The sequence below is a fragment of the Giraffa tippelskirchi genome, chromosome 5, assembly GCF_054371585.1.
Source record: "Giraffa tippelskirchi isolate mGirTip1 chromosome 5, T2T-mGirTip1v1.2.pri, whole genome shotgun sequence".
NCBI lineage: Eukaryota > Metazoa > Chordata > Mammalia > Artiodactyla > Giraffidae > Giraffa > Giraffa tippelskirchi.
The window spans coordinates 91986718-92058387 of record NC_137279.1 but is presented as its reverse complement, the minus strand read 5'-3'; the positions used below and the strand labels follow the sequence as shown (position 1 = coordinate 92058387).

The window sequence follows — 71670 nt, the reverse complement described above, 5'->3', positions numbered from 1 at the left end:
GAAGACTTCAGTCTTACAACTGCCAAGAACAGAATTTAGATCATAACAAGAACCAGCATAAAATGGATTCTCCTACTGAGACTCTAGAAAGGATCATAGCTTGTGAATACCTCTATTTAATATCAGTGAGACTCACACCAGATTTCTGATTTTCAGAACTGTGAGATAATAATTTTGTGTCAAGCAACTATATTTGTAGTGATTTCTATGGCAGCAGTAGAAAACCAATATAGATATGTACTATCTCATGACTTTAAATACTTGACTTCCAAAAATTCTGGCCTGGATTTCTCCAATGGAGTCCACATTGTAAATATCCAACTATTTATTTGACATCTCCACTTTGATGTATAATAGATATCTCAAACTTTACATGTCTATGTTTAAGCTTCCTAACCATGTTCTCATACAGTTTTCCAATCCCAGTAAATGCCACCTTCATACTTCCATTTTTTTTTTGTCACATAATTTTGCTGTTATCCTTGACTTTACTCATTTTCTCACAACCCACGTTCTAACAGCAAATACTGTTATCTTTTCTACCTATCAATATTTTAAATCTATCATCTATTTATCTATCATCTATTTGTATAGGTAATATGATTACCTCTTACCACATATCTGATCTAAGATGACCACCAATTTTCACCTGGAGTAGTTTACTAGTCTCACAGTCTCTCTGTTTCTATACCCCTTTAAGTTTATTTTCAAATAGCATTCAGAGTAGTCTTTCTAATAACAAATTACATCATATAAGCAGGATAGGATTAACAGCAGATATTGGGTTATCTTGGTAGTATAAACAGATATTCACATATGTTTATCTGGACCACAAGGGAATATAAAAATTGATGTGAAGGTGTGGATAGTGGTTATCTTCTGGGGTCTGTCTCTTTTCTGTATCATATTTTCCAAAAAAACTTAATAGAAAATATCATCTATTTAAATTTTAGAGCAGGGGATTGACATGACCTAATGAGCTGACTTGACATGACTAAGAGCTGATCTTAGTAAAGCCACATACATACCAAGAGGAAGTTTATCATAACTAGTTGTTATGAGATGAATTATGTCTCCTCAAAATCCAAATGTTGAAGTCCTAAATCTTAATGTGACTGAAATTTGAGATATAGCCTTTATGGAGGTAATTAAGGTTCAATGAAGTCAATAAGGAGGAGACTAATTTGATAGAACTTTATGAGAAGAGAAAGAGTTCTCTCTCTGCCCTGACAGAGAAAAGGCCATATGAGGTCACAATGAGGTGTTGTCTGCAAGCCTATGAGGGAGGCATTACCAGAAACAAACTTTTACTGCACCTTGATCTTGGACTTTGAACCTTCAAAAATATGAGAAAATAAATTTATGGTATGTAAGTCATGCAGTTTGTGATATTCTACTAGAGCAGCCAGAGCACTAATATGTTTTTTATTTTTTTATTTTTATTTTTTTACCTTCTCTAAATTTTCTTTTTCTTTTTTTAAAAATAAATTTATTTATTTTAGTTGGGGGCTAATTACTTTACAATATTGTAGTGGTTTTTGCCATACATTGACATGAATCAGCCATGGGTTTACATGTGTTCCCCATCCCGAACCCCCCTCCCGCCTCCCTCCCCATCCCATCCCTCTGGGTCATCCCATTGACCCAGCCCTGAGCATTTGTCTCATGCATCGAACATGGAATGGTGTTCTGTTTCACATATGATAATATACATGTTTCAATGCTATTCTCCCAGAACGTCCCACCCTCACCTTCTCCCTCAGAGTCCATAAGACTGTTCTATGCATCTGTGTCTCTTATTCTGTCTCGCATATAGGGTTATCGTTACCATCTTTCAAATTCCATATATATGCATTAGTATACTGTATTGGTGTTTTTCTTTCTGGCTTACTTCACTCTGTATAATGGGCTCCAGTTTCATCCATCTCAATAGAACCAATTCAAATGTATTTTTTTAATGGCTGAGTAATATCCCATTCTGTATATGTACCACAGCTTCCTTATCCATTTATGTGCTGATGGACATCTAGGTTGCTTCCATGTCCTGGCTATTGTAAACAGTGCTGCAATGAACATTGGGGTACACGTGTCTCTTTCAATTCTGGTTTCCTCGGTGTGTATGCCCAGCAGTGGGATTGCTGGGTCATATGGCAGTTCTATTCCCAGTTTTTTAAGGAATCTCCACACTGTTCTCCATAGTGGCTGTACTAGTTTGCATTTCCACTGACAGTGTAAGAGGGTTCCCTTTTCTCCACACCCTCTCCAGCATTTATTGCTTGTAGACTTTTGGATAGTAGCCATTCTGACTGGTGTGAAATGGTACATATGTTTTTATTGAAATCACACATAAACATACTTGTATCTGTCCAGACACTAAAGGCAGAAATAGAAAACAAATAGATGATACATTTTATTCTATAGATGAACATTTTGTTTTAATTATTTGTTCTAATTGATGCCAATACAAAATCCTTGTTAACTGCTCACAACTCTGGTTATTCTTCAGATCACCTACAGAGCTTTCAAAAATACAATTGCCTGAAACACTTACCCAAACTACAAATCATTTGTATTTTTAAAAAATCTGAAGACACATGTACCCCAATGTTCATTGCAGCACTGTTTATAATAGCCAGGACATGGAAGCAACCTAGATGCTCATCAGCAGACGAATGGATAAGGAAGCTGTGGTACACATACACAATGGAATATTACTCAGCCATTAAAAAGAATACGTTTGAATCAGTTCTAATGAGGTGGATGAAACTGGAGCCTATTATACAGAGTGAAGTAAGCCAGAAAGAGAAACACCAATACAGTATACTGACACACATATATGGTATTTAGTCAATCGGTAAAGATAACTCTGTATGTGAGACATCAAAAGAGACAGATAAATAGAACAGTATTATGGACTCTATGGGAGAGGGCGAGGGCAGGATGATATAGGAGAATGGCATGGAAGCATGTAAATTATCATATGTGAAACGAATCGCCAGTCCAGGTTCAATGCATGATACAGGGTGCTCGGGGCTGGTGCACCGGGATGACTCGGAGGAATGGGATGGGGAGGGAGGTGGAAGGGGGGTTCTGGAAGGGGAAAACATGTACACCCATGGTGGATTCATGTGAATGTATGGCAAAACAAATAAAAAAATAAAATAAAATAAAAAGGAAAAAAAATCTGAATAGATGATTCTGAAGCATAGTGGATGTTAAGAACTGGAAACCTTTGGTCTAGATAGTGTTTCCAGAAAGTTCAAATGGAAAGACAAAGAGAGGTTGAGAGTTTGCCTTCCAAGATTATGCTTAATGTGTGCTCAGCACAAAGTGCGGTAAATATCGGTTGAGTGGAGGAAGGAGTGAATGAAGAGGCCCTTCAACTTGGCATTATTTGCATGTGTTCATCAAGGCTCAGGCTGAGTCCAGGAACTCCATCTCATCATTTGCCCAGAAAACGGATTAACTTGGAGATGTAAAGTCTTGATAACAAACGTCATCAGACGTTAATACATAAAATCATGTTCCTTATTTACAATGTAAAAATTATACTTGTCAACTGGGTTGGATATTTCTCTTAGGGCATCCTCTTGGCAAAAAAGGCCACATGGGAAACCAGGGTGCCACAGAGCTACCTGGGGAGCCCTGAGTGAGGACAGGTGACAGCTGCTGTTGGCATGGATCCCAATGGTCTTCTTATGTTAGCTCTCCATCTCCGTGGAAGGACTTAACTGCCCAGGACATGAGATTCTCCTGCCAGCCCAACTGTGCACTTCATTTGTCTTTGTCCCTTATCTCTGTTTATGCTACTTTTCTTATTTATCATCTCTTTGATTAATATACTATTTCTTTGATCATGTGCATACGTGAGATTAACTCTTGCTCTGGTCTGAAAGGGAATCTCTATACCTCTCATTTGAGAGAATCTCAAATACTCTCATCCGGGTATTTGGTATTTTACTTAACTTTTAAACAAGAACAACATGAAAAACAAACAAAAAGCCCTAAAAACTCTAACTAGCCCTATTTAGTTATTTCCAAGGTCTTAGTAGAGAGTAACAGAGAAGGCAATGGCACCCCACTCCAGTACTCTTGCCTGGAAAATCCCATGGAGGGAGGAGCCTGGTAGGCTGCAGTCCACAGGGTCGCTAAGAGTCGGACACGACTGAGTGACCTCACTTTCACTTTTCACTTTCGTACACTGGAGAAGGAAATGGCAACCCACTCCAGTAATCTTGCCTGGAGAATCCCAGAGACGGCGGAGCCTGGTGAGCTGCCGTCTATGGGATCGCACAGAGTCGGACACAACTGAAGCGACTTAGCAGCAGTAGACAGTAGGGAAGAAGAGAGACGACACCTTAGTATACCACATAGCACCAGGTGAACACCCAATTTGATTTTATGCAGAGACTTCACAAATATGTGGTGAACTGGTTAATGAACTCTGCAACTCTCAAGTTTGGAATCTTCGCCTATTTTATCCCTTAGCCTTTCAGTAAGTTCTTCTCATATTTAAAACTGCAAAATAGAACACAACAGCAACAAAACCCTAAGAGAATGTAATGAATAATTATCATCTATTAAATGAAAAAGTTTCATGCTGGGCAATTTCTTGAGAAGTATAAATCACTAAAAATTTACTTATGTGTGTACATCAACCTCAGAAAACCAACACAGAAATTATTGTAAAACTTATAAATACATATTTCTCCTTTAAAAGCATAAGGGCCAAATTCTACAAACAGTGAATTTCTTCAAACCTTTAAAGAGGGGTTAGCTTTTATGCCAACAAACAGAACTTAAAACTTGATAGATGATAGAAATCATTCATTTAAGATTCTGAAAACTTGACAAAGCACAAAACAAGGAAGCCCCGACCCATTTCTCAAGATTATTTGGGCACCTCTCACTTTCCTTCTTCTGATGAAAACCTCTTCTTGTGAACTAAACTTTCAGCTTCCCAAGGAGACTGAGGAGCAGAAAGCCTTTCACCTTCTATAGAAATGGGAATAACAATAGAGTTCTGGTCTCTATTGGGTAGAAACAAGAGGAGGGTGAAACAGACTTTTGTATGATGGATACTGGACTGGCTACTCTCCCTTCAGTGGGCTGGGTTAATGCCAGGAACTCTGCTTCACGTGATGGTTATGGGGAAAATGCGTCTTCAGGATCAGAATTATCCTGTTATTTTGGTAAAGAGTTTCTTAGAATCTAAGGATGTCTCATTGGAAGCTGGGCTTCCCCGGTGGCTGAGATGGTAAAGAATCTTCCCACAATGTGGGAGACCTGAGTTCGATCCCTGGTTTGGGAAGATCCCCTGGAGAAGGGAATGGCAACCCACTCCAGTATTCTTGCCTGGAGAGTTCCATGGACAGAAGATCCTGACGGGCTACAATCTGTGGGTTGCAAAGAGTCAGACACAACTGAGCGAGTAACACTTCATTGGAAGTAATCTCACCACGAAGTTCTATCCCATCCTGTGCCTTATAACTACCCATCAACTAACTGAGCCTATGACAGTGTTCTATCAGTGATGGGAGCTCACTGTGTCCCAAAGCATCTATTTGATTTTTGCATGATTCTGACTATAGAACGATTTTCTCTAATATTTAGGGCAAAACTTGCCTCCCTCTATCTTCCTCCTCTGACAATAATTTCGATCTTGAGGTTTCTCATTACAAATACGATTCCTTGTCAACTCAATGGCCCTTCAAATGGGTTTTTGAGCAGAGATAAACATCAGTGCACAGTACAGCTGTTTCTTCTCTTTAAAAATCCCTACTTACCCCTAACTCAATGGTTTTCTGGGGCACACAGCAATCTTTACTGTCTTTGGGATCCCACTTGGTGTTGTGCCACGGCCTGGGAGATTGGATTTCACATTTCCTGGGGATAGTGAGCATCACTCCTCCCATAATCTCCTGGGAAAGGAGTGTGCTCTGAAGTGGGTGACATCACCTGCCTGGACATTTCTTGATCCTAACAGATTTCTAGGATTCAACAGGGCAGTTTTATTGTCCCTTGGGTTCTCACCACACAGGTGGGGCTGGTGTTGGACTGTCCTTAGGCTGGCTAACAGTTAGGACCCAAAAGTTGGGGCTGGTCCCAGGTCCTTCTCTTCTCCAGCTCCTTGTGGTGGCCTTTGCTTTCCCAGGTGAGGTTCAGGTCTGTGGCACCGTTTGTATCAGCTTGTTTTGATGGGCTGTGACCATAGAATCTGTGGAATGGATTTGGGCTCTGTGGTAGCAGGAAGCAAGTGAATATTAGTGGATGAATGGGCAGAGCACATTTTTTTTTTTTTAGGTGTACCTGTGGTGAAAATAAGATATTATGCATTGGAAGGACTGATGCTGAAGCTGAAGCTCCAATATTTTGGCTATCTGATGTAAAGAGCCAACTCACCAGAAAAGACCCTGATGCTGGGAAAGATAGAGAGCAGGAGGAAAAGGGGGTGGCAGGGGATGAGATGTTTAGATAGCATCACCGACTCAGTGGACATGGATTTTCGCAAACTCCAGGAGATAGTGGAGGACAGGGAAGCATGGTGTGCTGCAGTCCACGCAGTTGCAGAGTTGGACATGCCTTAGGGACTGAACAACAGCAACAATAAAAACATGGTGGTAAGCTCACGTAATTTTACATTTGTCTAAACCCATAGAATATATAATACCAAAAATGAAAAGCACTGTCAGCTATGGACTTTCAGTGATAATGAATGTAGGTTTGTCAACTCTAACAAGCATACAACTCAGATTTTGGTACTGGGAGAGGCTATGGATGTGTGGAGGCAAGAGGTATGAGGGAACTCTTCATGCCTTCTGTTGAATTTTTCTGTGACCTTAAAAACCTAAAAGTACTCAAAGACAGAGTTTACAATAAATGTATACAAGGTCTATATAAATAAGAAACTATAAGGAGACATATATATACATAAGAAAATATATGTATATATTTTGAGAAAACTGGGAAAAAGTGACTATAACAACTATTTCACAGGGTGAGTATGAGGATTTAGATAATTTATTTCAACTGTCTCATACAGTATCTAAAACAGAACAGAGTGGGCAATTCAAAAATGTTTTTTTGAATAAATGATGAAAATTATTTGCTATCATTAATAAAAACAGTAGCAATCATAAAACAAATTGAGAACATCAGACAAGGCTTCATTTGTGCTGAGTTTTAAAAAAGTTTAATTTTGTTGCTGTTTTATTCTGAGCCTTTGAGCCTGTTGGTAATAGGGAATAAGTCTACATCTCTTCTTAGTATCTTTTCTCTTTCAAGGAGTAGGAATACATGATGGCTACCACTGCTGTATTCTATATTGTCTTTTTTCCAGAGTTTTCTGGTTCTATTTTCTCAGCAATTCTATAAATGTCTACAGCAACTAAATTTCCTCTTTGGATTAGCAACATCTCAATTATTTTTGCATTGTAGAGCATATTGCTCTTCTATTATCTTATTTAGTTTCAGAAAACCCTGGTAGGAAGACAGGACATTTCACAGATGAAGCAATGGAAGTTTGGAGAGTGAAAACGTTTTACCCAAAGTTATATAATGTGAAAGGCATTCAGAATATCAGTTTTAGAGAAGGGAAGGTGGCTAAAGTCTTTCAGTTTCCCCCATGTATATCCCCTGCCCATACCATGCAAACAGGTGAAATCACCAGTTGACCTCCATACATGTCACCAGATCCTTAACAAGACCCATAGCCTTTGGGAAGTAAAGTAAAATCTCTTGGGAAAATACCTCCACATTCAGAATTTTCAAATGAGTGTATGAAAAGTGGGTTGAGATTCTTAAGCTGTCACATATACTGAAGGCATAAAAAAGTAGAATTGGACACAAGGAAAAAGATAATTTATCTGAAGAATATGAGCTGATGAGACTGAGGTTTATTGAGACTACTCAGAGAGCTTGATGTGTCTCTTGTCCTTTGAGGATGCATTGGACAGGTGACTGACTCACACCTGAGAAAACCAAAGGGAGAGATGCCACTGAGACAGCCCACATTGTCTCCTGGAGTGAGATCTGTGTCCTCTCATCTTTCCTTTTTCATCTCAGGCGTTTTCTGCCACATGTTCCTCCCAGCACTTTCTTCCTCTTGTAAGGATCCGTGAGAACCTCTGAATCTCCCTATCATCGTGTAAAGGTTGATGGGAACTTGAAACACTTTTGAGGTTTTTCTTCTGCCTAGATGCACCATGCTTTGACTCCTATCCATGAAGACTTCCTGGGAGATGGAACTAACATCCCAGATGAATTATGAGAGTCACCAAGGCTCCTTCTGCTGCAGTGTGCATGTGTGCATGCTGAGTTGCTTCAGTCTTGTCTGAATCTTTGCAACCCCATGGACTGTAGGCTTCCAGGCTCCTCTGTTTCTCTAGGCAAGAATACTGGAGTGGGTTGCCACACCCTCCTCCAGGGGATCTTCCTAACCCGGGGATCAAACCCATGTCTCATATGCCTCCTGCATTGGGAGGAAGGTTCTTTACCACTAGCGCCACCTGGGAAGCCTCTGCTGCCTCTGCTGCAGCCTCCTTCTTAACGTGTTTGGAGTTTCTGTCACCTGGCTTGTTCCACATCTCAGCTCTACAGCTCGCCTGGCATCTTTTTAGTTTGTTATCAGTACTTTTTGAAAAATATTTTTGCTCTGAATCTATAATCCTTGGTTTTGGAAAACACGAATCTCTTTTTTAAAATCAATAAAATGTAGTCTTGGCATACTTTGAACTTAAAAAATAAATATAGAGTTGCACTTTCTCAGCTGAGTTTTCTAGCTTCTGCCTTGAGCATGGCTGCTTCAGCTCCGAGTGTTGGAGGCTGTGGAGAGCAAGGATTACAAGAGTAGAAAAATACTTTAGAATTTTCCAGAGAAGAAGACACATGAGCTGACTCAGGAGAACCTCCTCTAACTCTGACCATACAGTAATGCTTGATAGCTATATAATAAAAGTGGTTTAATTAGGTAACTACAGTGCTTTATTAACCTAAATGTTTTAATTGTGTAAGTTAGGTTCAGGATACTCCAGTTATAGAAACAAGAGAGAACTAAGGGTTAAGGGAGTGCATGAGATTTAAACTTCTCATATCCCATGGAGTTGTCAGAAACTTACTTGTCCCTTAGAGGTCAATGTTATATGTGCCTAAGGAGGGATAGAGCCTTACATGTGACTTTGACCTTTAGGGGTATTTCACAATGCCATATAAGGAGCTGGGGTAAATATAGGGTGAGAAAGTACCTGCTTTATAGGAAACTGGCTTGAGGGCTGCCACCTGCACTCTGTGGGAAATTTGTGAGAAACTGACACCCAAGCCTGCACTATATGTAATTGTGAGTGTGATTTCTCACTATGGACTAAAACTCAAAAAATGCCTTAAAATAGAGCCTATAGGACTTTGGTAGGAGCAAACAGTAAACAGACCAGTAAAGAAACTTCCATATCAGATCACGTGTGTGGACTTCTGTAGAGAACAATTGCTACTGTATGTATGATAACAGTAGAAAATTACTAGCTTGTTAGGAAATGCATATCCCTCTGAGACAGAGCCAGCAGAGGCCACCAACAGGAAACCACAGTCTAAAAAGCACAGTTAACTGACAAAGCTGCAAGGGAACTTCAGAGAACTCTGTTTATACTTTTCAAAAGATATAGAAAGAATTAAGCCTATAGTACAAATTGAAAAATGTTTGAAGCAAGAACAGAGGGGAATGGATTAAGGAGAAAATTAGAGCAAAATAACAGGTAAAAGAGATTGGTGAATCTAAGTTTGTATTGATAAGATTGATATCACGTATGCAAAGTCAAATGGTATTATAATAGGATTTCATTTATCTGCAGACTGCTTTCCAGGGAAGTGTCTTTGTGAGTCAATCTAGGTTCATTACTCTTGGAGTCCAAGACAAAACCAATCTAAGTCATAACCTTGGGAGCTTGTGCCTGTTTGGAGTGACATTCTTGACTATTACACTAAGGACCACTGCAGGAGCATGTGGTTTATTGAGGTTTATTGAGACTACTCAGAGAGCTTGATATGTCTCTTGTCCTTTGAGGATGCATTGGACAGGTGACTGACTCACACCTGAGAAAACCAAAGGAGAGATGCCACTGAGACAGCCCACATTGCCTCCTGGAGTGAGATCTGTGTCCTCTCATCTTTCCTTTTTCAACTCAGGCATATTCTGCCACATGATCCTCCCAGCACTTTCTTCCTCCTGTAAGGATCCGTGAGAACCTCTGAATAACCTCTGGGATAAGAGTATGCCTGTCTCCACCAGTGGTCCAGTGGTGCTTTTTGACAAGTGGTGGAAGCAGGATACCAGATATCTTACTCTAGACAAGGTCTGATCCTGTCATTCAAGAAAAGTTAAAATAAAGATATTTCCAGTCAAATTAAAACTGAGAATGTTACTACCAATAGTTAATCACAAAACATAACTTCATTAGAAAACCACCTAGTAGGGAAGTTTGAAAACATAAAGGAATGATGAGTGGAAAAAGTGGGGAGAATGTAAACAGGGAATAGAACTTAGCACTGACTATAAAAATATCAAAAATTTTCAATCTTAAAATATTATTCTTTATTGGAATAAAGTTATTTAAATGTTGTGTTAAGTTCAGTTCCATTGTAAGTTATGTACGACTCTATGTGATGCCATGGACTGTAGCACACCAGGCGTCCCTGTCCATCACCAACTCCCAGAGCTTGCTTAAACTCATGTCCATTGAGTCGGTGATGTCATCCAACCATCGCATCCTCTGTCATCCCCTTCTCCTCCTGCCTTCAATCTTTCCCAGCATCAGGGTCTTTCAAATGAGTCAGTTCTTCGCATCATGTGGCCAAAGCATTGGAGTTTCAGCTTCAACATCAGTCCTTCCAATGAACACCCAGGACTGATCTCCTTTAGGATGGACTGGTTGGATCTCCTTGCAGCCCAAGGGACTCTCAAGAGTCTTCTCCAACACCACAGTTCAAAAGCATCAACTCTTCGGCACTAAGCTTTCTTCACAGTCCAACTCTCACATCCATACATGACTACTGGAAAAACCATAGCTTGACTAGACAGACCTTTGTTGGCAAAGTAATGTCTCTGCTTTTTAATATGCTATATTGCTAAATGTTTTTTTTTTTTCCATTTTATCTTCAAGATTTTGAATCATCTTTACTATCATTACTCTGAATTCCTTTTCAGGTGAGTTGCCTAGTTCCTCTTCATTTATTTGGTCTTGTCAGTTTTTACCTTGTTCCTTCATCTGCAACATAATTCTCTGTCTTCTCATTTTGTCTAACTTATTGTATTTGAGGTCCCCTTTCCACAGTCTACAGGGCAGTAATTCTTTTTGCTTCTGGCATCTCATTCCAGTGTGTGAGATTGGTTCAGTGGCTTGTGTAGGTTCCTGATGGGAAGGACAAGAGCCTGTTTTCTGGTGGTTCAAACAAGATCTTTTCCCTCTCAAGGGCAGGGCAATATCAGAGGGTGTGTTTTGGGGTGTCTGTGGATTTGTAAGCAGCCTGTCTGCTGATTGGTGTGTTTGTGTTCCTATCTTGCTTGTTGATAGCATGGGACATTTAGATCTGTGCCTACAGATAGCTGATTGGATCCAGGTCTTGGAGTTGAGATGGAGACTTCTGGAAGGGCTCTCATAGATTAAAATTCTCCAGCACCACGATTCAAAAGCATCAATTCTTTAGCACTCAGCCTTCTTTGTAGTCCAACTCTCATATCTGTGCATGACTACCGGAAGAACCATAGCTTTGACTATACAGACCTTTTTGGCAAATTGATGTCTCTGCTTTTTAATACACTGTCTATGTTTGCCATAGTTTTTCTTCAAAGGAGACTGTCTTTTAATTTCATGGCTGCAGTCACCATTGCAGTGATTTTGGAGCCCAAAAAAGTAAAATCTGCCATTGTTTCCACTTTTTTCCATCTATTTACCATGAAAAGATGGGATCAGATTCAATAATATTTTTTTTTTGAATGTTGAGTTTTAAGTCAGGTTTTTCACTCTCCTCTTGATAGCTTACAGTGAATGACGTGGGATTCATGATCTCCGAAGTAGAAGATTTATCTTTGGGGCCAGGGACCAGGCTTGATCACTTGAGGACTTTTGTGTAGCAGAATTTTATTAAAGTGAAAGGTTCTGACATAGACATCAGAAGGGCTACGGAGAGTGCCCCTCGCTAGTCCTAGCAAGGGAGCTATATACTTTTTCAATTGGTTATTACAATAAATGAAAAGAGTGTCTCAAGGTTGTAAAGGTCTTACCAGACCCACTCCCACAATATACATTTTAAGACAACAGGATTAGAGCTAACAATAGAAAGATCTCACCAGACCCACTCCCATGCTATACATTTTAAGATGACAGGATTAATCAGAAGGTTCTCAAGAAGGAGAAACATGTCCTCAAGCAGCATACATTGTTGTTATATAATCATTGGTACAAAGTTTAAGGGAAAACATATCCTTGAGCAAGATGAATTGTTTTGTTGTGCAATCATCAGCTCTGGGCTTATAGGAAAAAAAAGTTTGTCCTTTTCTCTTCCTTGAGAACTCCAGACCCCTATCTTCTCCTTGAGAGCCCTGGACTGGTTTCTCCTCCTTGGGGACCCCAGACTTCTTATCAACCGGCCTACGAATTGACTCTTGCACTCTTTCATCTCCATCAAGAGGCTGTTTAGCTCTTCTTCAACTTCTGCCATTAGAGTGGTATCATGTGCGTATCTGAGGTTGTTGATTCTTCTCCTGGCAATCTTGATTCCAGCTTGTGATTCATCCAGCCTGGATTTTACATGATATACTCTGAACAGAAGTTAAAGGAGTAGGGTGACAATATACAGCCTTTTCATACTCCTTTTATAATTTTGAACCATTCAGTTGTTCCATTTCTGGTTCTAACTGTTGCTTCTTGATCCACGTACAGGTTTCTCAGGAGACAAGTAAGGAGGTCTGGTACTCCCATTAATTTAAGAATTTCCCACAGCTTGTTGTGATCCACACAGTCAAAGGATTTAGTGTAGTCAACGAAGCAAAGGTAGATGTTTTTCTGAATTCCTTTGCTTTCTCTACGATCCGATGAATGTTGGCAATTTGATCTCTGGCTCCTTTCAAAACACCCTCACTCCCCAGTTTTCCCTTATAAGACTTTAATTAGTCTGTAGTTTACATTAACTGTTCAATACTTTGGGCAGCTCAAATAAATACCCCTTGTTAGGGCAAATACAGATTTTTTTTGAAGTGGGATCTTCAGGAGTACCAACAGGTATGTCAAATCATGACAGATTTATTGGGAATGAAACTCTGAAATGGCTCTCTCTGGTGGTTGCAAGGTCTCTGGTGTTCACTAAGAATATAGGCTATTTTTTTTCAGGTGAATTATGCTACTTGAGAACGTAGATGAAGTTAAAACACCATAACACTTCCTGTTCTTATTGGGATTCTGTTTTTTTTTCTTGAATAAATGCCCCATCAGATTACTGTGTGTCATAGTTATTTTCCAGAGCTCTGAAAAAGTGATCTACAAGGGAAGCCATTTTTCTCATTTCTTTTATAAAGGAGAGAATTTTCTTATTCTGAGATTTTATACCTTTCATATTTTAACGTGCATGTTGAATTATTCATTGCTTTATATTTATGGCTATAGTTGCTCAGTATTTACCTACTTTTCCCTGAATGACTCATTGAAACCACCCATCGTTCTCTTAATAATTTAAAAATTTTTAGTGCTGTTTATTTTTCATTAATAATATTAAATATAATTTTAAACTGGTAAATTATTAGTTCTATTACAAGGAAGAGAAGAGGAGAGGAGGATTACTGATGGCTAGTCTCTACCTGCTGCTGTCTGCTTCTCCTGCCAGGCCATCTCTAGGGCTTCTCTGCTGTTCTGTGTAAACCATGCATGGCTGGGTTGGTGCCCCTTGTCTTTCACCCAGGAAGGGTGATTGTAGAAAAGACTAATGAGATCTTCTACCCAAAATTTTCCTTTATGTAGGCTGCCTAATCCTTTTCCCAGAGCTGCAGTTTCCTTCCATATAAGGAAACAGCCAACCTCTAACTCCTCAGGCCTTTCACAATCGTGATGCAAGTTCCTCAGAAATTACACTCTCCTGAGCAAGTCTATGGCTGGGCTGATGTTGATCCTTGTGAGCAACTTGTCAGTTACTTAAAACACAAACTTGAACAAGTTATTTAATCTTTTTGTAATTTCAGGATGATCCTTCATTAGATGCATGTAATGCTTAGGTAATATCATGTTCAGTTCAGTTCAGTCACTCAGTCGTGTCTGACTCTCTGCGACCCCATGAATTGCAGCACGCCAGGCCTCTCTGTCCATCACCAACTCCTGGAGTCTATCCAAAACCATGTTCATCGAGTCGGTGATGCCATCCAACCATCTCATCCTCTGTCGTCCCCTTCTCCTCCCGCCCCCAATCCTATCCAGCATTTGCCAATGAGTAAACCCTTTTTTTCCAATGAGTAAACCCTTCGCATGAGGTGGCCAAAGTATTGGAGTTTCAGCTTCAACATCACACCTTCCAATGAACACCCAGGATTGATCTCTTTTAGAATGGACTGATTGGATCTCCTTGCAGTCCAAGGGACTCTCAAGAGTCTTCTCTAACACCACAGTTCAAAAGCATCAATTCTTTGGCGCTCAGCTTTCTTCACCGTCCAACTCTCACATCCATACATGACCATTGGAAAAACCATAGCCTTGACTAGACGGACTTTTGTTGGCAAAGTAATGTCTCTGCTTTTAAATATGCTATCTAGGTTGGCCATAACCTTCCTGCCAAGGAGTAAACGTCTTTTAATTTCATGGCTGCAATCACCATCAGCAGTGATTCTGGAGCCCAAAAAAATAGTCTGACACTGTTTCCACTGTTTCCCCATATATTTCCCATGGAGTGATGGGACCAGATGCCGTGATCTTAGTTTTCTGAACGTTGAGCTTTAAGCCAACTTTTTCACTCTCCTCCTTCACCTTCATCAAGAGGCTCTTTAGTTCTTCTTCACTCTCTGCCATAAGGGTGGTGTCATCTGCATATCTGAGGTTATTGATATTTCTCCCGGCAATCTTGATTGCAGCTTGTGTTTCTTCCAGCCCAGCGTTTCTCATGATGTACTCTGCATATAAGTTAGATAAGCAGGGTGACAATATACAGCCTTGACGTACTCCTTTTCCTATTTGGAACCAGTCTGTTGTTCCATGTCCAGTTCTAACTGTTGCTTCCTGACCTGCATACAGGTTTCTCAAGAGACAGGTCAGATGGTCTGGTATTCCCATCTCTTTCAGAATTTTCCACAGTTTATTGTGATCCACACAGTCAAAGGCTTTGGCATAGTCAAGAAAGCAGAAATAGATGTTTTTCTGGAACTCTCTTGCTTTTTCGATGATCCAGCGGATATTGGCAATTTGATCTCTGGTTCCTCTGCCTTTTCTAAAACAAGATTGAACATCTGGAAGTTCACGGTTCACGTATTGCTGAAGCCTGGCTTCGAGAATTTTGAGCATTACTTTACTAGCATGTGAAATGAGTGCAATTGTGAGGTAGTTTGAGCATTCTTTGGCATTGCCTTTCTTTGGGATTGGAATGAAAACTGACCTTTTCCAGTCCTGTGGCCACTGCTGAGTTTTCCAAATTTGCTGGCATATCGAGTGCAGCACTTTCACAGCATCACCTTTGAGGACTTGAAATAGCTCAACTGGAATTCCATCACCTCCACTAGCTTTGTTCGTAGTGATGCTTTCTAAGGCCCACTTGACTTCACATTCCAGGATGTCTGGCTCTAGGTGAGTGATCACACCATCATGATTATCTGGGTCATGAAGATCTTTTTTGTACAGTTCTTCTGTGTTTTCTTGCCACCTCTTCTTAATATCTTCTGCTTCTGTTAGGTCCATACCATTTCTGTCCTTTATCGAGCCTATCTTTGCATGAAATGTTCCCTTGGTATCTCTAATTTTCTTGAAGAGATCTCTAGTCTTTCCCAATCTGTTGTTTTCCTCTACTTCTTTGCACTGATCGCTGAGGAAGGCTTTCTTATCTCTCCTTGCTATTCTTTGGAACTCTGCATTCAGATGGGAATATCTTTCCTTTTTTCCTTTGCTTTTCGCTTCTCTTCTCTTCCCAGCTATCTGTAAGGCCTCCTCAGACAGCCATTTTGCTTTTTTGCATTTCTTTTCCATGGGGATTTTCTTGATCCCTGTCTCCTGTACAATGTCACGAACCTCTGCCCATAGTTCATCAGGCACTCTGTCTTCTAGAAATAACACCCAAAAAAATGTCCTTTTCATTGTAGGGGACTGGAATGCAAAAGTAGGAAGTCAAGAAACACCTGGCGTAACAGGCAAGTTTGGCCTTGGAGTACAGAATGAAGCAGGGCAAAGGCTAATAGAGTTTTGCCACGAGAACGCACTGGTAATAGCAAACACCCTATTCCAACAACACAAGAGAAGACTCTACACGTGGACATCACCAGATGGTCAACACTGAAATCAGATTGATTATATTCTTTGCAGCCAAAGATGGAGAAGCTCTATACAGTCAGCAAAAACAAGACCAGGAGCAGACTGTGGCTCAGATCATGAACTGCTTATTGCCAAATTCAGACTTAAATTGAAGAAAGTAGGGAAAACCACTAGACCATTCAGGTATGACCTAGATCAAATCCCTTATGAGTATACAGTGGAAGTGACAAATAGATTTAAGGGACTAGTGCGCAGAAGAGAGGCGGCTGTGACAGCTCGGCGCAGAAGCATGGCCAAGAGGAGCTAGGCCAGGCCGGGGGCCGGGAGCAGCGGCCGAGAGGGGCTAGGCCGGGCCGGGGGCTGGGGCCGGTGGTGGCGGCGGTGGCGAGAGGAATTACCCAAGGCCCAAGGTAAGAGAAACCCAAGTAAGACGGTAAGTGTTGCGAGAGGGCATCAGAGGGCAGACACACTAAAACTAAAATTACAGAAAACTAGCTAATCTGATCACATGGACCACAGCCTTGTCTATCTCAATGAAACTAAGCCATGCCATGTGGGGCCACCCAAGACGGATGGGTCATGGTGGAGAGGTCTGACAGAATGTGGTCCACTGGAGAAGGGCATGGCAAACCACTTCAGTATTCTTGCCTTGAGAACCCCATGAACAGTATGAAAAGGCAAAAGGATAGGACACTGAGAGATGAACCCCCCAGGTCAGTAGGTGCCCAATATGCTAATGGAGATCAGTGGAGAAATAACTCCAGAAAGAATGATGGGATGGAGCCAAAGCAAAAACAATACCCAACTGTGGATGTGACTGGTGATAGACGCAAAGTCCGATGCTGTAAAGAGCAATATGGCATAGGAACCTGGAATGTTAGGTCCATGAATCAAGGCAAACTGGAAGTGGTCAAACAGGAGATGGCAAGAGTGAACGTCGACATTCTAGGAATCAGCAAACTAAGATGGACTGGAATGGGTGAATTTAACTCAGATGACCATTATATCTACTACTGTGGGCAAGAATCCCTTAGAAGAAATGGAGTAGCCATCATGGTCAACAAAAGAGTCCAAAATGCAGTACTTGGATGCAATCTCAAAAACGACAGAATGATCTCTGTTCATTTCCAAGGCAAACCATTCAATATCACAGTAATCCAAGTCTATTCCCCGACTAGTAACGCCGAAGAAGCTGAAGTTGAACAGTTCTATGAAGACCTACAAGACCTTCTAGAAATATCATGTTATGGGGATTTAATTAAGCATATATTGCAGGTAAGTTTTTATGTGTAATTTTTTGCTCATAATTATGTATAATAATAATGTGCAACTAATTTTAATGTACAATTAAAAACTCATAGAATAGATATTCAATAAATGTATTCTTCACATAACTCAGCTCTCCACTGGAATAGTTTGCTTTTGGAAATTCAAATAAAAATAGATATGATCTCCCATCAAGTCCCTTGGACATCCAGAGTTCCTGACAATTTCTGTGCATTCTCTGGGGCTTAATTTCTCCTGGTCATCTCTCAGATCTCTGTTTCCTGGACTCTTCATATCACTGGACTCTACACTTACCTCCTATCTGATCTTCCTGGCACACACATTATGTAGATCCAGGACTGTCTTCCTTTAATTCCCCAAAGATTCCTGTCACCAAGTGTTTGTGTTTAGTAAACTCTTTTCAAGGTTTCTGAAGCTGGTATGTGTGCTTGTTTATGTAATATGCCCTAGTACAGGATAGTTAGAATGTTGAATATGAGATAGGCTACCTCAGCTTTTTAAAAGTTCTAGGTGTTTTGCCAGCATATAAATTCTACTGTGTGCTCTCTCCCAGTGTCTGTGGCCTGTATCACATTGCTGCTTCTTTCTATCTAGGCTCCTCCTTCCCAACCCCCTTTAGCAAATGATTTTCAAAACAAAACATTTCTCAAACAAAGATTGCTCACAACATATGTAAGGACATGACAGAGAAGGACATACCAGACTCATTCATATTCACCCTGAGAATGACCAGTGGATGAACTGCCTGGATTTTGACTGCATACAGAAGTTAGTGACTACAGGACTCACGGGCCATCTTTTAAAGTAATTTCCTCAATAGTAGATTGGGTTGGAGGGAATGAGCCTGGTGGATATTCTCTTGTCTGAGATGTTGCAGAGCAGTTTAAGGGAGTAGAAAATGGACTCTTGTGAGTTGTTTGAGGCCACAGAGTGGGATGGGACAGTGGCTGTGATGTGGGGAAATTTTTTTCTAGAGTTTGTTGTTGAGAGTACACACCTTACCCTTGATTCACTGTGTGATTTTTTGCAGGTCATGCACCCACTCTTGATCTCGGTTTTCACACCTAAAAATGGGTTTAATGCACCGTGCCATGAATACCTTGAGTGCATGATTGTGAGGCCAGTCTTGTGGATGCAGCATTGGGGCCTGGGCAGCTGCGGAGAAAGCCTTAGTGGGCAGGAGAAGGAGGCATGGACCAGGAGTTAGGTAGACAGGACTGCTCCTGTGGAGTGTGGGATGAGACAGTTCTCAGGTGTGGGGACTCAGTCTAGAGAGAAGACACCAGAGCCTGAGCCCCAGCAGGTGGCAGTGAGTCTGAAGCAGCTGAGGCTGTGGACAGGAGGAGTGTAGATATCCACTCCTGCCCCTCCGTGATAGCAGGAGCAGGGCTGGCAGAGGATGAAATTGAAGTGGTTGGTGTGATGCAGACAAGAGCCTATCAGAGACCATGGGGTCTGGCTTTGTGGTGTGTGTAGGGAGGATAACTGGTACTAGTGACAACTAAGAAAACCAGAAGAGTGCAAGCAATAGATAAATGCCAATATTTGTACCGGAGATGTGGGAACGCAACACTTTTCACAACGACCTTTAGTTTCTTTTGCTAATGGCTTCTTACTTGGGCAACTGGTAGTTGAAGTTCACAGAAAATCAAAAAGGAAATTTATCTCGTTAAATGGTATAAAGCAGAAGGTATCTTTCCCATCCTGGATGTAATAGTGTAATTTCTGTGCTGGGCCATAGGTTGATACTAGTGACCAGGGATGCCTGGGCTGAGCTGTTAACCAGGGGAAACTAGTAAAGGGATTATATGGGGGTAGGGGTTAGGAGTGTGAGATCACCAAACTAACATGACCATAGGAATGGGGCACTGCCAATACAGCACAGGTATATCATAAAGTGGAGTTGTTTATATATTTATTCTACAATTGTTTATTGAGGTCCTATTGTAGGTTCTGGGGATAATAAGAAACATCTGAATGGCTTATTCTAGCCCTGCGAGTGACATCCAGAACTAACTTGTTAGCTCCACCCTTGGGGTGGGGAGGAGCCCAATAACTCTTCGTAGTGAAGCGTTTCCCGCTCTCTTGCTGCTCCTCCTAAATGTTTCTTCTGCAGTTGCATAGGCTGGCAGGCAGCCTGAGATGGACCCTTTCTCAGAAGACCCCCACCTCTGCTGGGCCACCCGGCTCCTGGGACTCACCAGCCTCCTCCTCAGTGAGTAGCCTGGACTCTTTGTGGCAGAGGGCAAGATACAGAGGCCCCTTCTCTCTCTGATGTCTTAGGTTGTGTTGAGGCTGGGACCCCTGATTGGAGGCAGCCTCGGCTAGAGTAAGGGATCCATTATTAGGGAGGTGAGGTCACTACTGTTTCAATAACAGAGAAGCCAAGAGAGCCTGGAGCTACTAGGGGAGAGGAATAGAGAGAGCTATAGAAGCAGCTTCTGGGGACCAAAGGAGTGCTCCCCAAAGGAACAAGGCCCCCCTGACCTGACAGCGGGGATGTAACAGCCTCTGCCACTGTACCGTGGAGAAGGGGCAGACCTAGAACCCTGGGTCTGAACTGGAGGAAGCAACTGGAGTCTAGTTTTCTTGGGCTGCTGCAGGATGTTGAATACAATAAAATTCTAATTTTGTAAAAGGAGAAGTTGCTTCCAAAATTTAAGGGTGTCTGTATAGCCACATGCTGTAAAAGAATGAAGAAATCATGGAAGGAACAGCTAAGTGTGTTCCAGGAGGGGGTGAACTTGGAGAAGAAAGAAAGGAGGGTGAAGCAGAGAGGACTGGGAATTAAGCAAAAAGGGAACTTAAAGAATGACTGTCATGAGAAAGCTGTATATCTCATTTATTTATTTTTGGCTTTCTATTTTTTTTTTTTTTACATTGAAGGATAATGGCTTTACAGTATTTTGTTGTTTCCTGTCAAATCTCAGAATGAATCAGCTGTAGATATACATATATATCCTTCCTCTTGAAACTGTCTCCCATCTTCCTCCCCATCTCACCCTTCTAGGTTGATACAGAGCCCCTGTTTGAGTTTTCCGAGACATACAGCTAATTCCCATTGTATATCTATATTGCATATGGTAATGCAAGTTTCCGTGTTGCTCTCTCCATACATCTCACCCTCCCCTCCCCTCTTTCCATGTCTGTAAGTCTGTTCTATGTGTCTGTTTCTCCATTGCTGCCCTGCAAATAAATTCTTTGCTACCATCTTTCTAGATTCCGTATATATGCGTTAGGATATGATATTTATCTTTCTCTTTCTGATTTACTTCATTCTGTATAATAGACTCTGTGTTCATCCACCTCATTAGAACTGACTCAAATGCATTCCTTTTTATGGCGAAGTAATATTCTGTTGTGTATATGCACCAAAACTTCTTTATCCATTCATCTGTTGATGGACATCTAGGTTGCTTCCATGTTGTAGCTGTTGTAAATAGTGCCGCAATAAAGAAGGGGATACGTGTGTCTTTTTCAATTTTGGTTTCCTCATGGTTTATGCCTTGGAGTGGGATTGCTGCATCATATAGTGGTTTTATTCCTAGTTTTTTAAAAGAATCTCCATACCGTCTTCCTTAGTGGCTGTATCAATTTACATTCCCACCAACAGTGTGAGTGTTTCCTTTCCTCCACACCCTCTCCAACATTTATTGTTTGTAGACTTTTTGTTGATGGCCATTCTGACCAGTGTGAAGTGATATCTCATTGTAGTTTTGATTTGCATTTCTCTAATAATGAGCGATGTCAAGCATCTTTTCAGGTGTTTGTTGGCCATTTGTATGTCTTCTTTGGAGAAATGTCTATTTAGGTCTTTTCCCCATTTTTTTGATTGGGTTGTTTGTTTTTCTGGTATTGAGTTGTATGAGCTGCTTATACATTTTGGAAATTAATCCTTTGTCAGTTCTCTCATTTGCTATTATTTTCTCCCATTCTGAGTGCTGTCTTTTCACCTTGCTTATAGTTTCCTTTTCTGTGCAAATCTTTTAAGTTTAATCAGGTCTCACTTGTTTACTTTTGTTTTTATTTCCGTTACTCCAGGAGATGTATCATAGAGGATCTTGCTTTGATTTATGTCATTGAGTGTTCTGTCTATGCTTTCTTTTAAGAGTTTTATAGTTTCTGATCCTAAATTTAGGTCTGTAGTCCATTTTTATTTTATCTTTGTGTATGGTGTTAGGAAGTGTTCTAATTTCATTCTTTTACATGTAACTGTCTAGTTTTCCTAGCACCACTTATTAAAGAGGCTGTCTTTGCCCTATTATACTACATTCTTGCCTCCTTTGTCAAAAGTAAGGTACCAATAGGTGCCTGGGTTTATTTCTGGGCTTTCTATCTTGTTCCTTTGGTCTATATCTCTGCTTTTGTGCCAGTACCGTACTGTCTTGATGATTGGAGCTTTTTAGTATAATCTGAAGTCAAGAAGGTTGATTCCTCCAGCTCCATTCTTCTTTCTCAAGATTTCTTTGGCTATTTGGGGTCTTTTGTGCTTCCACATGAATTGCAACATTTTTTGTTCTAGTTCTGTGAAAAATGCCATTGGTAATTTTATTTGGATTACATTGAATCTGTAGATTACATTCAATAGTATAGTCATTTTCACAATATTGATTCTTCCTACCTAGGAACATGGAATATCTCTCCATCTGTTTATGTCATTTTTGATTTCTTTCCTCAGTGTCTTATAATTTTCTGTATACAGTTCTTTTGTCTCCTTAGGTAAGTTCATTCCTAGATATTTTATTATTTTTGTTGCAATGGTGAATGGGATTGATTCCTTAATTTCTCATCCTGACTTTTCATTGTTAGAATATAGGCATGAAAGTGATTTCTGTGTATTGATTTTGTATCCTGTGACTTTGCTAAATTCACTGGTTATTTCTAGAAATTTTCTGATACTATCTTTAGGGTTTTCTATGTACAGTATCATGTCATCTGCAAACAGTGAGAACTTAACTTCTTCTTTTCCGATCTGGATTCCTTTTATTTCTTTTTCTTCTCTGATTGCTTTAGCTAGGACTTTCAAAACTATGTTGAATAATAATGGGGAAAGTGGACACCCTTGTCTTGTTCCCAATTTTAGGGGGAATGCGTTCAGTTTTCCAACATTGAGAGAAACTTTTGCTGTGGGCTTATCATATATGGCCTTTACTATGTTGAGGTAGGTTCCTTCTATGCCCACTTTTTTTGAAGTTTTAATCATAAATCATTGCTGAATTTTGTCAAAAGGTTTTTATGCATCTGTTGAGATTATCATATGGCTTTTATCTTTCAATTTGTTAATACAATATATCGCATTGATTTATTTGTGTTTATTGAAGAATTCTTGTATCCCTGGAATAAACCCAACTTGATCATGGTGTATGAGCTTTTTAATGTGTTGTTGAATTCTGTTTGCTAAAATTTTGTTGAGGATCTTTGCATCTATGTTCATCAGTGATATTGGCCTATAGTTTTCTTTTTTGTGTGTTGTCTTTGTCTGATTTTGGTATCAGGGTGATGGTGGCCTCATAGAATGAGTTTGGAAGTGTTCCTTCCTCTGCAGGTTTTTGAAAGAGTTTTAGAAGGATAGGCGTTAGCTCTTCTCTAAATGTTTGATAGAATTCTGTGAAGCCATCTGTTACTGGGCTTTCATTTTTTTGGGAGAATTTTGATCACAGCTTCTATTTCAGTACTTGTAATTGTGTTGTTCATAATTTCTATTTCTTCCTGGTTCAGTCTTAAAGATTGAGTTTTTCTAAGAATCTGTCCATTTCTTCCAGGTTATCCATTTTATTGCCATATAGTTGTTCATAATAGTCTCTTATTATAATCCTATGTATTTCTGCATTGTAGGTTTTACCCTTTCCTTTTTTATCTCTAATTTTGTTGATTTGATTCTTCTCTTTTTTCTTGATGAATCTGGCTAAAGGTTTGTCAGTTTTGCTTATCTTCTCAAAGAACCAGCTTTTAGTTTTATTAATCTTTACTATTATTTCTTTCTTTTTCATTTCTTTCCACTTTGATCTTTATGATTTCTTTCCTTCTGCTAATTTTGGGAATTTTTTGTTCTTTTTCCAGTTGTTTTAGGTGTAAAATTAGGTTGTCTATTCAATGTTTTTCTTGTTTATTGAGATAGAATTGTATTGCTATGAACTTCCCTCTTAGAACAGCTTTTGCTGCATCCCATAGGTCTTGAGTTGTCGTGTTTTCATTGTCCTTTGTTTCTAGGAATTTTTTGATTTGACAAATGGCAGTTACAAAATCATGATAATAATCATTTAAATAATGGAATATACACATATACACCCCTAAGCAAAATCAAAACAAACAAAAATAAAGTACAATAGATTGACCTGGTGAACAAAAAAAAAAACAAAAATAATATCTGTCAGTTAAGAACACAACTAACTGAAGCAGACACTGGGAAAAAAAGCTGAAGCAAGGTGCCCCTGGATTTCACTTGTGAAACCCCCCTTGGCTCCACCCGCAGTATTGCTTTGCTTCCATGGCTGCTTGACTTTCCTCCACAGGCATTTCCCACCACAACCTGCTGCCTCATGTCCCCTAGGTCTGCCTCTCTGCAGTCAACAGCAGCCCTCACCCTGGGATTGCTCCACAATCCCTGCACTCCAGCTCCCAGACTCTATGCCTTCTAGGGGACCTGTGCCCCCGTCTGGGGTATGACTGTGGCAAGGACTGTCTGATTCTCCTTCCATTTAGGCTGCCACAGATCAGCTGCTTCACTCTCAGCCTTAAATGTTTCTTCTCTGACCCAGACAATTGCCCTGATGTGGGGTCAGACCCTTGCTTCATTTCCCCCAATCGCTGAGGGGAGGTCCAGTCCTACTAACTGTTTCCCCCTCCTAGTTCCTTTATCCTACCAAGTTTTTCATGCTTCTATATATTCTTTTCCAGTGGTCAGCTACACCTGTCTGCTCTCAGGTGGTGCTCTGCAAGCACTTCTGTGTCTGAAGGTGTATTCCTGATGTATCTGTGGAGGGAGATGTACTCTGCATCCACCTACTCTGCAACCATCTTGTTCTCTGTATATCTCATTTATGACTTCATCACATATTATGTGTTTATAATGAAATAAAAACTGATGAGAAATGATAAGACCCAGTGAAGTCTCAATTCTGAAGAAAGCTTTTATTGTTTTAATTTTTGGATTTAGTATCCCAGTCATTATATGAACTTGTCGGAGTTATATAAAATTCAGTGGATTAGAGAGCATTTGTAAACATTCATTCTAAGTTGCTTCAGTTGTATCTGACTGTGACCCTATAGACTATAGCCCTCCAGGCTTCTCTGTCCATGATATTCTCTAGCAAGAATACTGGAGTGGACTGCCATGCCCTTCTCCAGGGGATCTTCCCGACTCAGGGATTGAACTCATGTCTCTTAAGTCTCCTGCATTGGCAAGCCAGTTCTTTACCACCAGTGCCATCTGGAAAACATTTGTAAACAGATGTCTTAAAATAACAATGAACTTTGCATGACATTACATCCCATTTAACTAGGTTCCTTTGTGTCAACAGTAAAATGTAGGCTTTCTCCTCTGTCAATTTTATTTCACTAGAGAGATATGTTAGAGTTCTTTTGTTTTTCCTATAGTTCCTGGGGCTCAAAGATTACATAAGAAAGACAGACAGACATTCAGAGACAGCCGAGAGAGAAAGGGAGAGAGAAAGGGGGAGAGAGAGAGAGGGAGAGATTTCTCTCTTTCTTCTTCTTCTTCCTATATAGGCACTGTTCTCTTCATGAGAACCCCAAATCTGGATGACATAAAAGAACAAAAATGTATGGTTTCAGTTCTGGTGCTCACAAGTCCAAAATTAAAGTGTCAGCAGGAATATATTCCCTCTAAAACCTGTAGGTTGTTACACTGCATGGACTGCCAAAAGAAGATGCCACAGACTGGGTGGCTTAACAAGAGAAATTTGTTTTCCCTTAGTTCCGGAGGCTATATTCTAAGATCAAGTTTTATGCCAGCTGTTTCTGGTAAGAGAGCGATAGGGCACTGTGTCACGGGGACCTGCTGGCCATGGCATTTGTGTCCTGATTTGTTTAGAGGGACTGGTAGCAAAGTTTTGCCCAGCTCTTCTCAATTGAACTTCTGTGAACTGTGTGGGGGAGTCCATTCTCACACCAGGGTGTGTGCTTTACAGTGGGGGCCCTCAATTCCCAGGCCATGGACAAGCACTGGTCCCTGGCCTGTTAGGAACCTGGACACAAAGCAGGAGCTAAGTGGCAGGCGAGTGAGTAAAGCTTCATCTGTATTTACAGACACTCCCCATCACTCAAATTACTGCCAAAGCTCAGGAAAACAAGCTCAGGGCTTCCAGTGATTCTGCATTATGGTGAGCTGTATAATTATTTTATTATATGTCACAATGTATTATTATAATAATAAAGTGCACAATAAGTGTAATGCGATTAGATCATCTTGAAACCATCCCGTCTGTGGAAAAATGGTCTTCCATGACACCAGTCCCTAGTGTCAAAAGGTTGGTGACTGCTGTTTTACAGGGCAGCAGTCCTTTGCACCATACCTAGTCTTGCACTAGGGTCTCATAGGGGAGTGAGGTGTGGAAAGAAGGGACAAAAGAGGAGCTCTGAGGAGCCAGACAGGATATATGGATGAGTGAATACCTTTTACTATCGTGGACCACTTTCCCTAACGATACATGTTGTGAAGCCTTTTGACCTGGGACTAAAAGGTCATTAAGCTCAGTGTGAGGGTCTGTAAGAGGGTCTGTGAGTTCTGTAAGAAGAGTTGAAAGGGCTGTGGTGAAGGCCTGATCTTGAGGAAATGCCTTATAAAATGAGTTGATTATTAAATGAATACAAAAGTATCTGAAACACCTGTGCATATGAATGCTGGGAAGAGCTAGTCTCTGCTTCCAGTGAGACCAGGAATGGGTATTAGTACAGCAGGAGGGAGGCAGGTTTGAGATGAGAATGTACTGATTTGGAGGGAAGACTGTGTCCCCGGCAGTCAGAGCCCCATCCAGGCAAATCTTGACCTGCTGGAAGAAAGAGATTGTTTTCCTTTTCAGGATAAAGTTGTTCTGTGGCACTTTCCCTGGCCCTGTACTGTCCTACCCTGGTCCCCTAAAGAGCAGAGGGTATCAGGTCCCTGGAACTTAAGCCTCAAGGGGGAAAATAAGCTCTGGAGCAATTGGCCCTGAGGGGAATGTGCCAACTGGTCACAGTTCTGCAGTAAACTGTCTGAGGTAGGCCCACTGCAATCTCTCAGGGACTCGTTGGGAAGTGCTGACTTGGTGGCAGGGACAGCAGAGTTCACTAAATGCTCACTTGCTCCCTCTCATATTCTAGTCGCTGGCAGTTAGCCAGAGCCTTGTGACCAATACTGGCAAAAAAGCAAAAACAGAAATCACACTATTTCTGGACAGAAGCAGGGAACCCTTGGGTGATTCCCCTGTCTCCCCTCCCTTCTGTGGGACTGGGAGCCTGTGAGGATGCTGTGAGTTCCATGGGTGCAGCTAGAAGGAGGTGGCACCTCCTCCATGTGTGATAGGACTTCTCTCTCACTCACTTTTGGGACCTGGGGTGGGTGATATAAACACCCTTTGTTCTAAGACCCTGAGGTATTATAACTGTTTTTTACACAGCACAACCTATGTGTCCTGACTACTACACCACCTATAAAGAACAGAAAGGAGAGCAGCCTTCATATTTGGGTTAGGTGTCTATTGCTGTATAACCTGTCACCCCAAAACTTAGTGCCTTAACTACCACCCAATATGGTTTCACAGTTTCTGTGAGTCAGGGCTTAGGGGTAGTTCAGCTGGGTCCTCTCTTGCTCAAAGTGTCCTCAACTAAAATCAAAGTCTTGACTAGGGCTGCATCAGCCCTAGGGTCATATGAGAAGGATCTGTTTCTAAGCTCACTTCTGTGATTGATGATGGGAGGCAGTTTCTGTGCCTGTTGGGTTGAGGGCCTCAGTTCCTCCCTGGCTATTGGCCAGAGGATCCCTCAGCTCCTTGCCATGTGGGCCCCTCCATAGAGCAGCTGACAACATGGCAGGTGTATTCCTCAGAGTGAGAAAGAAAGAGAGTGAAGGAGAGAAAGAGAGTGTGTGTATAAGGAAGAGGGACATCACAGTCTTGTGTAACCTAGTATCATGGAGTGACATCCATCTGTGTCCATATTCTAATCCTTGGAAGCAAATCACTAGGTGCAGCCCATATTCCAGGGGAAGAGGTGTCAAAAGGGTGTGAACAGGAGGGGGGTGGTCTTTGGGAGACACTTTGGGAGCTCCTTCTACAATTTCACACTTACATGTACCTGAAAATATGATTCAGACCATGATATCACATAATTCACACACATCATTATAAGCCAAGCAAGGAAAATCTGGGTTAGCAAGTTTAAGTAACTTGTTCAAGGTTAGGCACCACCAGAACCAGGATTAGATTCCAGAATTATTTCAAATTCATTGTACTTGCATTCCAAGAATCAGGAGAGTATATTGGCTGGATTTCATGGAAAGATAAGTTCTGTTGCTTTCTCTTTTCTTAACTGAAAAACGACTCACATTTTCTATCTCCAATGTCCTAGGCATCTGCAGAACAGTGGCCCAGAATTCTGGATTACATGGTTCTGAAGCTCAGGATTCTGGATTTGTTCCCCTGCAGGGGATCCGAGGAGGGTCTGTGTTGATTCATGTGACCAAGAAGCTAGAAGCTGACCCAGAGGAGGTCGTGTGGGGCTTTGGTCCTCAGTCAAACTACAGAGTCCTGCTGCGAGTCCATAATGGGTCAGACAGTCCAACCTGGGTCAGCCTCCAGGACAAGTACCAGCAGAGGGTCCACGTGCCCAATGTAACATCCCTGAGGATTGAAAACCTGACCTCTGAGGACAGTGGGCAGTATCGGGCTCGAGCCAGCTTCCAGGGAGGAATAGAAGTTACCCAGGTTTTCCACCTCACTGTCTATGGTAAGTGACACCTCTCCTCACCCCACCCTAAGGGTTCCCTCCTGCTTCTGTGCTAGGAGTTTCACACAAGCCACATTTTTCAGGATCCCTTCAAGACACCAGTCTTCATATCCTATTTTGTCATTCAGAATTAGGATAAGTAGGTTTACCACAAATGAACAGAGCTGAGATTCAAACCAAGGATAAAATCACTTCAGTGATTTGGAAAAGGAGAAGGAAAATTTGGGGTAGGTGTATTTGTCAACAGTTCAGTCACTCAGTCGTGTCTGACTCTTTGCAACCCTATGGGCTGCAGCATGCCAGGCTTCATTGTCCATCACCAACTCCCAGAGCTTGCTCAGACTCATGTCCAATGAGTGGATGATGCCATCCAGCCATCTCATCCTCTGTCTTCCCCTTCTCCGTCTGCCTTCAGTCTTTCCCAGCATCAGAGACTTTTTGATGCTGGGAAGAGTCAGCTCTTCGCATCAGGTGGCCAGAGTATTGGAGCTTCAGCTTCAGCATCAGTCCTTCCAATGAAGATTCAGGACTGACTTCCTTTACAATTGACTGGTTTGATCTCCTTGCAGTCCAATGGACTCTCAAGAGTTTTCTTCAACACCACAGTTCAAAAACATCAATTCTTTGGTTCTCAGCTTTCTTTATGGTCCAACTCTCACATCCATACATGACTATTGGAAAAACCATAGCTTTGACTAGATAGACATTTGTCTGCAAAGTAACGTCTCTGCTTCTTAATATGCTGTCTAGGTTGGTCAAAACTTTTCTTCCAAGGAGCAAGTGTCTTTTAATTTCATAGCTGTGATCACCATCTGCAGTGATTTTGGAGCCCTAGCAAATTAAGTCTGTTACTGTTTCCATTGTTTCCTCATAGATTTGCCATGAAGTGATGGTACTGGATGCCATGATCTTAGTTTTTTGTTGTCAAGTTTTAAGCCAGCTTTTTCACTCTCCTCTTTCACTTTCATCAAGAGGCTCTTTTGTTCCTCTTCTTTTTCTCCCATAAGTGTGGTGTCATCTGCATATCTGAGGTTATTGATATTTCTGTTGGCAGTCTTGTTTCCAGCTTGTGCTTTATCCAGTCCGGCATTTCACATGATGTACTCTGTGTAGAAGTTAAATAAGCAGGGTGACAACATATAGCCTTGACATATTCCTCTTCCTATTTGGAACCAGTCTGTTGTTTCATGTCCGGTTCTAACTGTTGCTTCTTGACCTGCATACACATTTCTCAGGAGGCAGGTCAGGTGATCTGGTATTCCCATCTCTTTAAGAATTTACCACAGTTTGTTGTGATTCACACAGTCAAAGGCTTTAGCATAGCCAGTGAAGCAGATGTAGTTTTTTTCTGGAACTCTCTTGCTTTTTCTATAATCAACAGATGTTGGTGATTTGATCTCTGGTCCGTTTTCCTTTTCTAAATCCAGCTTGAACACCTGAAATTTATCAGTTCAGGTACTGTTGAAGCCTATTTTGGAGAATTTTGAGTATTACTTTGCCAGTGTGTGAGATGAGTGCAATTGTGCAGTAGTTTGAACATTCTTTTGCATTACCTTTCTTTGGGATTGGAATGAAAACTGATCTTTTCTAATCCTGTGGCTGAAGAGGAAAATTTAAAACTTACACTCAGTTAGAAATAACTTCATGTTCATTCTGCTTCTGTTAGATATTCTTGCTGGGCCAAGGTGGTACACGATGACCTAGCAATCAACTATTACCATAAGATATTCTGATAAGTATGGAATGGTCTGTTCCTGGTTCTATGAGTTTCTGTTTGGAAATTTCCTGCATGTAACCCATAGCAACTCCTGTGCTCTGTAATTTCCCATAACCCATAGCAACCAGGTAACCAATTAACCAGTGCCAACTATAATTATGTGTACTGACCCTATAAGAGTAAAACTCACCCTGAGCTTGGGCCCCCCGAACCTCAGAGGGTTAGCTCGTTCGGGACCACTGGCTTAATAAACCTGAGTTCTCCAATCCTCCAAGTGTGGTGCTTGGTTTCTCGATGGTCTGACTTCTGCAACGTTTCTGGAAGCCCCAGGGAGATTCCAACCACACTGGCCCCTTGAGACACTGCACCGGTGGCTCGGCCAGTTCAGAGTGGAGGAACTCGGAGACAAACGAGGAGGACGGCCACTTGATGGTTTTCTGGGTTCTCTTTTGGACTGGCATTCTGACTCTCCATATGGCTGAGCCTTGACCAGACTCATTGGAGGGATGGACCAACTCACCAGGCAAGACTTCTCAATAAGGTAAGGCCTCAGGGCCAGTCCCTGGTCACTTCCTACCTCAATGGGTAGAAGAGGAGATTGATCATCTCCTTGAGCAACAGTTAGGGAAATCTGGGAACTATGGAGAAGGGAGGTGTTGTGACTAACTCTGGTCTGAATGTGTGTGAATGAACTCCCTGGTTTGTCCTTGTTCCAGGGTGATTGTGTGGCTACACGGCCCTCATAGCTTTGGATTCTGAGTGGGCCCTAACCTACAGTTCCTTGGTGACCTCATATGGCTCAGGGCAGTGTCTGTCTCTGGGGAACCCAGTCCTTCCCTGTGAGTCAGATCCTGGTCAGGGGCTTCTACTGACCTGCCAAAGCAAAGAGGTACCTAAGTTCCCCATGGGGACATGGCCAGGTGGGCACCTGAATGGTCTCCTCTTGGAGGAGGTACCCACACTTGTTTGTCTTTGCGCCACCAACAGGGAAGGATGCACAGGGAGGGGGACAACTGGTTACTGATTTGATTTAGAAGTTGTGTATGTCCAAATGGCTCTTTTGCCCTAGGACCCTCTGCCAAAATTATTTTCTTAAAATTCTGAATGCTCATTTTCCCCTTCCATCAGCTGACTCTGAGCCAACTTGTTGAGAAATTGAGTTTTCCTCAAAAAACTTGTCTCTTTTACCAGGCAGTTCTATACCTCCCTTTCTCTTGGTCCCTTGAGCCAGCCTGTGTGGAGGGGCACACTCTGATGTGCTCCCGCATACTTTTGGATTCTCATTACGAGGCTGCCTTCCTCTTTCACTTTTTCCTTATGATTCCCTGATTCCCCAAGGGTTTCAGGCCCTTCACCTAGGCAAGGAGTATGCATACGTCTCTCTCCACTTGCTCAGTGCCTTTGAGAGGGTCAATCACCCCAGACCCCCTCCGGAGCCCTAGCTGAAATTATCCCTCTGTGAATCCCATTACAAGAGATTGCCTCCTTTCAGTCCTGTCTCCCTGAGGCACTTAGCAATCAAGGTCATCTTCAAGGAGACCGGTAATTGCGCTGTGTGGGAATACTGGCCTTTCCAGAAGTGGTGATGTCAGTGCTACCTAGGCTATAAGGCCCTAAGACAAGGCCCTTCCTGTCTGTACCCCTCTCCTTCCTGGTCAGAGAGGTAGATTACATTTGTCAACGTGGGGAAAGCTGCTCTGAGCCAACTGTTTTAGATTGTATGATGAAAAATTTTAAGAAAAATGTCTCTAGAGACTATGGGGTTAAGATGACCTCAGGAAAGCTCTGCAACCTGTGTGAGTCAGAATGGCCCACCTTCGGGGTGGGTTGGCCTGCAGAGGGTACTCTAGACCTTCCTATGGTTAGAGCTGTATACTGAGCAGTGGCAGGGACCTCTGGGCACCCAGACAAATTTCCATACATAGACTCCTGGTTGCAAATCACCAATCAGCTAACTCCTTGTGTTCAGTTCTGTGCAAACCAGCAGGGACAGTGTAGGATATTTGTGGACCAGCTGGCTCCAAGAAAAGGCAAAGAAGGGCCAAAAAAGGTTATCCACCAAGGGAACTCTGAAGAAGAGTCCCCTGTGCCTCTTCCCTACATTCCAACTGCTCCACCAGTTCTCATTTAGCCTCCTCACCCTTTACCAAACAGCCCTCCACCATCTGTGTCTCCATCACCTCCAAATCCAGAGCACCCTCTGAGACTGCAGCAACTTCGCTCAGACAACCAGCCGGCTCAACAGCCCACAGCCCTGCTGATGCCTTTACGAGAGATTTGAGGCCCTCCCCAGATTAGTGAGGATGACTCTGTCCAGCTAGGATGCCCAATCCTTTATTATCAACCCTTTACCACTACCAACCTCCTCAACTGGAAACACCATACTCCATCTTAAAGAAACTGCAGGCAATGATTGACCTTTTTGAGTCTATTTTTCACACCCACCAACCTACCTGAGACAACTGTCGTTATCTTCTCCTGACTCTCTTCAACACTGAGAAATGCTGCTGAATCCTTTCAAAGGTTCGGAGATGGATCCAAGGTCAGGCACCAGCTGATACAGTAGATCCTGCAGCCTGGGCCCTGGGGGCTACACCGGACATTCGGCCCAACTAAAACTTCAATGTCCTGGAAGTACTGGCAAGCTCTGCTACAGGGACTGAGGGTAGGAGCCAGAAAACCAACCAATATGTCTAAGACAGCAGAGGTGCATCAGAATCTACGTGAATCACCCATGGAGTTCTATGAGAGACTGTGTGAAGCATTCTGGGTGTATACCTCTTTTGACCCTGAAGCGTGAGAAAACCAACACATGATCAACATGGCGTTTGTGGCTCAGTCTTACACTGACATCTGTCATAAGCTCCAGAAACTTGAGGGCTTCACTGGAATTAATGCCACTCAGCTGCTTGAGGTTGCAAACAAGGTGTTTGTGAACCACTACTGAGAAGCCCAAAGGATGGCTGACAAGCAAATGAAGTAGAAGGTGTCGCTGCTGGCTGCTGCACTGGGGAACCCGGATCCAGTGAAACAGACTGTTCCCCTTGGAAAGGAGAAGACAAGAAGAGACCACTACTACATCTCAACCAGTGCACCTATTGCAAAGAGACCAGACACTGGAAGAATGAATGCTCGCACCTCAGAAGGATGTGTGAATGGTCAAAGAAGTTCAGTCAACTCAACGAAGGAAGGTACCAGCCTGAGTCAGTTGTCCAAGACCTTATCGGCCTGGCAGGAGCAGAATCAGACTAGGAAGGACCGGGCTCCCTGACCCTGGTCTCCTGGAAGCCTACGGTGGCAACGAAAGTAGGGGGGCAATCAATGACTTTTATGGTGGACACCAGAGCTGAACACTCTGTGATAATCACACCTGCGACTCCCCTCACAGGTCGAACAGCAGCTATCATCAGGGCCACAGGGGACAGGACTGCCCACTCATCCTGCAAGGCCTGCTCATGCCAGCAAGGCCTCCTAGTGACTCATGAATTCCTGTACTTACTGGAGTGCCCCCATTCTCCTACTGGGCAGAGACTTACTGACAAAGCTTGGAGTGCATATTACTTTTGCCCCCAGGAATCACGCGAGCCTCATCCTGTGGAGCCCATCAGCTCTGATGATGGCTGTGACCGTGCCCAGGGAAGATGAAGTGTGCCTCTATTCTTCAGAGAGAGAACAGACAATCCAACCAGCCTGCTAAAAGAGTTCCCTGCTGTCTGGGAAGAAAAGCGGCCCCCAGGTTTGGCCAAAAACCACACACCCATCATGGTGGACATGAAGCCAAGGGCCACTCCTGTCAGACAGAGGCAATATCCAGTACCACAGGAAGCATACCTGGGAATTTGAGACCACATCCAATGCCTGCATGGCACCAAAATTTTGATTGTCAGTCTCCCTTCAACACTCCAGTTAAGAAACCTGGAGGGAACGACTGTCTCCATATCCAGGATCTTCATACCATCAACAACACAATGATCACTATCCATCCAGTGGTCCCAAACCCTTACACACTCCTGAGCCTCTTACCCATCTGTGCAAGCTGGTTCACCTGTCTCGATCTCGAGGACACCTTCTTCTGTCTCCGCTGTCATGGGCCAGCCAGGTCTTCTTTGCCTTTGAGTGGGAAGACCCACACACCAGGAGACGGACACAGTTGACTTGGGCCCGACTGCTGCAAGGCTTCAAGAACTCACCTACCCTGTTTGGTGAAGTTCTGGCTGTGGATCTTGCTGCCTTCCCCAGGGAAATTTTGAACTGCACCCTACTCCAGTACATAGATTACCTGTTGCTAGCCAGTCAAACCAGAAAGAACTGCTGGAAAGCCACCAAAGCCCTGCTGGCTCTACTCTCCACCACAGGGTACAAGATGTCATGAAAAAAGGTTCTGATCTGAAGACAGGATGTCAGTACCTTGGGTTTGTCATTTCTAGAGGCCACCAGGCACTTGGGCATGAGAGGAAATAAACCATCTGCTCAATACCTCGGCCAAGCACCAAGAAATGTTTATGAATTCCTTGGGGCTGCTGGATTTTGCTGGATCTGGATACTAGGTTTTTCTGAAATTGCCAAACCATGTACGAAACCACAGCAAGGTCTGGTAAGGACCCCCTAGAGTGGTGGCCTAAACAAGAAAAAGCCTTCAGGGAGACAAAGAGACTTTTGACCAGCGCTTCAGCATTAAAGCTGCTAGATGTGACGTGGGACTTTAACCTCTTCGTGCATAGAAAAATCACACTGCCCCGGGTGTCCTCACACAGTTAGGCCATTGGAGTGCCTGGTCGCATACTTGTCCAAAGAGTGGATCTTGTGACCATGGGATGGCCTCCATGTCTCCAGGCATTAGCTGCCACTGTGGTCCTGGTCAGAGAAGCTTGCACTAGAACAAAATATAAATGTAAAATTTCCCCATGCTGTTACTGCGCTGATGAACAGCCAAGGGCACAAGTGGCTCACCAACACCAGGATGACTCACTAACAGGGACTATTCTGTGAAAACCTACGGGTCCACCTCGAGACTGTGCAGATGCTGAATCCCACTGTCTTCTCACCTAAGGAGGTGGGGACCCCTGATCATAACTGCAAAGAGGTCATAGATGAAATTTACTTGAGCAGGCCAAACCTGATGGATGTTCCCCTCCAAAACCCGGAACTGGAACTGTTCACTGAGGGAAGCAGTTTCCTCAGGGCAGACAACACAAGGCAGGCTATCTAGTAACAACAGACAAGATAGTAAAGGCTGAGGCCTTGCCGCAGGGGTGGGCAGCACAACGGGCTGAGCTGTGGGCACTTATCCAGGTACTAAGACACACTGAAGGAAAGCGAGTCAATATCTACACTGACTCAAGGTATGACTTTGCTGCTTTACATGTTCATGGAGTCATTTATAAAGAAAGGGGACTACTGACAGCAGGGGAAAGGAGGTCAAAAACAAAGAAGAAATCCTTCAGCTGTTAGAGGCAGTTTGAAAGCCTTCCCAAGTGGCAGTCATCCATTGCAAAGGCCATCAAAGAGGAACTGATCCAGTTAGCAAAGGGAATCGGTTGGCCGACCAGACAGCCAAGAAGGCAGCAACCCAATTAAGTCCCACGGTAGGCCCTGAGTCAATTTCTAAGGTACTCTTGGCACCACAATTGCCTCCATCCCTGAGATACACCAAGGAAGAAGATCAATGGGCTTTAGATGAAGGAGGAACAAAAGAAAAAGAGGGCTGGTGGAGGCTTCCAGACCAAAGGGTCTTTGTCCCCAGCTGGTGAAACAGCACCACGAGACAACTCACTTGAAGAAAAGTGCACTGGAAATTTTACTGAGCTGCTACTATTTCGTTCCTAAGCTCCCGACCCTGTGTCCCCAGATCAGTGCTAGGTATGTGACTTGTGCGCAAAACAATGCCAGCCAAGGACCAAGACCCAGCCCAGGGGTTCAGACAGTTGGGACACTGCCCTTTGAAAATTTAGAAATTAACTTCACTGAAGTCAAACCTTGCAAGTGTCATAAATATTTACTTGTGGTAGTCTGCACCTACTCAGGTTGTGCTGAGGCCTATCCTAGGCATGCTAAATAGGCGCGCGAAGTGGCCAAGGCCCTACTAAGAGAGATAATCCCGAGGTATGGACTACCTCTCTCCATAGGGTATGACAATGGGCCAGCCTTTGTGTCTGAGATAATCCAGAATTTGTCCAAGACACTGAGAGTCAAATGGAAGCTCCACACCACGTACAGGCCACAAAGCTCAGGGAAAGTTGAGCACATGAATCAGACCCTCAAGACTATGTTAGTTAAGCTCTGTCAGGAGACCCAGTTACCTTGGGTCGACATGCTACCCCAGCCTTGCTCTGAGCCCAGTGCACCCTGAGGTCCTCAGGCTATTCTCCCTTTCAGATCTTATACTGGAGACCACCCCCAGTGATAGGGAAGCTCAAGGGAGACTCCCAACAACTAGTTAACCTGAAGATGTCCAGACACCTCCAGGCCTTGCTAAGAGTCTTCTGCCATATCACCCGAGAAACCTTAGACAGGACTCCCGTTCCTTTGGGCAATTGGGTTCATTCCTATAAGCCAAGAGATGAGTTATGTGTTAAAGATTAGAAATAGGAACCACTTCAGCCAGTCTGGACAGACGCTCAAACAGTCATCCTGGTGACCCCTACTGCTGTTAAGTTACAAGTGTCACTCCGTGGATTCACCATACCTGGGGTGAAGATAGCAGCACCTCTAGAAGGGCGAGAGAACTGGACTGCCGAGGTTCATCTGAACCAGCCACATTTTGTCTTCATAGACACCCAAATCCTGCCCAAGATCTTCAACTCTGCTTCAGTCACTCCAGGGCTGGCTAGTCCACACATGGTGGAAACTTAAGGAATTTGATGAGGGACATCTGAGAATCAGGGTTATGATGACACCCTGCCAAGTAGGGACTGGTTGCACCACTGGCCTTGATGCTTTCTGTAGGTCAAACACGAGGGGTTGCTTTGGCTACAATCTACCCCAAAAGTAGTGGGATTATTAAGTGGAATCAAATGTTTTGTATAATAGCAGTTTATATCCTGCTGAGCTATAGTGCATTAGAAAGTAAAACAGACCCCACATGTACTCCATGCATTCACATGACTAGATCAGGTCAGGGGGTCACTTGGACCTTGCTTCACCATACTCACTTCCCCTGCCAAGGAGAGGCCCAAGAAACCTGTGTTCATTACAAAGCAACTGATTCTATTTGTTTACAAGAAGGCCAATATATTTGTTTTGACCCCCAGATACCCACCTAATGAAGATTGGTTAGAGGTTTGGCTCCAAGAAGGAGGCCTTCTGATTAAACAGACACGAATTACACTTCTGGTGTCGGTACACTTTGATGTGTGTGCTGCTATTAACAGAAACCCCTGGAATACTATAAAATGTGGGGCTTATCATGGGAAAAAGAATACGCGTTCAATGACAAACATATGGTGAATTAGCACCCACCCACTCCTCTTCTATGGTGATTGCTGGGCTTACTGCCCTCACTGGAGCTGTGTCACATGGACAACCTGGAAAGATAAGAGAAGATGGTTCAGTTCAGTTCAGTCACTCAGTCGTGTCTGACTCTTTGCGACCCCATGAACTGCAGCACGCCAGGCCTCCCTGTCCATCACCAACTCCCGGAGTCCACCCAAAACCATGTCCATTGTGTCGGTGATGCCATCCAGCCACCTTATCCTCTGTCGTCCCCTTCTCCTCCTGCCCCCAATCCCTCCCAGCATCAGGGTCTTTTCAAATGTGCCAGCTCTCCACATAAGGTGGCCAAAGTATTGGAATTTCAGCTTCAACATCAGTCCCTCCGATGAACACCCAGGACTGATCTCCTTTAGGATGGACTGGTTGGATCTCTTTGCAGTCCCAGGGGCTCTCAAGAGTCTTCTCCAACACCACAGTTCAAAAGCATCAATTCTTTGGCACTCAGCTTTCTTTATAGTCCAACTCTCACATCCATACATGACTACTGGAAAAACCATAGCTTTGACTAAATGGACCTTTGTTGGCAAAGTAAAGTCTCTGTTTTTTAATATGTTGTCTAGGTTGGTCATAACTTTCCTTCCAGGGAGCAAGTGTCTTTTAATTTCATGGCTGCAATCACCATCAGCAGTGATTTTGGAGCCCAGAAAAATAAAGTCAGCCACTGCTGCCATTGTTTCCCCATCTATTTCCCATGAAGTGATGGAACTGGATGCCATGATCTTAGTTCTCTGAATGTTGTGCTTTAAGCCAACATTTTCACTCTCTTTTTTCACTTTCATCAAGAGGCTCTTTAGTTCCTCTTCACTTTCTGCCATAAGGGTGGTGCCATCTGCATATCTGCTGCTGCTGCTGCTGCTAAGTTGCTTCAGTCATGTCCGACTCTGTGCGACCCCATAGATGGCAGCCCACCAGGCTCCGCCATCCCTGGGATTCTCCAGGCAAGAATACTGGAGTGGGTTGCCATTGCCTTCTCCAGTGCATGAAAGGGAAAAGTGAAAGTGAAGTCGCTCAGTCGTGTCCAACTCCTAGCGACCCCATGGACTGCAGCCTACCAGGCTCCTCCCTCCATGGGATTTTCCAGGCAAGAGTACTGGAGTGGCTGCATATCTGAGGTTATTGATATTTCTCTCGGCAATCTTGATTCCAGCTTGTGCTTCATCCAGCCCAGTGTTTCTCATGATGTACTCTGCATATAAGTTAAATAAGCAGGGTGACAATATACAGCCTTGATGTACTCCTTTTCCTATTTGGAACCAGTCTGTTGTTCCATGTCCAATTCTAACTGCTTCTTCCTGGCCTGTATACAGGTTTCTCAAGAGGCAGGTCAGGTGATCTGGTATTCCCAGCTCTTTCAGAATTTTCCACAATTGTGATCCACACAGTCAAAGGCTTTGGCATAGTCAATAAAGCAGAAATAGATGTTTTTCTGGAACTCTCTTGCTTTTTCGTTGATCCATCGGATGTTGGCAGTTTGATCTCTGGTTCCTCTGCCTTTTCTAAAACCAGCTGGAACATTTGGAAGTTCATGGTTCACGTATTGCTGAAGCCTGGCTTGGAGAGTTTTGAGCATTACTTTACTAGCGTGTGAGATGAGTGCAGTTGTGCAGTAGTTTGAGCATTCTTTGGCATTACCTTTCTTTGGGATTGGAATGAAAACTGACCTTTTCCAGTCCTGTGGCCACTGCTGAGTTTTCCAAATTTGCTGACATATTGAGTGCAGCACTTACACAGCATCATCTTTCAGGATTTGAAATAGCTCAACTGGAATTCCATCACCTCCACTAGCTTTGTTCGTAGAGATGCTTCCTAAGGCCCACCTGACTTCACATTCCTGGATGTTCGGCTCTAGGTGAGTGTGAGTGATCACACGATCGTGATAATCTGGGTCATGAAGATCTTTTCTGTGCAGTTCTTCTGTGTTTTCTTGCCACCTCTTCTTAATATCTTCTGCTTCTGTTAGGTCCATACAATTTCTGTCCTTTATTGACCCCATCTTTTCATGAAATGTTCCCTTGGTATCGCTAATTTTCTTGAAGAGATCTCTAGTCTTTCCCATTCTATTGTTTTCCTCTATTTCTTTGCATTGATCACTGAAGAAGGCTTTCTTATCTCTCCTTGCTATTCCTTGGAACTCTACATTCAAATGGGTATATCTTTCCTTTTCTCCTTTGCTTTTCACTTCTCTTCTTTTCACAGCTATTTGTAAGGCCTCCTCAGACAGCCATTTTGCTTTTTTTGCATTTCTTTTTCTTGGGGATGGTCTTGCTCCCTGTCTCCTGTACAATGTCATGAACCTCTGTCCATAGTTCATCAGGCACTCTGTCTATCAGATCTAGTCCCTTAAATCTATTTCTCACTTCCACTGTATAGTCATTAAGGATTTGATTTAGGTCATACCTAAATGGTCTAGTGGTTTTCCCCACTTTCTTCAATTTAAGTCTGAATTTGCCAATAAGGAGTTCATGATCCGAGCCACAGTTTGCTCCCAGTCTTGTGTTTGCTGACTGTATAGAGCTTCTCCATCTTTGGCTCCAAAGGATATAATCAATCTGATTTCGGTGTTGACCATCTGATAATGTCCATGTGTAGAGTCTTCTCTTGTGTTGTTGGAAGAGGGTGTTTGCTATGACCAGTGCGTTCTGTTGGCAGAACTCTGTTAGCCTTTGCCCTGCTTCATTCTGTACTCCAATGCCAAATTTGCCTGTTACTTCAGGTGTTTCTTTATTTCCTCCTTTTGCATTCCATTCCCCTGTAATGAAAAGGACATCTTTTTTGGGTGTTAGTTCTAGAAGATCTTGTAGGTCTTCATAGAACCGTTCAACTTCAGCTTCTTCAGCATTACTGGTTGGGGCATAGACTTGGATTACCGTGATATTGAATGGTTTGCCTTGAAAACGAACAGATCATTCTGTTGTTTTTGAGATTGCATCCAAGTACTGCATTTTGGACTCTTTTGTTGACTGTGATGGCTACTCCATATCTTCTAAGGGATTCCTGCCCACAGTATTAGATATAATGGTCATCTAAGTTAAATTCACCCATTCCAGTCCATCTTAGTTCGCTGATTCCTAGAATGTCGATGTTCACTCTTGCCATCTCCTGTTTGACCACTTCCAATTTGCCTTGATTCATGGACCTAACATTCCAGGTTCCTATGCAATATTGCTCCTTACAGCATCGAATCTCGCTTCTATCACCAGTCCCATCCACAACTGGGTGTTGTTTTTGCTTTGGACCATCCCTTCATTCTTTCTGGAGTTATTTCTCTATTGATCTTCAGTAGCATATTGGACACATACTAACCTGGGAAGTTCACCTTTCAATGTCCTATCTTTTTGCCTTTTCATTCTGTTTATGGGGTTCTCGAGGCAAGAATACTGAAGAAGATAACTCTCCTTCAAAAGGGAACTGTTGGCCCCAAATGTGAACTTGGGATGTATAATCCTGTCAGTTTCACTATCTTCAACCCTGGGGACTCAAAATGAAAAAAATGGTTTTTATATCAATGGGAGTGGTGCTGACCCAGGAGCTGTGTTGGATTTCCAGAGTATTTCTGTTCCATTCCTGGCATCTACACACAAGCTCTTCCATTCTTTTTATGGAGAGATAGAAAGTGGCCTCCCTCCTATTTCAGTCAAAACTAAAGACCTGTTCTTAGCTCTAGCAGAGACCATAGCCCAGACATTAATGGTTATTTCTTGCTATGTGTGTGTGGTAACTAAGATGGGAGAACAATGGCCCTGGGAAGCTAAAGAATCAGATCCTCAGAGACCCTTCAACAACTCAGGGGAATTCAAGAAAACCAGGGTCAGAATTTGGCATTTAAAGAATTCCATAATTGGCAAGAACTATCTGGTGCTGTGGGGCCCAATATTCAATGTTCTGGTAGGAAGCCTCACTTGTCTTGGGCAAAGATGTTATAATGCAACTACTCACACCTCTGATTGGTTGGGAAACACAGACTATACAGAGCCTAATCCTCATCCTCTAGCAAGCTTCCCCAATTCAAAGGCCAGATGGGATGACTTGTCCGCTGAAGGCCATTGGCGTGCTTCAGAAGGATTATTATATTGAATTTGTGGGGCTAATGCATATTAAATTTTGCCAGCCAACTGGTCAGGGGGCATGCTTATTAGGGACTATCCATCTCTCCTTTATCCTACTTCCCCTAGCCCAAGGTGAATCATTGGGAGTCCCAGTTTATAAAGACAGAGGCCTCATCAAAAAGCACAGATCTCTACAGATTGGAAATTGGAAAGATGATGAATGGCCTCCTGAACGCATAACCCAATACTATGGGCCAGCCAATTGGGCAGAAGATGGGTCCTGGGGCTACCAAACCCCAATTTACATGCTTAACAGAATTATCTGGCTCCAGGCAATGGTTGAGATCTTTACTAATGAAATGGTCAAGTTTCTTAACTTATTTGAAGAACAACAAACCAAGATGTATAATGTTATCTATCAGAATCACCTGGCTCTAGATTACTTACTGGCTACAAAGGTGGGGCATCTGTGGAAAGTTCAATGTTAGCAACTGTTGTCTACAGATAGATGATAAAGGCAAGGTCATAGAAGGAATAACCAGGAAAATGACTAAAATAGCTCATGTCCCAGTCCAGACTTGGAAGGGATGGAACCCTGGAGAGCTACTTGAAGGATGGTTTTCTTATAAAGGAGGATTCAATGTGAATAGTCCTACTCTTCCTTGGGACCTGCCTCCTCTTATCATGCCTTTTGCCATTCATCATGAGGACAGTTTCCAGCCTAGCAGAAGCTGCCACAGACGGAGGGCACCACACACCTCCTAGCCCTGAGAGGTTATCAGTCCCTGGGCCAAGAAGATCAAGAAGTTGATGCCTTATAAGATTTAAGGGGATTCAAGAGGGGAGACTGAAGAGGAAAATTTAAAACTTACACTCAGTTAGAAATAACTTCATGCTCATTCTGCTTCTGTAAAATATGCTTGCTGTGCTGAGATAGGAACAAGATGACCTAGAAATCAACTATTAACATAAGATGTTCTGATAAGTATGAAATGTTCTATTCCTGCTTCTATGAGTTTCTGTTTGGCAATTCCCTGCACATAACCCATAGCAACTCCCATGCTCTGTAACTGCCCATATCCCATAGCAACCAGGTAGCCAATCAACCAGTGCCAAGTGTAATTGTGTGTACTGAACCTATAAGAGTAAAACTCACCCTGAGTTTGGGCTCCCAGAACTTCAGAGTGTTGGCTCATCTGGGACCACTGGCTTAATAAACCTTAGTTTTCCAACCTTCCAAGTGTGGTGCTTGGTTTCTCAACAGTCGGATTCCTGCAACATGGCCACTGCTGAGTTTTCCAAATTTGCTGGCATATTGAGTGAAGCACTTTAACAGTATCATCTTTTAGGATTTGAAATAGCTCAGCTGGAATTCCATCACCTCCACTAGCTTTGTTTGTAGTGATGCTTCCTAAGTCCCACTTGACTTCAAACTCCAGGATGTCTGGCTCTAGGTGAGTGATCACACCATCATGGTTATCTGGGTCATTAAGATCTTTTTTGTATAATTCTTCTGTGTATTCTTCCCACCTCACTTAATATCTTCTCCTTCTGTTAGGTCCATACAGTTTCTTTCCTTTATTGTGCCCATCTTTACATGATAAGTTCCCTTTGTATCTCTAATTTTCTTGAAGTCATCTCTAGTCTTCCCCATTCTGTTGTTTCCCTCTATTTCTTTGCATTGATCACTGAGGAACGCTTTCTTATCTCTCCTTGCTATTCTTTGGAACTCTTCATTCAGATGGATATATCTTTCCTTTTCTCCTTTGCCTTTCACTTCTCTTCTTTTCTCAGCTATTTGTAAGGCCTCCTCAGATAACCACTTTGCCTTTTTGCATTTCTTCTTGGGGATGATTTTGAGCACCACCTCCTGTACAATGTTATGAACCTCCATCCATAGTTCTTCATTAGTATTTGTCATAATAATTATTATTCTTTGTAGGACTCCGTTTATTTGATTTGCATATTAATTTTCTATTGTTTCTGTCACAAATTAGTATAACGTTAGTGGTTTAAAACACAAAAGTATTATTTAATCTTTCTGGAGATCAGAAGTCAGATGGGGTCTCACTGGGCTAAATCAAGTCCATTTAAAAAAAATAGTTGCAACCTAGAAATTGAGAATTATGTTTTATTCAGTGAACATTTTCAGGACTTCAAGCCTGAGAGACAGCATCTCAAGTAACCCTGAGAGAACTGCTCTGAGGAGACAGAGGGAGGAGTCAGGTCATATAGAAGTTTGCAACAAGGGGCAGGTAGTCTGAACATCAAAAGATAATTGTTCATTAAAGAAAAACAGATATATCAAGGAATTTAGCAATTTTCTATGTGTGGGAAGGTGCAAAAGTCTGGACTTACTGAAATCACTCCTTTCATATTCATCTCAGCTCTCTGGGGCTTTTTCACACACCCACCCCACCTGCCTCCACCACCCCAACTCCTCAGAGATCACCGTGGAAAGTGACCGACTGCTGCAAGATAACAGGCATTGTTCTTCCTGGGCCCCTTCTGAGCTCAGATATTCATATTTGGCGTGCTGGAATCACTGATGGCTCTGACATCCTTGTTTATTGATACGGCAGGAAATGCTCCATTGCTCAGTGCTGTCAGGTCTGTGTGCCTTCCTGGAGGTTCCAGAGGAACAAACATTTTCTTTCATCTTGTACCTTTTAGTGGCTGCCTGCATTCTTTGGCTCATGGTCACACTTGTCCATTTTCAGAGCCAGCAATGGAGAGACAATTCCTTCTCACATTGATCTCTCTGACCTCCTCCTCTTCTTCCTTCATCTTCTTGTAAGAACCCTTGTAACTACCTTGGTTCCAACCAGATATTCTGAAATAATCTCCCTATTTGAAGGTCAGCTAATAAATATCCTTAATTCATCTGTTACTTTCATTTCCCTTTGCCAAATGTCCTAACACATGCAGAGGTTCTGGAGATTGGGGCACTATTCATCTACCACAATTTGGAAATCCATATGTAGGTAGTCCTCCCTGTCCTCTCTCTTCTTACCAGCCAGCGATATCAATTCAGTTCAGTCACTCAGTCGTGTCTGACTCTTTCCCACTCCCTGGACTGCAGCATGCCAGGCTTCCCTGTCCATCACCAACTCCCGGAGCTTGCTCAAACTCCGGTATGAAAAGGCCAGAGATATAATTGCTCACAAAGACCCCTCAAATCTAGCTCTCAAATCTTCAATAGATATAGGAGAAAATTTACACAGCGATACATCTTAAGAGCCATATTTAGTCAACTCTTTTTTTCCCTAAAGTTTCTGTTGCATAGGGAAATATCTGCTATGAGAGTGACTTTGACAGCTTTTGTTTCCCATGTGATATCTATGACAAATTGTCAGTGACTTCTCTGCCTGTGTGGACCTCAAGTTTAGTGGCAAGTTCTAGCCACACTTGGTTTGTAGTTCCTGGTCACTACCACTGCATCTCTCAGAAATGTCTTTACTTTTGGCATCCCAGCACAGGCCATATGTCAATGCTCCATAAGGGCTGTGCAGTCCCAGGCATCATCTGAACAGGAGAAACAGGGCAATGGTCCTGGACCAGGTCAAGTCCTTCCTCCTCCGACTTCTTCCCCTGGAAAGAAGGAAACATCCCAATTTCTTATATATAATGAGTCCTGGAAGGTTAGGTCCAGCATATAGTTTTGTTTTTGTTTTTTTTTAATAGAAGAATTTTAAGGCTTGGTAATCTAGTTAGATCACATAGGGCTTACTTCAATTGTTTCCTTTCTTATTGTCATTGCTGTATATTTGGGTTTTGGGAAAACAGTGTTTCTTCTGGAAAATGCATTCACCATCCTGAGAGGGAGGTTGCCAGAGCTTCAGTGAGACAATGGATGAGCAAATGTGAACTGCCATGTTCTCCACTCATGTGATGCTCCGTTCTTTTGTCTTACCTGCCCCAGAGTCCGTGATCCTTCCTGAGATCCTGGTCAAATCATCATCCATCACACCAGGCTGGTGCAATGTCACCCTGGAGTGCAAGGCCCCAGAAAACAGAGAGGATGTGAAGGTGACCTGGGAAAGCAAGGGCCTTCCCGGGGAGCTGGAGTGGAGTGGGACACCGAAACTAGCCCCTAACATCTGGAAACTGACGATGAACTTGTCCCAGAGTCAGCCCAATGCCAGCCTCACCTGTGTGGTCAGGAACCATGTGGACAAGAAAACTGTCTCTGTAGAATTTGCACAAGTCTGTTCCCATGGTGAGTGCAACCTGCCAGAGGGGAGGGACACCCCTGGAATTCAAGTGTTCTGGGGTGAGAGCTATGGGCTTTTCTCCCCACTCTATTATTAGCACCACCTTCCACCGGGGTCACCCGATACAGGAGCCTGGGAAGCACAACCAATTTGCTTCTGCTTTTAAATTTCTCTCACATCCATGCTCTCCTCTCCATTTCTTGCCATTGTTGGTCCAGACAGTAGCCTTTCAGTAACTCTCCCCACACTCATTCATCATTCATTGTGTGTTTAATGTGGTCTTTAGAAAAAGTGAATTGGATTGTGTCAACTGTGTCATCTGAGGGATTTCACCTCCAGTGTTTCCCTGTACGATTCGGGGCTCAAATGTTTCTTTGCTCATGTCTCTGTCCTCACGTATTTCACACTGGATTGTTTAACTAGGGACTCTGAATGAGTCTTGCTATTTATTACAAGCTTCTGACCCTCTGGAAATGCTGTTTCCTCTACCATCAGTCCTCCAAAGTCAAGAGCCTTCACTTTCTTATTTACTCCTGTTGAAAAGTGTCTCTCAGTTAAGGCCAGCTTCATGGGAGAGTGATCAATATGGTTACACAGGGTCCTGTGCTTGGTTATGGTTCTGCTGTTAATAAAGTTTGAAGAAAAGGAACCTCCATCTCATTTGGTACAGGGCCTTGCAGGTGCTGTAACCTTTCAGCACAGACATTATCTTTTTTAAGGAGTGGTCCAGGCCACCCCACACTTAGTTAACAATGCTGTTTATGGACTTGTCTCCTGTGTAACTTAGAACACCTTGAGGGCAGATGTTATGTCTTGTTTTCTCTGAATTCATGTCCCAAGCAAAGATTCTGGCAATGTTTGCTCACATTCACTGTTTCATTGAATCATGAATGAATATGTGTAGTTCCCCCTTCTAACCCATCCTCCACAAGGGAGACTTGATCTGCTGGAGGGATATGATATGTCATCATCACTTAAACCCCTATTACCCTCCCCTCAGCCTCATCATGGACTCTCAGATAAAATAAACCAGAAAGACCCTTGGGAAGGAGATTCTTTCTCCCTCTTATCCTCTTCATCTGGCTCCTTCCTGCTCTGTCCCTCTCCAGCTTGCAGCATGGGGTGATGGCAATCCCCAGAGCTGATGATCTGACAATAACATTCCCTGAACATGGTGCTCCTCTTTTCTGAAATTCTCTGCCCTCTTGAATATCTGGGGAACTCCTACTCCTCCCTCAAGACTCAGTTTATGCATCACCTCCTCTGGAAGGCCCTCCCTGAAGGCATGTGTACAAGGTGGTATTTTCTCAGTTCAGTTATGAATGAACCTACTGCACTCTTACCTCTTCACCTTCTGAACCAGAACTTTAGACTTCTCCATGTGTTCTCTCTATCTCCCTATGGCAATGGGTATTTAAAATTCTGTCTTCCCTTAACCATTCTCCATTCTCTCTGTGTTCTCTCCATTCTCTCAGGTTCACACAGACAGATGATTGCTGACTCCCTTGCAGGCATCCTATGGACCATCGTGGTTATGCTATTCTTCCTGGGAAGTGGACTGTGATTTTGGAAAATGTATCAGAGGGAAAGGAACATGGATACTGGAAGAGGAAAATTGCACTTCTTCTTTTTCCTCCTCAGATAACTCCTCTCTGCCACTGAAACCCTTTCTTCTTTGTTACAGTCTTTGTAGACTGGGACCTGGGGACTGGAGTCGAAGAGAAGAAGGACGCAGGGGACCCAAGTCTCGAGTGAAACAAGGGTACTTTATTTGCAGAAATGCGTGCTTATATAACTTCAATAAAATGATTACTCAGCCATTAAAAAGAATGAAATTCCACCAGTTGCAACAAAATGGATAGTCCTAAAAGGTCACTGAAGGGAGTCGCTGAAGGGAGTCACTGAAGGGAATCCAAGCAGGTGCTGTTTCCTATGATCTCAGTCCTGAGAACTGTGTGCAGCTCTGCTCATTCCTGTTTTCCAAGAACTGATAAGGAACAGAGAGTCCTTGAGAAATGGCACACAAAGGAAAAAAACAACATATTGGATCCCTTAAAGATGAATGTCCCCTGACAATTCCTCCTTTTTTATTTTTTCATAATTGGGGGTGACTGTAGATACTTTTGTGAAAAAGGCCCTGACCAATTGAGTTTGTTTAGTTTGAACAATTTTAGTTGAAAGCCATCAGTATACTACAAATATAATCACCAGGATAATTATCAGTGTTATAGTTCCAGATCCAATACTATGTGTAATGTTTTGAAACCATCTTCGAGGGTCTAGCCCAGATAATTGATCAGTTAGCTGTTCAGCTAAGGTTTCCAAATTGTTGGAAGAGGGTAGACTCTTAGAGAAGGTTTCAAAGATTTCCTTTTTTGCAACAATTATACATTTAAGGAAGCGTTATTATGTATATCTTGCAAATGAAATTTGATTTGATCCAAATTGTAAGCATTATGGTTGAGCTGTACAGGAGTGATACAAAATTGAGTAGAATTCCAATCACAATTTAATATTACTTGTTTTTGTAAATCTATTAATTGATTTCCAACCCATTGGATGGCTGTTTTTAATTCCTGAATTTTATCCTGAACTTTTTCATCTATCTGAACCTGAGTGACCCATATAGTATGAGCATCTTTAGTCCAATTTTGAATAAAGTTTTGTGTTTGAATTGAAGTTTGTAAAGCAATGCCTGCAACAGCAGCAGTGGTGCAAATGGCTATTAACCCCAAAATGCCAAGAATTAACCAGCCAGTGAATCACTTAGATCATCGGAGTAAATTAGTGAGTAACCGGGAGGCAAGTCCTGCCATGAGACCCTCTTTCCAGGGTCGTTGGAGATCTACTGGCAATCACAGACTACGTCGAGATCAAAGAATCAAAAGGGATTCATTTTTTAGAGAAATAGAGGAATTAAGACAAGTATACAATTTGCAATCTATACAAGTCACAGAACATAAAGTCTTATTAAATTGTAAGTTTCCTATGGCTATAACAAAAGGAAGGGGAACACAAGCTTGTATAAAATATGAGTGATTATAATGGAAGGAATAGTTACTATAACTATGACTGGTCCCTGTGAAATATCCAGTCCAAGTTCCAAGTTTTTCAGTACTGGCAGCAAGTTTCCAGATGTCCCATTGTTCAAGCCCAATCCATTTATTGAGGACGATTTGAGGGCGAGAAGGTGCCATTCCGCTGTCAAGCCAGCCAAGGAGTCCTTTGTCATGGAAGTGTTCCATTGAACTGTTCGTAATCTTCCATGTTACTTGAGTAACATAATTACACATAGTACTGTTAATATCATCTGAGCAGTTAGATAGCCATATACCATGGGGTCCCCAATCAACAATGGTGTAATTGGCCACAAGCATTAATCTCCCTGATTTACCTTGACATCTATCCCAATAAAGAGGAGTATATTTAAAGTCCTTGTAAGTAAACCCCTTACATTCCAACTTTTGTCCTGTTCCTAGAGTTTTGGTAGTATTGACATGGTTCTCATAAAAGGACAGGGCAGTAAACAGTCCAAGCAATGTGCAGAAGTTCTTTTTTTGGAGGCAGGACCAAAGCCCACGTTTGTCGACTAACATTAATATATAATTCTGCTGGGCCCATGCATAAAGGAAGGATTTCATAGCCTAGAAAAATGTTAATTAGTCTTCCTTCTTCCTCAGGATGAGAGGGCTCCTCCAAGCTCCAAGGAGGAGGCATATGTATTGAGTCATTAGTGGATATGATCAGCCCTGTATCTGTCCATTCTACAACTTGCAATAAAGGGGGGTTAGATATATAAGCCCAATAAGTGTGATTAATCAAGTCAGCCTGAGCGAGGGAAGCAAAAGCAAGCAAAGCAAGCACAGCAACAAAAATATTTTCAGGATTCCGAGGCATTCCCTGTTGAGAAACCAGATTTCCAGCTTGATTAGTAAGGGTTTTTATCTGTCCCCAAGTAGGGAGATCATAAGTTTGATGACGTCGAGTGCGGCGTTTCTTGGAAATTTTTAAAGCTGCATGGCTTGTACTGGAATCGCCTCCTCCTGGGGATTTCGCTGTTTCTTCTCTATCTTGAACACTGGTGGCTCCCCTGGGGCGGATCTTCCAAAGAGGGAGCCAACTGATTTCATTGGATCCATCTGTAGAAATACAAGCATACCCCTTTCCCTGTAATATTAATTTTCCAAATTTCCATTGTTTAGTCAATCTGTCTTGATAACAAATGGGCAGAGGAAGGGAGGTATCCTTCGATTCCTCGAAATGTTTTTCTGCTTTTGTCAAAATATTTCCTTGTAGTAAGTTTAAAAAATTTAAAACAGATAAAGCTGTGTTAACAATAGTTATAGGATTAAAGAATCTATTGCATTGGAGTCTAGTAAAGTCTGCTCTGAATAAGGAAGACAGAAGTGTTCCTGTGTATTCCCCCTTTGTAAATTTTTTTTATTTGTAGTTTCAGTGTGTGATGTGTTCTTTCAACTATGCCCTGTGCTTGTGGATTATAAGGAATGCTTGTAATCTGTTTAATAGAGAATGAATGTAAAAATTGTTTGAATTGCCTAGAAATATAGGAAGGGCCATTGTCTGTTTTTATAGAACTAGGTGTTCTATTATTGCAAAGCAAGCTAACTGGTGGGCTATAACATGTCATGTAGTTTCACCTCGGAGAAGTGTGGCCCATATAAAAGAAGAATTTGTATCGATTGAGACATGTAAGAAGGAAGAGGGAGAAAGTTCAGGGCAATGAGTTACATCCATTTGCCATAATTCATTGGGTTGTAACCCTCGAGGATTGATACTTTGTGCAATGGGTCGAAGATGTAGGGGCATACAAGTAGAGCAATTATTAATGATTTCTTTAGCATGTCGGTATGGAATTTTCCAAATTTGATGTAATGAGCCAGCATTATTGTGTAATAGAGCATGTTGCTCTTCAGGAGTAGCAAAAGAAACAAGTTTATCAGCTTGTTCATTGCCATGAGCCATAGGGCCAGGAAGACAAGAATGTGCTCAAATATGGGTAATATAAATGGGGGAAGTGCAATTCTTAACAATAGATTGTAGTTCAAGAAAAAGTTGTTGGATAATAGATTGATTAGAATTTATGGTAGAAGTTTCTGTATTTCTTAATAAAAAAACTGAATATAAGGAGTCAGAAACTATATTAATAGGATAAGAATGTAGGTGAATAACCTGAATGAGAGCATATAATTTGTTTTGTTGAGCAGAGTGAAATTTAGTATAAAAGACTTTGTAATCTTTGAGAGACCAGAATGAGGCTTTGGTGTTTTTAGTCCCATCTACATAGAAAACATCAGCTTGAGGTATAGGTTGTGATGTGACAATGCGAGAGATAATAAATTCAGTATTTTTGAAGAAATTCCAAAGTTTATTAGAAGGATAATGAAATGAAATTTCTCCAAAATATTCCAGAAAGGCTATTTGGAAATTGGTAGAAGTTTGTAATACGTTCTCAACTTGAGATTTATTAATAGATATTACAATTTTATGAGGATCGGAGCCAACTAGGGTCCTAGCTCTATTTTTTCCATTGATAATGATTAAAGCAATCAAATCAAGATAGGGTGTAAGTGACCTTGTCCCTCTAAAATGAGTATAGATCCATTCTATTGGGTATTCTTGTTGGGTGAGAAGTCCTGTGGGAGAATGGAGAGAGGGGAGTATAAATAACTCTAGAGGTAAATCAAGTCTAATACGAGTAAAAAACTGCTTTTGCAATTTATTTTGTATTAAACAGAGTTCCTCTCATGCCTCTTGTGAAAGTAAACGAGGGCTATTTAAATCAGGATCTCTTTTTAAAGTGTTAAATAAATTAGTCAGTTGATAATTTGCAATGTCTAAAGAGGGTCTAATTCAGTTTATGTCGCTTAAAAGTTTTTGAAAATCATTCAAGGTTGATAATTTATTAACATGAATCTGTGTTAGTTGGGGAGTAATATATTGTCTATTAACAACAAATCTTAAGTAATAGTAAGGTGTGGATATTTGAATCTTTTCAGGGGCAATGATTAATCCAGAAGCTTTTAAGCATTGTTGAGCTATGTCAAACATCTGTTGAGTTTCTAAAACAGATGGAGCTGAAAACAATATATCATCCATATAATGAATAAGAAGAAAGTTAGCAAATTGTTTTCTCATAGGTTCAAGGGCTTTGGCTATATAATATTGACACATGGCGGGAGAATTTATCATCTTTTGAGGTAACACAGTCCATTGATGCCGTTTATGAGGCCCGATATGATTAGGATAAGGAAGAGAGAAAGTAAATCTCTCTTGGTCTAGAGAGTGTAAAGGTATAGTAAAAAAGCAATTTTGCAAATCTATAATAATAATATGTCAGTTTTGAAGAATAGTGGTAGGTGACAGAATTTCTGGTTGTAATGTACCCATAGGTTTCATAGATGCATTAACTTTTTGAAGATATGTTAAAAGATGCCATTTGCCAGATTTCTTTTTTATTACAAAAATGAGAGAATTCCAAGGGGAACAAGATTTCTCAATATATTTTAATTTCAATTGTGTATTTATAAGTTTCTTAGTAGCTTCTAATTTCTCTTTTGTAAGGGGCCACTGCTCTGTCTAAATAGGTTCATCATTTTTCCAAGTTATTTTTAATAATTGTATTATTTATTAAATGAGCAGTGGCCCCTAGAAAAAATGTGGAATATATATTTGAGTTTGTCATTGTATAAGTAAATCTCTTCCTATTAAATTAAGGGGTGCATCTATCACATAAGCTTATAATGTTACAGGCTGGCCTTCTGGTCCCTCATATGGATATATTTGGACATTTTGATAAACCTCATACTTTGGTTTGAGAAATTCCTGCAATTTGGGAAGAAATTCTTTGTATAGGCCAAGATTTGGGCCATAAATATTTGGAAATAACGGTAATATTGGATCCAGTATCAAGAAGACCAGAAAATCTTTTGTCATTAATTTTGATATTTATATTTGGTTGCGCATATTTAGATACTATTGATGTCCATAAGGATTGCTTTTGATCTGTATTACCAAATCCAACTGTCCATATATCATTATAGGAGTTAATAGAAATGTAAGGTAAAAGAAGTAATTGGGCAATTTTGTCCCCCTTTTTGAATTGTCATAGTATCTGAGATGACATCATAATTTGAATTTTTTCCTTATAATCTGAATCAATTATTTCAGGGTCAACAGTAATTTCTTTAGAAGTCATACTAGATTGGCCAAGTATAAGGCCGAAGGTTTGTGGGTATAGGGGTCCACAAAGTCCAGTAGGTATTCTAGAAGGGGCTGCTTGAGGAAAAAGAAGAAAATCATTTAGGGCTGATATATCAATGGTAGCACTGTTGGGTGTTGCGGGTTTGAGGGAAAAGATGGAGTTTGTCCCTGGTTTTTGTTGATGGGGACCCAGGGAGTCCACATCTTTGAGTTTTCCAAAATAAGATTTTCTTCAATATCACATTTAGTTAGACATTTTTTAGCCCAATGTACCCCCTTACAACAACAAGAGCAGACTCTTGGAGGTTTCTTAATAGTTTTAATTTTGTGTGTGTGTTTTTTGGGGCAATCCTTTTTTAAATGGCTCTTATCCCCACAACCAAAACATTTTTTTTTTTTAGGTTTTTAAGACTAATTTATTAATCTTCATAATTATCATATATGACACAACTAAAGACATTCATAAATTATAACTTTCAGGGAAGCAATTTGGAAAATTGAGGTAGTAAGACATAGAACAGACTGTAGCAGCCATTGCTTCAGCTAATATTTGCATTTCCTGAGTTTTTGATCCTAAGTTGCGACAAGCCTTTAAATAATCAATAACATTTCTGGTCTCATGAATCGGAGTGATGGCTCGCTGACATTCCTGATTGGCATTTTCATATGTAAGCAGTTTTTCTAATTGCACTTTGGCTTCCTTTCCGACAACATTACGGGAAATAGCAACTCCCAGTCTAGCTAAAAAATCAGCGTAGGCTTCATTAGGCCCTTGTAATATCTTTGTGTAGCTATCTTTAGGTTCTCCTTGAGGAGTAATTCGATCCCAAGCTTCAAGGGCAACTTCTTTCAATTGCTCATGCAACAAAGGAGGGCATTGTATCTGAGTTTCCACCGAATCAAATTGCCCCGGTTAACATTTTAAAAGTAATTTGGTTTTGGGGAGTGCCAGCTAGAGTATTAGAATTGGCACGATCTCGGGCCACATCATGAAACCACATTATCTATTGAAGATATTTTCCTGGGTTAAGAAGAGCTTTTATCGAAATTTGCCAATCATAAGGAATAAAATTTTCAATAGAAGATGTCATAGCGTTTAGAAGTTCTTTAGTAAAAGGCGAATGAGGGCCGTACATAGTTATAACCTTTTTCATTTGTTGCATGTGAGAAAAATCAATGTCTTCGTATTGAGGTATTAGTTGTCCTTGAGTATTAACATTTCTTAACACAGGAAAGGCAAAAAGATCATCGGCTTCAGAGATTCGAGATTGCAAAGCCAGTAAATCAGAAAGCCTTCGTCGTGAAGGAGAACGAGTGGATCGTCTGTTTTCATAAATATGAGTGTGTGTTAGGGGCTTGTCATTGTCATCAAAAAAAGTGTTTTTGGCTTTCGTGTCAAAGAGAGCATCAGAAGAATCATCATCAGATTCACTTTGTCCTCGAATCGAGGGGACCTTCGGTTTCGTGCCCGTTACAAGAGGAGGAGGAGCGCTTGGGACAGCCGGATCGGGGATGGTGGGAAAGTTCTGGAACATTTTATATTGCTCTAATTGGGCCTTTTGTAAAGTCTCGTCATCTAATTCATATTCATATAATAAGCGTTCGGCTTGTTGACGAATATCAGGGGGGCTAGAATTGCCTTGAAGTGGCAAGATCATGGCTTTTAATGAGGGACCAACAAGGGCCAGAAATCTATTGGAATATTTTCTCCCCATCTTGTGGCTCGTCCAACGTTTTTTTTTTTTAACCTGGTTCCAAATTTTTAAATTGAAACTGTCTTCTTTAAATTAAAAACCGTCTTTTAAATTGAAACTGTCTTTAAATTGAAACGACACACAAAGGAAGAAAACAACATATTGGATCCCTTAAAGTTGAACCTTCACTGACACTTCTTCACTTTGCTGCTCAGAGATTTCCCCCTGCAAAAGGGCTGGTGGGTGTGATAATGGCATTGGGGTCATAACCATGGAACTGGGCACAGGTTTTTGAGACTGAGATTCAAGCTCCACTCTGTGTATGCGTGTGACTCAGTAGAAGCATTGCAAGAGGACCATAGGAACCATGATGATGGCAACTGGACAGAGCAGAGTTAAGAAGAGTATCAGGAAGGCATGTATCAGGTGAGAGGCAGGAGCTGTGATCATCCTGGGCTGTACCAGGTCCCTCTGCACCTACACTTGTGCTTATAAAACCTAATCACTGCTACTTCTTGTCCCACTGCCTCTTTCTGAACAATCAACAGTATTAACTAGAAAAATTTACATCTGAGGCCAGTGTAGTACTGGGAACTTGGGGGGCATCCATAAACAGTGCGTGTCAGCAGCATTGGTTCCATGTGGGTTCCTTTGTTGTTTGTTGTTTAATCACTAAGTCGTGTCCTACTCTGAGACCCCAGGGACTGTAGCATGCCAGCCTTCCCTATCCTTCACTATCTCATGGAGATTGCTCAAACTCATGTCCATTGAGTTGGTGATGTCATACAACCATCTCACCCTCTTTTGTCCCCTTCTCCTCTTGCCCTCAATCTTTCCTAGAATCAGGGTCTTTTCCAATGAGTCAGCTGTTTGCATTAGGTGGCCATATTATTGGAGCTTCAACTTCAGCATCAGTCCTTCCAATGAATACTCAGGACTGATTTCTTTTAGGATTGACTGGTTTGATCTTGCAGTTCAAGGGACTCTCAAGAGTCTTCTCCAGCACCACAGTTTGAAAACATTAATTCTTTGGTTCTCCCTCAGCCTTTATGGCCCAACTCTCACATCCATACATAACTACTGGAAAAATCACATCTTGGCTATACAATTGTCTCTGTGAAAGTGATGTCTCTGCTTTTTAATATGCTGTCTAGTTTGGTCATAGCTTTTCTTCCAAGAAGCAAGCATCTTTTAATTTCATGGCTGCAGTCACCATCTGCACTGACTTTGGAGCCCAAGAAAATAAAATCTGTCACTGATTCTACTTTTTCCCAGTCTATTTGCCATTAAGTGATGGGACTGGATGGCATGATCATAGTTTTTTGTATGTTGAATTTTAATCCAGCCTTCTCACTCTCATTAGGAGACTCTTTAGTTCCTCTTCACTTTCTGCCATTAGAGTGGTATCATCTATATATTTGAGGTTGTTGATATTTCTCTCAGCAATGTTGATTCCAGCTTGAGATTCATTCAGCCCAGCTTTCCCCATGATATACTCTGCATATAATTTAAATAAGAGGGTGATGATATACAACCTTGATGTACTCCTTTCCCAATTTGGAACCAGTCTGTTGTTTCATGCCTGGTTTTAACTGTTGCATCTTGATGTGCATATAGGTTTCTCAGGAGACAGGTAGGGTGATCTGGCATTCCCATCTCTTTAAGAATTTACCACAGTTTGTTGTGATCCACACAGTCAAAGTCTTTAGTGTAGTCAGTGAAGCAAAGTAGATGTTTTTCTGGAATTCCCTTGCTTTTTCTATGATACAACACATGTTGGTGATTTGATTTCTGGTTTCTCTGTCTTTTCTAAATCTAGCTATACATCTGGAAGTTCTTGGTTCACATACTGTTGATGCCTAACTTGAAGGATTTTGAGTATTACATTGCTAGCATGTGAAATGAGAGCAATTGTATTGTAATTCGAACATTCTTTGGTATTGCCTTTCTTTGGGATTGGAGTGAAAACTGACCTTTCCTATTGCCACTGCTGAGTTTTCCAAATTTGGATCTGTTTATACTTCATCTGCTTTTAGAATCCATTGTCTTTCATTCCCAGAGTATCAGTGAGCAATGTCTGAAAGAAGAGTTGCCTCTCAGCACTGTCTACTCTGTGATCCAGAACACAAGCCAGAGCACGAAGATAATTGAAAGATCAGGGGAATCTTGGGACACCTCCTCTCTGAGGCTGACATCCTTCAGACATCTGCTTCTCCAATTCAGGTTCAGCTCCAGCTGTCCCTGGTCTTTTACTTTGACCCATGTGATGCCATCTCAGCAAGAGATTGAGCTGGAGTTTCAGAGCCGATAATGCGTCAAGTTTTATCCTAGGTACTCTACACATATTATCTCTTCTAATTCTCACAAGAACCCTCTAGGATAGGTATCGTGTTCTATATTTCACAGGATGGTAATTGTTATTCCTAAGCTGGTTGGTGACAGAGGAAAGCCTGAGTGATTCCAGATTTCACATCCTACCCTTTCTGTACATGGTCACTGAATCTTGGAATACTGGAGGAGAATATTCTTCATTTGTTCCTCTCCCAAGGATCTAGCCTCCGCTGCTGTTGCTGCAATATGTACAGAATTCACTGTAGATGAATCAGCTGGTGGCTAATAGAGGAATTACCCCTTAAATAAACAATGGGGACTTTGTGTATGGGAGACCTGGAAAGGGGGACCTTGACCTCAGTTTAGAGGAAACATTCTGAGAGGACATGCTTCTCAATCTTGGGTCTTGTAAGAGTTCTTCCTCTGTTTACAAAGTATGTTTTGGATTTCAGCAGCACAGTCTTCAAACTAGCTCCCCTTACATTGTTATTCAGAAGTCTGCACAATAGGTTTTACATAAGATTTTCAGTTAAACATTCAATGATACTGTGAGGCATAAATTTCCACTGAACAGATGGAAAAATAAAACTTACAGATGTTAAACACCACATTTAAGTTCCCCAAGTAGGCCTTGCAGACGCCACCACCCTGGAGCCTTCTGTTCTGTCTAGTCATGGTCAACCCCACCGTGTTCTTCGACATCGCTGTCAACGGCGAGCCCTTGGGCCACGTCTCTTTCGAGGTAAGGGACCTGGAAACCAAGAAGTGACTGCTCATCCAATCCGTAAAGCTATGTTAACAGATTGGAACTGTTTGCAGACAAAGTTCCAAAGACAGCAGAAAACTTTCGTGCTCTGAGCACTGGGGAGAAAGGATTTGGTTATGAAGGTTCCTGCTTTCACAGAATAATTCCAGGATTTATGTGCCAGGGTGGTGACTTCACACGCCATAAGGGTACTGGTGGCAAGTCCATCTATGGCGAGAAATTTGATGATGAGAATTTCATCCTGAAGCACACAGGGCCTGGCATCATGTCCATGGCAAATGCTGGCCCCAACACAAACAGTTCCCAGTTTTTCATCTGCACTGCCAAGACTGAGTGGTTGGATGGCAAGCATGTGGTCTTTGGCAAGGTGAAAGAGAGCATGAATATTGAGGAAGCCATGGAGCACTTTGGGTCCAAGAATGGCAAGACCGGCAAGAAGATCACCATTGCTGACTGTGGACAAATCTAATACATTTGACTTGTGTTTTACTTAACCACCAGACCACCCCTTCTGTAGCCCAGGAGAGCACCCCTTCACCCCATCTGCTCGAAATATCCTATAATCTTTGTGCTTTCGCTACAGTTCTTTGGGTTCCATATTTTCCGTATCCCCCTCCCAAGTTTAGCTGGATTGCAAAGTTAAATTTATGATTATGAAATAAAAACTAAACAATTGTAAAAAAAATAGAAAAAAAAAAAGTTCCCCAAGTAAAGTAATATGCCTGATTTGGGTTTACAGAGGATTATAATTTCACTAATTTTGACTCTTTTTTCCTCCATTATTCCAGGCATCCAGTTCAATTCAGTTCAGTTCAGTCACTCATTCGTGTCTGACTCTTTGTGACCCCATGGACAGCAGCACACCAGGCTTCCCTGCCTATCACTAACTCCCGGAGCTTGCTCAAACTCATGTCCATTGAGTCGGTGATGCCCTCCAGCCATCTCACCCTCTGTCCTCCCCTTCTCCTCCAGCCTTCAATCTTTCCCAGCATCAGAGTCTTTTCAGATGAGTCAGTTCTTTGCATCAGATGGCCAAAGTGTTGGAGTTTCAGCTTCAGCATCAGTCCTTCCAATGAATGTTCAGGACTGATTTCTTTTAGGATTGACCAGTTGGATCTCCTTGCAGTCCAAGGACTCTCAAGAGTCTTCTTCAGCACCACAGCTCAAAAGCATCAATTCTTTGGTGCTCAGTTTTCTTTATAGTCCAACTCTCACATCCATACATGACCACTGGAAAAACCATAGCTTTGACTAGACGGACATTTGTCTGCAAAGTAATGTCTCTGCCTTTTAATATTCTGTCTAGGTTGGTCATAGCTTTTCTTCCAAGGAGTGAGTGTCTTTTAATTTCATGGCTGCAATCACCATCTGCACTGATTTTGGAGCCCAATAAAATAAAGTCTTTCACTGTTTCCATTGTTTCCCCATCTATTTGCCATGAAGTGATGGGACCAGATGCCATGATCTTAGTTTTCTGAATGTTGAGTTTTAAGCCACCATTTTCACTCTCCTCTTTCACTTTCATTAAGAGGCTCTTTAGCTCTTCTTTGCTTACTGCCATAAGGATGGTGTCATCTGCATAATTAAGGTTGTTAATATTTCTCCTGCCAATCTTGATTCCAGCTTGTGCTTCATCCAGCCTGGCATTTCACATGATGTACTCTGTATTTAAGTTAAATAAGCAGGGTGACAATATACAGTCTTGGCATACTCCTGTCCAGATTTGGAACCAGTCTGTTGTTCTGTGTCCAGTTCTAACTGTTGCTTCTTGACCTGCATACAGATTTCTCAGGACATCCAACCAATCATCATCTTCCATTGGGTTATTCTTCAAAATGGCTTCTTGTAGTCCATCCTCTTCTCATTCCTTTATTCCTATATTCTACCAGCAGTTTCACCATTTTCATATTGCCACCAGCATTGTAGGAGAATTTCTGTATATAACTATTATATATTTTTTGATTATAGCCTTCCTAGTGTGTGGTGTAGTCATTTTTGAATTGCATTTCCCTAATGATTAATGAAATTAGAAGATAATTGCTTCATGGCAGGAAAGCTATGACAAGCTTAGACAGTGTTTTAAAAAGCAGAGACATCACTTTGTGACATAGGCCCATATAGTCAAAGCTATGGTTTTTCCAGTAGTCATATGTGGATGTGAGAGTTTGAACATAAAGAAGGCTGAGCACCAAAGAATGGATGCTTTTGAACTGTGGTGCTGGATAAGACTCTTGAGAATCCCTTGGAAAGCAAGAAGATCAAACCAGTCAATCTTAATGGAAATCAACAATGAATATTCTTTGGAAGGACTGATGCTGTAGCTGAAACTCCAATACTTTGGCCATCTGATGAGAACAGCTGACTCTTTGGAAAAGACCCTGATGCTGAGACAGATTGAAGGTAGAAGAAGAGGGTGACAGAGGATGACGTGGTTGAATGGCCTCACCGATTCAATGGCCATGAACTTTGGCAAAGTCCGGTAGGTGGTGATGAACAGGGAAACCCAGAGTGTTGCAACCCATGGGGTTGCGAAGAATCGGACATGACTTGGTGACTGAACAACAACAATAATGATAACAAGGTTGAACATCATTTCCTATGTGTTAACCATTTGTATACCTTATTTGAATTAATTCATTTCTCTCTTTGAGTCTCTCTCACCATGCTTTATTCCCACCACACCAATAGAACTGGTTTTGTTCAAGTCAATAGGAAACTTCATTAAACTATCATTAAATCTAATAGCCAACCTGTTTCATCTCCCTTCAATCTCAGCAGCAATGGAGCTGTCTTTGCTTGAATCCCTGCATCACCTTGCATTCAACAATCACAATCCTTTCTCTCACACTCAGTGGTAGCTCCCTAGTTGCCTCAACTAGTTTCTTTCTTATCTCTTCAATCTCTAAATGCTGGAATATCCCAGGGGTCAGACACAGACCATCCATGTAATTTTTCTTCACTATCTATGCTCATTATTTTCTTGTGTTATGGCCATGTACTAATCCCCGAACCTGTGACTATGTCAACTTATGAGGTAAAGATGTCTTACAGATGTGATCAAGGTTAAGGTCCTTGAGACTGGGAGATTACTCTAAATTATCCAGATGGTTCTGTTTTAATCATGGAAGTTCAAAAAAGTGGAAGAATAAGAGGTAGAAAAGTGAGTCAGAGAGATACGAGATGAGAATTTGACATGCTATTTCTATATTTGAAGATGGAGTAAGAGGGACAGAAGTTCAGGACATGTGGTGTCCTCTAGAAGCTAAGAAAGCCTACAACCAAATGAAAATGAAAACATCAGTCTTACAACTGCCAAGAACTGAATTCAGGCAATAACAAGAATATGTATACATGGGGCCAATTTATGTTGATGTATAGAAAAACCCATAACAATATTGTAAAGTAACTATCCTCCAATAAAATAAATTAATTAATTAAAAAAACTACCTCACAATAGAAAAGTTTTGAGACAGTTAAAAAAAAAAGAACAAGCAGAAAATGGATTCTCCTGCCGAGGCTCTAGAAAGGATTCTAGCTTGTGAATATCTCAATTTAATATGAATGAGACACCAGATTTCTGATTTTCAGAGCTGTGAGATAACAGTTTTGTGTTAAGCAACTATATTTGTAGTGATTTCTTATGGCAGTAATAGAAAACCAATATAGATATCATACCATTTCATGATTTTAAACATATTGACTGCTCTAAAAATTCTGGTCTGGATTTTTCCAATGCACTCCACTTTTGAGAGTGCAATAAATATCCAACTGTTTACTTGACATCTCCACTTAGATGTATAATAGACATCTCCAACTTTACATGTCTATGTTTATGCAGTTTTCCAATCCCAATAAATGCCACCTTCATACTTCCATTTTTTTTGCCATGTAACTTTGCTGTTATCCTAGATTTTACTGATTTTCTCATAACACACATTCTATCAGCAAATACTGTTATCTTTTTTATATATCAATATGTCTAATCTATCATCTATTTATCTGTCATCTATGCTGGGAAGGATTGGGGGAAGGAGGAGAAGGGGACGACAGAGGATGAGATGGTTGGATGGCATCACTGACTCGATGGACATGGGTTTGGGTAGGCTCTGGGAGTTGGTGATGGATAGGGAGGCCTGGCGTGCTGCAGTTCACGGGGTTGCGAAGAGTTGGACACGACTGAACAACTGAACTGAACTGAACTGAACTATCTATATTGGTAATATAACTAGCTCTTACCACATATCTGATCCAAGATGGCCACCAATTTTCACCTGGAGTAGTTTAGTAGCCTCACAGTCTCCCTGTTTCTGTATCCCTTTAAGTTTATTTTCTAACAGCATTCAGATAGTCTTTCTAATAATTTACATCATATAGGTTCCTGGGTTTAATAGCACCTATTGGGTTATCTTGGTATTATAAATAGATATTCACATACGTTTATGTGGGACACAAGGGAATACAAAAATTGATATGAAGATGTTGATAGTGGTTAACTTCTGGGTCTGTTTCTTTTTCTGTATTATAATATTTTCCAAAATACCTAATAGAAAAACATCATCAATTTAAATTTTTGAGCATGGGATTGACAAGACCAGAGCTGATCTTAGAAATAGTAAAGCCACATACACACCAAGAGGAAGTTTATCATCTTGTAAACTAGTTGTTATAGACTGAATTATGTCCCCTCAAAATTCATATGTTGAGGCCCTGAAAGTGAAAGTGAAGTCACTCAGTTGTGTCCGACTCTTAGCGACCCCATGGACTGTAGCCTACCAGGCTCCTTCATCCATGGGATTTTCCAGGCAAGAATACTGGAGTGGGTTGCCATTTCATAAACCCTAACATGACTGAAATTTGAGATATAGCTTTTATGGAGGTAGTTAAGGTTCAATGAGGTTGTAGGGAGGAGACTAATTTGATAGTCTCCTTGAGACTCTATCTTTGACTCTATTTTTATGAGAAGAGAAAGAGTTCTCTCTCTGCTCTGACAGAGAAAAGGCCATACGAAGTCACAGTGAGAAGGTGTTGTCCTCAAGCCTAGGAGAGAGGCATCACCAGAAACCAGCTTTTGCTGTACCTTGATCTTGGACTGTGAGCTTTCAGAAATATGAGAAAATAAATTTATATTATGTAAGTCATTCAGTCTGTGATATTCTACTACAGCATACAGAGAATACTAATATATAAGTTCAAGCATTTATTCTCATGTCTTTATCTTTTACTTTCTATTGTGTTCAAATGACTCCTCCAGGGTTTTTATTGAAATCACCCATAAAACATACTTAGATCTGTCTAGACACTAAAGATAGTAATAGAAAACCAATATAGATGAACATTTTGTTCCAAGTGATGCCAATGCAAAATCCTTTCATTGCTTACAACTCTGGCTATTCTTCAGATCACCTACAGAGCTTTCAAAAGCACAATTGCCTGAAACCCCTACCCAAACTACAAATCATCTGTATTTTTAAAAAATAATCTGAATAGATGATTCTGAAGCATAGTGGGTGTTAAGAACTGAAAATCTTTGGTATAGATGGTGTCTTCAGAAAGTTCAAATGGGAAGACAAAGAGGTTGAGTGTTTACCTTCCAAGATGATGCTTAACATGTGCTCAGCACAAAGTGTAGTAAACATCAGTTGAGTGGAGGAATGATTGAATGATGAGGCTCCTTGAATTGGCATTATTTGCATGTGTTCACCAGGGTTTAGAATCTGACCCTTAGGCTCAGGCTGAGTCCAGAAACTCCATCTCATCCTTTGCCCAGAAAATGGATTAACTTGGAGATGACAAATCTTGATAGCAAAGGTCATCAGATGCTGATACATAAAATCAGGTTCCTTATTTATAAGGTAACAGTAAAAATGATACTTGTCAACTGGGTTGGATATTTTTCTTAGGGCATCCTTTTCCCAAAAAAGGCCACATGGGAAACCAAGGTCCCACTGAGCTGCCTGGGGAGTCCTGAATTAGGGCATGTGAGCAGATGCTGTTGGCATGGATCCCAGTGGCCTTCTCATCGGAGCTCTCCATCCCTGTGGAAGGACTTATCTGCCCGGGGCATGAGATTCTCCTGCCAGTCCAACTGTGCACTTCATTTGTCTTTGTCCCTTATCTCTGTTTATGCTACTTTTCTTATTAATCATCTCTTTGTTTGATTAATATATTCTTTAATCATGTCCATATGTGAGATTAAGTCTTGCTCTGATCTGAAAGACAATCTCTGTACGTCTCATGTAATACAGGTATTTGGTATTTGATTGAACTTTTAAACAAGAACAACATGAAAAACAAACAAAAAACCCTGAAAACTCTCACCAGCCCTATTTACTTATTTCCAAGTTCTTAGTAGAGAGGACAGAAAGAGAGAGAGAGGACATCTTCTTACTATACCACATAGCACCAGCTCAACAACAAATCTGGTTTTTCACAGAGATTCCACAATATGTGGTGAACTGGTTAATGAGCCCTGTGACTCTCAAGTTTGATGTGTTCACCTGTTTTATCCCTTGGCCTTTCAGTAAGTTCTTCTCATATTTAGAACTGAAAAGTACAACACAACAGCAGCAGAACCCTAAGAGAATGTCATCTGTTAAATGAAAAAGTTTCATGTTGGGCAATTTCTGGAGAAATATAAATCACTGAAATTTACTTATGTGTGTACATCAATCTCAGAAAACCAACACGGACATTACTGTAAAACTTCTAAGTATGTATTTCTCCTTTGAGGGCATAAGGGTCAAATTCTATCAGTAGTGAATTCCTTCAAATCTTTATAGAGGGGCTAACTTTTATGCCAACAAACACACCTTAAAATTTGACAGATGATAGAAGTCATTCATTTATGAGTCCTAAAACTTGACAAAGCACAAAAAGAAATCCCCAACCCATTTCTCAAGGTTGTTTGGGCACCTCTCACTTTCCTGCTTCTAATGAAAACCTCTTCTTATAAACTAAACTTTCAGTTTCCCAAGGAGCCTGAGGAGCAGAAAGCTTTTCACCAGTCTCATCTATAGTAATGAGAATAAGAATAGAGTTCTGGTCTCTATTGGGTAGAAACAAGAGGAGGAAGAAACAGGCTTCTGGATGATGGATACTGGACTGGCCACATTCCCTGCAGTAAACTGGCTCAATGCCAGGGACTTTGCTTCACTTGATGGTTATGGGGAAAATGGGATTTTGGAATCAGAATTATCCTGTTACTTTGGTAAAGAGAGTTTTTCATTCTAAGGATGTCTCATTGGAAGCTGGGCTTCACTGGTGGGTCAGATGGTAGAGAATCTGCTTGCAATGCAAGAGACCTAAGTTTGATCGCTGGTTAGGGAAGATCTCCTGGAGAAGGGAATGGAAACCCATTCAAAGATTCTTGCCTGGAGAATTCCATGGATAAAGCAGTCTGATGGGCTACAATTCATGAGGCTGCAAAGAGTTGGACACAATTGAGCATTTCATTGGAAGTAATCTCACCATGAAGTTCTACCACATCCCCATCCATCTACCCCATCCTGTACCTTATAACTACCCATAAACTGACTGAGCCTAAGGTTATACTCTACCAGTTATGGGAGCTCACTGTGTCCCAAAGCATCTATTTAATTTTTGCATGATTCTGACTGTAGAAAGACTATAGAAAGATCTCCTATAATACTTAAGATCTTCTCTAATATTTAAGTCAAAACCTGTCTCCCTCTATCTTCATCCTCTGACAATAGTTTCTGCCTTGAGTTTTCTTATTACAAATAGGATTCCTTGTCAACTCAATGGCCCTTCAAATGGGTTTTTGAGCAGAGATAAACATCAGTGCCCAGTAGAGCTGTTTTTTCTTCTTAAAAATCCCTACTTACTCCCAACTCAATGGTTTCCTGGGGCACACAGCAATCTTTACAGTCTTTGCAATCCCACTTGGCATCAGGCCAAGGTCTGAAGAGATTGGATTTCACATTTCCTGGTGATAGTGAGCACCACCACTCCCACAATCTCCTGGAAAAAAGTGTGCTCTGAAGTGGCTGGCATCACCTGCCTGGACATTTTTGATCCTAACAGATTTCTAGGACTCAATGGGGCGGTTTTCTTGTCCCTTGGGTTCTCACCACACAGCTGGGGCTGGTGTTGGACTGTCCCTGATGTTGGCTCATAGTTAGGACCCAAAAGTTGGGGCTGGTCCCAGGTCCTTCTCTTCTCCAGCTCCTTGGGGTGAATTTTGCTTTTCCAGGTGAGGTTCAGGTTCTCTGTGGCCCTGTTTGTATCAGCCTATTGTGATAGACTGTGAAAATAGAATCTGTGGAATGGATTTGGGTTCTGTGGTAGCAGGTAACAAATGAATATTAGTGAATGAATGGGCAGGGCACATTTTTTTCAGAGTGCGTATAGTGAAAATATGATACTATGTGTTAGAAGGACTGATGCTGGAGCTCCAATACTTTGGCTACCTGATGTAAAGAGCCAACTCATCAGAAAAGATCCTGATGCTGATAAAGATAGAGGGCAGGAGGAAAGTGGGGTGGTAGAGGATGAGATGGTTAGATAGCATTACTGACTCAGTGGGCATGGGTCCAGAAGATAGTGAAGGATAGGGAAGCCTGGCTGCAGTCCACGGAGTTGCAACGAGTTGGACATGACTTATCAACTGAACAACAGCAACAACAACATGATGGTAAGCACATGTCATATTACATTAGTCCTAACCCATAGAATAAGTAATACCAAGAATGAATAGCTGTGTCAGCTATGAACTTTAGGTGATAATGAATATAGGTTTGTCAACTATAACAAATATGCGACTCAGATTAGGGATTTTGGTACTGGGAGAGGCTATGGATGTGTGGAGGCAAGAGGTATGAGGGAACTCTTCATACCTTCTGTTGAGTTTTTCTGTGACCTTAAAAACCTAAAAGTACTCAAAAACAGAGTTTACAATAAATATATACAAGGTCTATATAAATAAGAAACTGTAAGAAGACATATATATATATATATATATATATATATATATATATACATAAGAAAATATATGTATATATTTTGAGAAAACTAGGAAAAAGTGACTATAACAACTATTTCACAGGGTGATTCTGAGGATTTAGATAATTTATTCCAACTGTCTCATACAGTACCTAAAACAGAACAGAGTGGGTACTTCAAGAATGTTTTTTGAATAAATGATGAAAGTTATTGCTATCATTAATAAAAGAAAAAATCATAAAACAGTTTGAGAACATCAGACAAGGCTTCATTTGTGCTAAGTTTTAAAAAAGTTTAATTTTGTTGCTGTTGTATTCTGAGCCTTTGAGCCTGTTGGTAATAGGGAATAAGTCTATATCTCTTCTTAGTATCTTTTCTCTTTCAAGGAGTAGGAATACATGATGGGTACCACTGCTGTATTCTATATTGTCTTTTTCCCAGAGTTTTCTGGTTCTATTTTCTCAGCAATTCTATAAATGTCTACAGCAACTAAATTTCCTCTTTGGATTAGCAACATCTCACTTATTTTTGCATTGTAGAGCACATTGCTCTTCTATTATCTTATTTAGTTTCAGAAAACCCTGGTAGGAAGACAGGACATTTCACAGATGAAGCAATGGAAGTGTGGAGAGTGAAAACATTTTACCTAAAGTTATATAATGAGAAAGGCATTCAGAATATCAGTTTTAGAGAAGGGAAGGTGGCTAAAGTCTTTCAGTTTCCCCCACCATGTATATCCCCTCTCCATATCATGCAAACAGGTGAATTCACCGGTTGACCTCCATACATGTCACCAGATCCTTAACAAGACCCATAGCCTTTGGGAAGTAAAGTAAAATCTCTTGGGAAAATACCTTCACAGGCAGAATATGCAAGTTAGTGTATGAAAAGTGGTTTGAGACTCTTAAGCTCTCAGACATACTGAAGGCGTAAAAAAGTAGGGTTGGACACAAGGAAAAATAGAATTTATCTGGAGAAAGCTATATTGTGATTCCCTTGCTCCCCTCTGTGGGTTCCCAAAAGCTATGAGCTAATGAGACTGAGCTTTAATGAGACTATTCAGAGAGCTTGATGTGTCTCTTGTTCTTTGAGGATGCAATGGGGAGGTGACTGACTCACACCTGAGAAAGCCAAAGGGAGAGATGCCACTGAGACAGCCTACACTGCCTCCTGTAATGAGATCTGTGTCCTCTGATATTTCCTTTTCTCATCTCAGGCATATTCTGCCACATGATCCTCCCAGCACTTTCTTCCTCCTGTACGGATCCATGAGAACCTCTGAATCTCCCTATCATCACGTAAATGTTGATGGGAACTTGGAGCACTTTCGAGGTTTTTTCTTCTGCCTAGATGCACCATGCTTTGATTCCTATCCATGAGGACTTCCTTGGAGATGGCACTACCATCCCAGATGAATTATGAGAGGCACCATGGCTCCTTCTGCTGCAGTGAGGGTATGTGCGTGCAGAGTTGCTTCAGTCATGTCCTACTCTTTGCGACCCCATGGACTGTAGCCCACCAGGCTCCTCTGTCCATGGGATTCTCCAGGCAAGAATACTGGAGTGGGTTGCCATGCCCTCCTCTAGGGGTATTCCTGACCCAGGGATCAAACCCACGTCTCTTATGCCTCCCACACTGGCAGGCAGGTTCTTTACCACTAGCACAAGCTGGGAAGCCTCTGCTGCAGTGCTCCTTCTTAACCTGTTTGGAGTTTCTATCATCTGGCTTGTTCCACATCTCAGCCCCATAGCTTGCCTGGCATCTTTTCAGTTTGTTATAAATAAACAGAGGACTTCCTGGGAGATGGAATTAACATCCCAGATTAATTATGAGAGGCACCACAGCTCCTTCTTCTGCAGCCTTCTTCTTAACCTGTTCGGAGTTTTTATCACCTGGGTTGTTACACATCTCAGTCTTAGAGCTTTCCTAGAATCTTTTCAGCTTGTTATCAGTACTTTTGAAAAATACCTTTTCTCTGAATCTACAATCTTTGGTTTTGGAAAACAAATCTCTTTTTAATCAATAAAATATAGTCTTGCATATTTTGAAGTTAAAAGATGAACATGGAGTTGCACCTTCGGTGGAGTTCTAGCTTCCGCCTTAAGCATGGCTGCTTCAGCCCCAAGTGTTGGGGAATAAGGATGACAAGAGTGGAAAAATACCTTAGAATTTTCCAGAGAAGAAGACACATGAACTGACTCAGGAGCACCTCCTCAAACTCTGACTATACAGTAATGCTTGATAACTATATAATAAAGTGTTTTAGTTAGGTAACAACAGTGCTGTATTAAACAAAGTGTTTTCATTGTGTAAGTGTGGTTCAGGAAACTCCAGTTACAGAAACAAGAGAGAATTAAGTGTTAAAGGGGTGCATGAGATTTAAACTTCTCATATCCCATGGAGTTGTCAGAAACTTGTCTGTCCCTTAGAGGCCAATGTTATATGTTCTTAAGTGTGACTTTGACCTTTAGGGGTATTGCACAAGGCCAGATAAGGAGCTGGAGTAAATAAAGGGTGAGAAAATATCTGCCTTATAGGAAATTGGGTTGAGGGCTGCCACTTGCACTGTATGGGAGGAATCTTTGAGAAATTTGTGAGAAACTGGCACCCAAAGCCTGCACTATATGTAATTGTGAGTGTAATTTCTCACTATACACTAAAACTCAAAGACAATACCGTAAAATACAGCCTATAGGGCTTTGGCAGGAGCAAAGAGTAAACAGACCAGTAGGGCAACTTCCATAACAAGTCACATGTTTGGACTCTTATAGAGAACAATTGCTGCTGTGTGTATGATAACAGTAGAACATTACTAGTTTGTTAGGAAATGCATATCTCTCTGAGACAGAGTCAGCAGAGGCCACCAACAGGAAACCACAGTCTAAAAACTATAGTTAACTGAGAAAGCTGCAAGGAAACTTCAGAGAACTATATTTATACTTTTCAAAAGATACAGAAAGAAATTAAACCTATAACACAAAATGAAAAATGTTTGAAGAAAGAACAAGGGATTAGGAAGGAAAAATGAGAGCAAAATAATAAGTAAAGGGGGCTTCCTTTGTAGCTCAGTAGGTAAAGAATCTGGCTGCAATACAGGAGACCTGGGTTTGATCCCTGGGTTGGAAAGATCCCCCGGAGAAGGAAATGGCAACCCATTCCAGTATTCTTCCCTGGAGAATCCCATGGATGGAGGAGCCTGGTAGGTTCCCATTCCATGAGGTTGCAAGAGTAGAACATGACTTAGTGACTAAACCACCACAAATAGGTAAAAGAGATTGGTGAATCTAAGTTTGTATTGATAGCATTGATATCACATAGACAAAATAAAAGGGTATTATAATGAGACTTCACTTATCTGCAGAATGCTCTCCAGGGAAGGGTTGTGTGAGTCAACTCAAGTTCATGACTCTTGGAGCCCAAGACAAAACCAATCCAAGTCATAACCTTGGGAACTTGTGGCTGCTTGGAGTGACCTCCTTGACTGAGTATTACACTAAGGAGCACTGCAGGAGCATGTAGTCGCCATTCACTGGGATAGGAGGTATGCCAGTCTCTGCCAGTGGTCCAGTGGTGCTTCTTTGACAAGTAGTGGAAGCAGGGTGTTGATTATGCCAGATATATTACTCTCGACAGGGTCTGCCCCTGTCATTCAAGAAAAGTTAAAACAAAGATATTTCCAGTCAAATTAAAACTGAGAATGTTACCACCAATAGTTAATCACTAAACATAACTTCATTAAAAAATGACCTAATATGGTGGAGAATTCTGACAGAATGTGATCCACTGGAGAAGGGCATGGCAAACCACTTCAGTATTCTTGCCTTGAGAACCCCATGAACAGTATGAAAAGGCAAAAAGATAGGACACTGAAAGATGAACTCCCCAGGTCAGTAGGTGCCCAATATGCTACTGGAGATCACTGGAGAAATAACTCCAGAAAGAATGATGGGATGGAGCCAAAGCAAAAATGATACCCAGCTGTGGATGTGACTGGTGATAGACGCAAAGTCCGATGCTGTAAAGAGCAATATGGCATAGGAACCTGGAATGTTAGGTCCATGAATCAAGGCAAACTGGAAGTGGTCAAACAGGAGATGGCAAGAGTGAACGTCGACATCCTAGGAATCAGCAAACTAAGATGGACTGGAATGGGTGAATTTAACTCAGATGACCATTATATCTACTACTGTGGGCAAGAATCCCTTAGAAGAAATGGAGTAGCCATCATGGTCAACAAAAGAGTTCGAAAGGCAGTACTTGGATGCAATCTCAAAAACTATAGAATGATCTCTGTTCGTTTCCAAGGCAAACCATTCAATATCACAGTAATCCAAGTCTATGCCCAGACCAGTAATGCCAAAGAAGCTGAAGTTGAACGGTTCTATGAAGACCTACAAGACCTTCTAGAACTAACACCCAAAAAAGATGTCCTTTTCATTATAGGGGACTGGAAGGCAAAAGTAGGAAGTCAAGAAAAACCTGGCGTAACAGGCAAATTTGGCCTTGGAGTACAGAAT

General features: G+C 41.6%; 2 protein-coding genes and 2 long non-coding RNA genes across 7 annotated transcripts in view; 2 read left to right on the top strand and 2 right to left on the bottom strand.

The window, feature by feature from the left end:
* LOC145504745 (uncharacterized) overlaps nucleotides 1-1223 on the bottom strand; it is a 9175-nt gene extending 7952 nt beyond the window's left edge. The window contains exon 1 of the long non-coding RNA XR_014052466.1: nucleotides 1029-1223. This is a non-coding gene — a long non-coding RNA (uncharacterized LOC145504745). The remainder of the gene's footprint in view (nucleotides 1-1028) is intronic.
* An 18639-nt stretch (nucleotides 1224-19862) lies between these two features.
* Nucleotides 19863-50579, top strand: LOC145507504 (SLAM family member 9-like). 3 transcript variants are annotated; one of them, XM_081494087.1, is made up of 4 exons: nucleotides 19863-19983; nucleotides 28412-28712; nucleotides 45889-46185; nucleotides 47656-50579. In XM_081494087.1, exons 1-4 carry the CDS (start codon nucleotides 19870-19872, stop codon nucleotides 47742-47744), a joined length of 801 nt encoding a protein of 266 aa, XP_081350213.1. In that variant the 5' UTR covers nucleotides 19863-19869; the 3' UTR covers nucleotides 47745-50579. The 3 variants fall into 3 exon arrangements, with proteins under 3 accessions (XP_081350213.1, XP_081350211.1, XP_081350212.1); XM_081494085.1 differs by having other exon boundaries at nucleotides 28335-28712; XM_081494086.1 differs by having other exon boundaries at nucleotides 28335-28712; nucleotides 47865-48854.
* LOC145507507 (uncharacterized) lies at nucleotides 28088-42991 on the bottom strand. The gene is made up of 4 exons (XR_014054908.1): nucleotides 42839-42991; nucleotides 37888-37952; nucleotides 32883-33088; nucleotides 28088-30148 (listed from the first exon to the last, which is right to left on the bottom strand). It is a non-coding gene; the product is annotated as an uncharacterized LOC145507507 (long non-coding RNA).
* Nucleotides 50580-58087: 7508 nt separating the features above from the next.
* LOC145507505 (peptidyl-prolyl cis-trans isomerase A-like) lies at nucleotides 58088-58686 on the top strand. Of its 2 annotated transcripts, none has more exons than XM_081494089.1 (2): nucleotides 58088-58165; nucleotides 58233-58686. In XM_081494089.1, exons 1-2 carry the CDS (start codon nucleotides 58100-58102, stop codon nucleotides 58659-58661), a joined length of 495 nt encoding a protein of 164 aa, XP_081350215.1. In that variant the 5' UTR covers nucleotides 58088-58099; the 3' UTR covers nucleotides 58662-58686. The 2 variants fall into 2 exon arrangements, with proteins under 2 accessions (XP_081350215.1, XP_081350214.1); XM_081494088.1 differs by having other exon boundaries at nucleotides 58100-58161; nucleotides 58229-58686.
* Nucleotides 58687-71670: the final 12984 nt, after the last annotated feature.

Bases quoted from the DNA above. Each gene is read 5' to 3' on its own strand.
- LOC145507505 (XM_081494089.1), top strand. From the start codon at position 58,100: ATGGTCAACCCCACCGTGTTCTTCGACATCGCTGTCAACGGCGAGCCC. The intron at 58,166-58,232 runs GAGGTAAGGGAC...GTTAACAGATTG, and splicing joins CCTTGGGCCACGTCTCTTTC to GAACTGTTTGCAGACAAAGT.
- LOC145507504 (XM_081494085.1), top strand. From the start codon at position 19,911: ATGGACCCTTTCTCAGAAGACCCCCACCTCTGCTGGGCCACCCGGCTC. The intron at 19,984-28,334 runs GTGAGTAGCCTG...CCAATGTCCTAG, and splicing joins ACTCACCAGCCTCCTCCTCA to GCATCTGCAGAACAGTGGCC. The intron at 46,186-47,655 runs GTGAGTGCAACC...CCATTCTCTCAG, and splicing joins TGCACAAGTCTGTTCCCATG to GTTCACACAGACAGATGATT.